Consider the following 56,472-nt stretch of genomic DNA (forward strand, 5'->3'; position numbering starts at 1 on the left):
TAGGTGAATATCGGCATATCGCTCAGGCGGTGAATTAGAGCGTTCCATGCTAGTAGCCTTTACCCAAGTAAAACCCGTCTGAACGTCACATTCGGGGGTGAGGTAGTGCTGTCCACAACTGGCGCGTGGTTGACGTGGGAGGTTTGATGGCGGTTGACGGGCTTGATGGAGTGTCTTGATTCGTCCCCGGCAACGGCGCCAGAAAAGTGCTTGATGTCTACGCACGCTTCTATTCCTGTAGACAGTGTTGGGCCTCCAAGAGCAGAGGTTTGTAGAACAGCAGCAAGTTTCCCTTAAGTGGATCACTCAAGGTTTATCGAACTCAGGGAGGAAGAGGTCAAAGATATCCCTCTCAAGCAACCCTGCAATCACGATACAAGAAGTCTCTTGTGTCCCCAACACACCTAATACACTTGTCAGATGTATAGGTGCACTAGTTCGGCGAAGAGATAGTGAAATACAAGTGGTATGAATGAATATGAGCAGTAGTAACGGCGTCAGAAAAGTGCTTGCTGGCGTGCAGTTGATGGTAGTAATATTGCAGGAAGTAAAGTTGCAGTAAAACAGTAAACAAGCGATGATTGCAGTATTTGGAAACAAGGCCTAGGGATCATACTTTCACTAGTGGACACTCTCAACATTGATCACATAAATAAATAAGTTCTCTTCCTTTGTGCTACATATACTCTTGTTTGATAATGAACACCATTCGTTGTGTAGGGCTACAAGAGCTCCCTCAAGCCAGAGTTAACAAGCGCCACAACATTCGGCATTCATATTTAAGTAACCTTTAGAGCATAATAGATCTTTGCAATTTAAACCGAGTACTAACATAGCATACACACTGTCACTTTTACACTATGAAGGGGGAATAAATCACATCAATACTATCATAGTAATAATTAACTCCATAACCTACAAGAGATTATGATCATAGCCTACGCCAAGTACTACACGATGCACACACTATCACCATTACACCGTGAAGGAGGAATAGACTACTTTAATAACATCACAAGAGTAGCACATAGACTAATAGTGATACAAAGCTCATATGAATCTCAATCATGTAAGGCAGCTCATGAGATCATTGTATTGAAGTACATAGGAGAGAGATTAACCACATAGCTACCGGTACAGCCCTTAGCCTCGATGGAGAACTACTCCCTCCTCATGGGAGACAGCAGCGTTGATGAAGATGGCGGTGGTGTCGATGGAGGAGCCTTCCGGGGGCACTTCCCCGTCCCGGCGGCGTGCTGGAACAGAGACTCCTGTCCCCCAGATCTTGGCTTCGCGATGGCGGCGGCTCTGGAAGGTTTCTCGTACCGTGGCTTTTTTCCGTATCGAAGATTTAGGTCAGGGACCTTTATATAGGCGAAGAGGCGGAGTCGGAGGGGGTACGGAGCCACCACACAATAGGGCGGCGCGGCCAGGGCCTGGGCCGCGCCGGCCACATGTGTGGGCCCCCCAGGGCTCTCCTGTGGTGGCTCACGGGTGTTCTGGAAGCTTCGTGGAATTCTAAGATGCTGGGCGTTGATTTCGTCCGATTCCGAGAATATTTCCTTACTAGGATTTCTGAAACCAAAAACAGCAGAAAACAGCAACTGGCCCTTCGGCATCTCATCAATAGGTTAGTTCCGGAAAACGCATCAAAACGATATAAAGTGTGAACAAAACATGTAGGTATTGTCATAAAACTAGCATAGAACATAAGAAATTATAGATACATTGGAGACGTATCAAGCATCCCCAAGCTTAGTTCCTACTCGCCCTCGAGTAGGTAAACGATAACAAAGATAATTTCTTAAGTGACATGCTATCATAACCTTGATCATACTATTGCAAGCATATGAGATGAATGCAGCGATTCGAAGCAATGTTAAAGATAATGAGTAAAGAAATGAATCATATAGCAAAGACTTTTCATGAATAATACTTTCAAGACAAGCATCAATAAGACTTGCATAAGAGTTAACTCATAAAGCAATAAATTCTTAGTAGAAGGCATTGAAGCAACACAAAGGATGATTAAGTTTCAGCAATTGCTTTCAACTTGTAACATGTATATCTCATGGATAGTTGTCAACATAAAGCAATATAACAAGTGCAATAGGTAAACATGTAAGAATCAATGCACACAGTTTAAACAAGTGTTTGCTTCTAAGATAGAAAGAAGTAGGTAAACTGACTCAACAATAAAGTAGAAGAATGGCCCTTCGCAGAGGGAAGCATGGATTACTATTTTTGTGCTAGAGCTTTTCATTTTGAAAACATAGAAACAATTTTGTCAACGGTAGTAATAAAGCATATGTGTTATGTATAAGACATCCTATAAGTTGCAAGCCTCATGCATAGTATACTAATAGTGCTCGCACCTTGTCCTAATTAGCTTGGATTAACACGGATTATCATTGCATACATATGTTTCAACCAAGTGTCACAAAGGGATACTTCTATGCCGCCTGTACAAAGGTCTAAGGAGAAAGTTCGCATTGGATTTCTCGCTTTTGATTATTCTCAACTTAGACATCCATACCGGGACAAGATAGACAACAGATAATGGACTCCTCTTTAATGCATAAGCATGCAACAACAGTTAAAATTCTCATAAGAGATTGAGGATTTGTGTCCAAACTGAAACTTCCACCATGATTCATGGCTTTAGTTAGCGGCCCAATGTTCTTCTCTAACATTATGCATACTCAAACCATTTTATCATGAAAATCTCCCTTACTTCAGACAAGACGAACATGCATAGTAACTCACATGATATTCAACAAAGGTAAAAGTTGATGGCGTCCCCAGAAACATGGTTACCGCTCAACAAGCAACTTATTAAGAAATAAGACACATAAGTACATATTCTTCACCACAATAGTTTTTAAGGCTATTTTCCCATGAGCTATGTATTGTAAAGGCAAAGAATAGAAGTTTAAAGGTAGCACTCAAGTAATTTACTTTGGAATGACAGAGAAATACCATGTGGTAGGTAGGTATGGTGGACACAAATGGCATAGTTTTTGGCTCAAGGATTTGGATGCACGAGAAGAATTCCTCTCAATACAAGGCTAGGCTAGCAAGGTCGTTTGAAGCAAACTCAAGTATAAACGGTGCAGCAAGACTCACATATGAACATATTGTAAGCATTATAAGACTTTACATCGTCTTCCTTGTTGTTCAAACACCTTAACCAGAAAATATCTAGACTCTAGAGAAACTAATCATGCAAACCAAATTTTAACAAGCTCTATGTAGTTCTTCATTAATAGGTGCAGAGTACATGATGCAAGAGCTTAAACATGATCTATATGAGCACAACAATTGCCAAGTATCAAATTATTCAAGACATTATACCAATTACCACATGCAGCATTTTCTGTTTCCAACCATATAGCAATTAACGAAGCGGTTTTCAACTCCGCCATGAACATTAAAGATAAAACTAAGAACACCAGTGTTCATATGAACAAGTGGAGCGTGTCTCTCTCCCACACAAGCATGAATTTATTCAGAGAATGAAAATAACGAAACGAAAATAAAAGCAAACAGACGCTCCAAGTAAAGTACATAAGATGTGACTGAATAAAAATATAGTTTCAAGAGAAGAAACCTGATAAGTTGATGAAGAAGGGGATGCCTTGGGCATCCCCAAGCTTAGATGCTTGAGTATTCTTGAAATATGCAGGGATGAACCACGGGGGCATCCCCAAGCTTAGACTTTTCACTCTTCTTGATCATAGTATATCATCCTCCTCTCTTGACCCTTGAAAACTTCCTCCACACCAAACTCAAAACAAACTCATTAGAGGGTTAGTGCATAATCATAAATTCACATGTTCAGAGGTAACAAAATCATTCTTAATACTTCTGGACATTGCCCAAAGCTACTGGAAGTTAATGGAACAAAGAAATCCATCCAACACAGCAAAAGAGGCAATGCGAAATAAAAGGCAGAATCGGTCAAAACAGAACAGTCCGTAAAGACAAATTTTTTAGAGGCACTGGACTTGCTCAGATGAAAATGCTCAAATTGAATGAAAGTTGCGTACATATCTGAGGATCACGCGCGTAAATTGGCAGATTTTTCTGAGTTACCTACAGAGAACCCTGCCCAAATTCGTGACAGATAGAAATCTGTTTCTGCGCAGTAATCCAAATCTAGTATCAACCTTGCTATCAAAGACTTTACTTGGCACAACAATGCAATAAAATAAGATAAGGAGAGGTTGCTACAGTAGTAAACAACTTCCAAGACTCAAATATAAAACAAAAGTACTGTAGTAAAATAAACACATGGGTTATCTCCCAAGAAGTGCTTTCTTTATAGCCATTAAGATGGGCTCGGCAATTTTAATGATGCTCGCGCAAGAAATAAGAGTTGAAGCAAAAGAGAGCATCAAGAAGCAAATTCAAAACACATTTAAGTCTAACATGCTTCCTATGCATAGGAATCTTGTAAATAAACAAATTCATGAAGAACAAAGTGACAAGCATAAGAAGATAAAACAAGTATAGCTTCAAAAATTTGTTTTAGATCCTGCAATTGCATCTTTTTGTTTCTTGTTTACACTAGTAAGGCATAATGGACAACATCTGTGAGCTTTTTATTCTATTTCCTGAGTCAAGACATGAATGGTTTAATGTGAAAATTAAAAAACCCATGGAATCTTATTTGCATGCTAGTAGCAATGATATTAGTATGAACACTTTGAATATCATTGTTGCTAATGATATGGAAAATTCTAAGCTTGGGGAAGCTGGCTTTGATGAGCATGATATTTTTAGTCCCCCAAGCATTGAGGAGAAAATTTTCTTTGATGATACTTTGCCTCCTATTTATGATGATTATAATGATAGTAGTCTTTTGGTACCACCTACTATGGAGAGTAAATTTTGTTGTGATTATACTATGCCTCCAACACTTGATGAGAATAATAATGATAGCTACTTTGTTGAATTTGCTCCCACTATTACTAATAAAATTGATTATGCCTATGTGGAGAGTAATAATTTTATGCATGAGACTCATGATAAGAATGCTTTATGTGATAGTTATATTGTTGAGTTTGCTCATGTTGCTACTGAAAGTTATTATGAGAGAGGAAAATATGGTTGTAGAAATTTTCATGTTACTAAAACACCTCTCTATGTGCTGAAATTTTTGAAGCTATACTTGTTTTATCTTCCTATGCTTGTTACTTTGCTCTTCATGAACTTGTTTATTTACAAGATTCCTATGCATAGGAAGCATGTTAGACTTAAATGTGTTTTGAATTTGCCTCTTGATGCTCTCTTTTGCTTCAACTACTATTTCTTGCGAGTGCATCATTAAAACTGCTGAGCCCATCTTAATGGCTATAAAGAAAAGAACTTCTTGGGAGATAACCCATGTGTTATTTTGCTACAGTACTTTGTTTTATATTTGTGTCTTGGAAGTTGTTTACTACTGTAGCAACCTCTCCTTATCTTAGTTTTGTGTTTTGTTGTGCCAAGTAAAGCCGTTGATAGAAAAGTAAGTACTAGATTTGGATTACTGCACAGTTCCAGATTTCTTTGCTGTCACGAATCTGAGTCCACCTCCCTGTAGGTAGCTCAGAAAATTAAGCCAATTTACGTGCATGATCCTCAGATATGTACGCAACTTTCATTCAATTTGAGCATTTTCATTTGAGCAAGTATGGTGCCATTTTAAAATTCGTCAATACGAACTGTTCTGTTTTGACAGATTCTGCCTTTTATTTCGCATTGCCTCTTTCGCTATGTTGGATGAATTTCTTTGATCCATTAATGTCCAGTAGCATTATGCAATGTCCAGAAGTGTTAAGAATGATTGTGTCACCTCTGAATATGTCAATTTATATTGTGCACTAACCCTCTAATGAGTTGTTTCGAGTTTGGTGTGGAGGAAGTTTTCAAGGATCAAGAAAGGAGTATGATGCAACATGATCAAGGAGAGTGAAAGCTCTAAGCTTGGGGATGCACCCGGTGGTTCACCCCTGCATATATCAAGAAGACTCAAGCGTCTAAGCTTGGGGATGCCCAAGGCATCCCCTTCTTCATCGACAACATTATCAGGTTCCTCCCCTGAAACTATATTTTTATTCCATCACATCTTATGTGCTTTTTCTTGGAGCGTCGGTTTGTTTTTGTTTTTTGTTTTGTTTGAATAAAATGGATCCTAGCATTCACTTTATGGGAGAGAGACACGCTCCGCTGTAGCATATGGACAAGTATGTCCTTGGTTTCTACTCATAGTATTCATGGCGAAGTTTCTCCTTCGTTAAATTGTTATATGGTTGGAATTGGAAAATGATACATGTAGTAATTGCTATAAATGTCTTGGGTAATGTGATACTTGGCAATTGTTGTGCTCATGTTTAAGCTCTTGCATCAAATGCTTTGCACCCATTAATGAAGAAATACATAGAGCATGCTAAAATTTGGTTTGCATAATTGGTCTCTCTAAGGTCTAGATAATTTCTAGTATTGAGTTTGAACAACAAGGAAGACAGTGTAGAGTCTTATAATGTTTTCAATATGTCTTTTATGTAAGTTTTGCTGCACCGGTTCATCCTTGTGTTTGTTTCAAATAAGCCTTGCTAGCCTAAACCTTGTATCGAGAGGGAATACTTCTCATGCATCCAAAATCCTTGAGCCAACCACTATGCCATTTGTGTCCACCATACCTACCTACTACATGGTATTTCTCCGCCATTCCAAAGTAAATTGCTTGAGTGCTACCTTTAAAATTCCATCATTCACCTTTGCAATATATAGCTCATGGGACAAATAGCTTAAAAACTATTGTGGTATTGAATATGTAATTATGTACTTTATCTCTTATTAAGTTGCTTGTTGTGCGATAACCATGTTTACTGGGGACGCCATCAACTACTCTTTGTTGAATTTCATGTGAGTTGCTATGCATGTTCGTCTTGTCTGAAGTAAGAGCGATCTAACACCTTATGGTTAAGCATGCATATTGTTAGAGAAGAATATTGGGCCGCTAACTAAAGCCATGATCCATGGTGGAAGTTTCAGTTTTGGACATATATCCTCAATCTCAAATGAGAAAATTATTAATTGTTGTTACATGCTTATGCATAAAAGAGGAGTCCATTATCTGTTGTCTATGTTGTCCCGGTATGGATGTCTAAGTTGAGAATAATCAATAGCGAGAAATCCAATGCGAGCTTTCTCCTTAGACCTTTGTACAGGCGGCATAGAGGTACCCCTTTGTGACACTTGGTCAAAACATGTGCATTGTGATGATCCGGTAGTCCAAGCTAATTAGGACAAGGTGCGGGCACTATTAGTACACTATGCATGAGGCTTGCAACTTGTAAGATATAATTTACATAATACATATGCTTTATTACTACCGTTGACAAAATTGTTTCATGTTTTCAAAATAAAAGCTCTAGCACAAATATAGCAATCGATGCTTTCCTCTTTGAAGGACCATTCTTTTACTTTTATTGTTGAGTCAGTTCACCTATCTCTCTCTACCTCAAGAAGTAAACATTTGTGTGAACTGTGCATTGATTCTTACATACTTGCTTATTGCATTTGTTATATTGCTTTGCATTGACAATTATCCATGAGATATACATGTTACAAGTTTAAAGCAACCGCTGAAACTTAATCTTCCATTGTGTTGATTCAATACCTTTACTAAGAATTTATTGCTTTATGAGTAACTCTTATGCAAGACTTATTGATGCTTGTCTCGAAAGTACTATTCATGAAAAGTCTTTGCTATATGATTCACTTGTTTACTCATTGCATTTACATTGTTTCGAATCGCTGCATTCATCTCATATGCTTTACAATGGTATGATTAAGATTATGTTGGTAGCATGTCACCTCAGAAATTATCTTTTATCGTTTACCTACTCGAGGACGAGTAGGAACTAAGCTTGGGGATGCTGATACGTCTCCAACGTATCTATAATTTCCGATGTTCCATGCTTGTTTTATGACAATACCAACATGTTTTGTTCATACTTTATATCATTTTCATGCATTTTCCGGAACTAACCTATTAACAAGATGCCACAGTGCCAGTTCCTGTTTTCTGCTGTTTTTGGTTCCAGAAAGGCTGTTCGGGCAATATTCTCGGAATTGGACGAAATCAACGCCAAACCTCCTATTTTTCCTGGAAGCGTCCAGAACACCGAAGAAGAGTCGGAGAGGGGCCAGGGGGCCACCACACCACATGGCGGCGCGGGCCAGGCCTAGGCCGCGCCGGCCTAGGGTGTGGCGCCTCCAGGTGCCCCCCTGCGCCGCCTCTTCGCCTATAAAAGCCCTTTCGACCTAAAAACGCAGTACCAATTGACGAAACTCCAGAAAGACTCTAGGGGCGCCGCCGTCATCGCGAAACTCCAATTCGGGGGACAGAACTCTGTTTCGGCACCCTGCCGAGACGGGGAATTGCCCCCGGAGGCATCTCCACCGCCGTCTTCACCGCCATCTTCACCGCCATCGCTGTCTCCATGATGAGGAGGGAGTAATCCACCCCCGAGGCTGAGGGCTCCGCTGTAGCTATGTGGTTCATCTCTCTCCCATGTACCTCAATACAATAATCTCATGAGCTGCTTTACATGATTGAGATTCATATGAGTTTTGTATCACTACTATCTATGTGCTACTCTAGCAAAGTTATTAAAGTAGTTCTATTCCTCCTGCACGTGTGTAAAGGTGACAGTGTGTGCACCGTGCTAGTACTTGGTTTATGCTATGATCATGATCTCTTGTAGATTGCGAAGTTAACTATTGCTATGATAATATTGATGTGATCTATTCCTCCTACATATGCATGAAGGTGACAGTGTGCATGCTATGTTAGTACTTGGTTTAGTCTGTTGATCTATCTTACACTATAAGGTTACTTAAATATGAGCATTATTGTGGAGCTTGTTAACTCCGGCATTGAGGGTTCGTGTAATCCTACGCAATGTGTTCATCATCCAACAAAAGTGTAGAGTATGCATTTATCTATTCTGTTATGTGATCAATGTTGAGAGTGTCCACTAGTGAAAGTGTAATCCCTAGGCCTTGTTCCTAAATACTGCTGCGTTACTACTGCTTGTTTACTTGTTTCTGCTGATTACCTCTGCTGCAATACTACCACCATCAACTACACGCCAGCAAGCTATTTTCTGGCACCGTTGCTACTGCTCATATATATTCATACCACCTGTATTTCACTATCTCTTCGCCGAACTAGTGCACCTATTAGGTGTGTTGGGGACACAAGAGACTTCTTGCTTTGTGGTTGCAGGGTTGCATGAGAGGGATATCTTTGACCTCTTCCTCCCTGAGTTCGATAAACCTTGGGTGATCCACTTAAGGGAAAACTTGCTGCTGTTCTACAAACCTCTGCTCTTGGAGGCCCAACACTGTCTACAGGAAAGGAGGGGGAACGTAGACATCAGCATGTCACTCCAGAAATTATCTTTGTTATCGTTTTACCTGCTCGGGACGAGCAGAACTAAGCTTGGGGATGCTGATACGTCTCCGACGTATCGATAATTTCTTATGTTCCATGCCACATTATTGATGATATCTACATGTTATATGCACATTTTATGTCATATTTATGCGTTTTCCGGAACTAACTTATTGACAAGATGCCGAAGTGCCAGTTCCTGTTTTCTGCTGTTTTTGGTTTCAGAAATCCTAGTAACGAAATATTCTCGGAATTGGACGAAATCAACGCCCAGGTTCCTATTTTCACCGGAAGCATCCAGAACACCCGAGAGCCGCCAGAGGGAAGCCCTGGGGGCCCCACACTACACCCTGGCGCGGCCAGAGGGGGGGCCGCGCCGCCCTATGGTGTGGTGGCCCCAGGCCCCCTCCGAGGCTGCCCTTCCGCCTATTTAAAGCCTCCGTCGCGAAAACCCTATTACGATCGACGAAACCCACAGAAACCTCCCAGAGCCGCCGCCATCGCGAAGCCAAGATCTGGGGGACAGGAGTCTCTGTTCCGGCACGCCGCCGGGACGGGGAAGTGCCCCCAGAAGGCTTCTCCATCGACACCGCTGCCATCTCCACCGCCATCTTCATCACCGCTGCTGCTCCCATGAGGAGGGAGTAGTTCTCCATCGAGGCTCGGGGCTGTACCGGTAGCTATGTGGTTAATCTCTCTCCTATGTACTTCAATACAATGATCTCATGAGCTGCTTTACATGATTGAGATTCATATGAGCTTTGTATCGCTACTAGTTGTGTGCTACTCATGTGATGTTATTAAAGTAGTCTATTCCTCCTGCATGGTGTAAAGGTGACTAGTGTGTGCACCATGTGGTTCTTGTCGTAGGCTATGATCATGATCTCTTGTAGATTGTGGAGTTAATTATCATTATGATAGTATTAATGTGATCTATTCTTCCTTCATAGTGTAATGTGGACAGTGTGTGCACTATGTTAGTTCTTGGTTTATTTTGCAATGATCTATTATGCTCTAAGGTTATTTAAATATGAACATTGAATTGTGGAGCTTGTTAACTCCGGCATTGAGGGTTCGTGTAATCCTACGCAATGTGTTCATCATCCAACAAAAGAGTGTATATAGCACATATGAGAAAGAGTTATTTATTATGCGATCAATGTTGAGAGTGTCCACTAGTGAAAGTATGATCCCTAGGCCTTGTTCCTAAATACTGCTATCGCTGCTTGTTTACTGTTTTACTGCGTTACTACTGCTGCGTTACTACTGCTTGTTTCTTGTCACGGGCAAAGCACTTTTAGGTGCCGTTGCCCACTTTGCTCATATATATTCATACCACCTGTATTTCACTATCTCTTCGCCGAACTAGTGCACCTATTAGGTGTGTTGGGGACACAAGAGACTTCTTGCTTTGTGGTTGCAGGGTTGCATGAGAGGGATATCTTTGACCTCTTCCTCCCTGAGTTCGATAAACCTTGGGTGATCCACTTAAGGGAAAACTTGCTGCTGTTCTACAAACCTCTGCTCTTGGAGGCCCAACACTGTCTACAGGAAAAGGAGGGGGCGTAGACATCAATGTTTCCCATTATGCCTTACTAGTGTTTAACAAGAAACAAAAAGATGCAATTGCAGGATCTAAAGGAAATAGCTTCGAGCACACACACAACGGCAACAGAAAAGTACTTAGTTACCTGGGACCGGAGTATGAGTGCCTTTTACCTTTCCTCCCTGGCAACGGCGCCAGAAAAGTGCTTGTTGTCCACAACTGGCGCGTGGTTGACGTGGGAGGTTTGATGGCGGTTGACGGGCTTGATGGAGTGTCTTGATTCGTCCCCGGAAACGGCGCCAGAAAAGTGCTTGATGTCTACGCACGCTTCTATTCCTGTAGACAGTGTTGGGCCTCCAAGAGCAGAGGTTTGTAGAACAGCAGCAAGTTTCCCTTAAGTGGATCACCCAAGGTTTATCGAACTCAGGGAGGAAGAGGTCAAAGATATCCCTCTCAAGCGACCCTGCAATCACGATACAAGAAGTCTCTTGTGTCCCCAACACACCTAATACACTTGTCAGATGTATAGGTGCACTAGTTCGGCGAAGAGATAGTGAAATACAAGTGGTATGAATGAATATGAGCAGTAGTAACGGCGCCAGAAAAGTGCTTGCTGGCGTGCAGTTGATGGTAGTAATATTGCAGGAAGTAAAGTTGCAGTAAAACAGTAAACAAGCGATGATTGCAGTATTTGGAAACAAGACCTAGGGATCATACTTTCACTAGTGGACACTCTCAACATTGATCACATAAATAAATAAGTTCTCTTCCTTTGTGCTACATATACTCTTGTTTGATAATGAACACCATTCGTTGTGTAGGGCTACAAGAGCTCCCTCAAGCTGGAGTTAACAAGCGCCACAACATTTGGCATAAATATTTAAGTAACCTTTAGAGCATAATAGATCTTTGCAATTTAAACCGAGTACTAACATAGCATACACACTGTCACCTTTACACTATGAAGGGGAATAAATCACATCAATACTATCATAGTAATAATTAACTCCATAACCTACAAGAGATTATGATCATAGCCTACGCCAAGTACTACACGATGCACACACTGTCACCATTACACCGTGAAGGAGGAATAGACTACTTTAATAACATCACAAGAGTAGCACATAGACTAATAGTGATACAAAGCTCATATGAATCTCAATCATGTAAGGCATCTCATCAGATCATTGTATTGAAGTACATAGGAGAGAGATTAACCACATAGCTACCGGTACAGCCCTTAGCCTCGATGGAGAACTACTCCCTCCTCATGGGAGACAGCAGCGTTGATGAAGATGGCGGTGGTGTCGATGGAGGAGCCTTCCGGGGGCACTTCCCCGTCCCGGCGGCGTGCCGGAACAGAGACTCCTGTCCCCCAGATCTTGGCTTCGCGATGGCGGCGGCTCTGGAAGGTTTCTCGTACCGTGGCTTTTTTCCGTATCGAAGATTTAGGTCAGGGACCTTTATATAGGCGAAGAGGTGGAGTTGGAGGGGGTACGGAGCCACCACACAATAGGGCAGCGCGGCCAGGGCCTGGGCCACGCCGGCCACATGTGTGGGCCCCCCAGGGCTCTCCTCTGGTGGCTCTCGGGTGTTCTGGAAGCTTCGTGGAATTCTAAGATGCTGGGCGTTGATTTCGTCCGATTCCGAGAATATTTCCTTACTAGGATTTCTGAAACCAAAAACAGCAAAAAACAGCAACTGGCCCTTCGGCATCTCGTCAATAGGTTAGTTCCGGAAAACGCATCAAAACGATATAAAGTGTGAACAAAACATGTAGGTATTGTCATAAAACTAGCATGGAACATAAGAAATTATAGATACGTTGGAGACGTATCAGGTAGCCATTACTGTGGCAATGGTATCACCTTTGCGACGAATAATACTATACAAAGTAGGATACTGTTCACTTAAGGGAGCATTGTCTAACCAAACATCTTCCCATAAACGTATTTGTGCTCCCTTCTTAATCGAGAAAGTACCATGGCGAAAGAAAACTTTTTTTGTCGCCATGAGACCAGCCCAGAAGTGAGAATCCCCAGGTTTCCAAACCACTTGGGATAACGTCTTCGAGCCAATATACTTTCTCCGAAGAATAGTTTGCCAAATCCCATCCTCGGTAAGACGCTTAAAAAGCCATTTACCTAGCAGAGCTGAATTCTTGACCTCCAGGTCATGAACTCCATGTCCACCTTGATCTTTTTCTCGTTGTCCCCTTGCCAAAAGAATCTGGATCGATAATAATCGAGTTTATGCAGAATTCCTTTCGGTAGCAGAAAGAATGATAACATATATAGTACCATATTTGTAAGTACCGAATTAATGAGTACCAATCTTCCTCCCAGGGACAGCAATTTACCCTTCCAACTACTAATGCGTTCTTGTAATCTTTCTTCCACAATTTTCCATTCAGCAATTGTAAGTCTCCGATAATGAATCGGAATACCCAAATAGCGAATAGGAAATTGGCCTTGCCCACAACCAAACAACTCATTTTGGGCATCACCGAAACAGAACAATTCACTTTTATGGAAATTGATTTTCAATCCCGACAACTGCTCGAAAGCCGCCAAAATTAGTTTCAGATTGCGAGCATTTTCGAGATCATGATCCATAAATAGAATTGTATCATCGGCATATTGAAGGATAGATAAACCCCCATCAACCAGATGTGGAATCACACCTTCAATCTAACCATCAGACTTAGCCCGCTCTATGAGTATCGCCAACATATCCGCTACAATGTTAAACAACATCGGTGATAACGGATCCCCTTGGCGTAACCCTTTTTCGTGATAGTGGCCGGTGTCATCATTAACCCGAATTGCCACACTACCTCCATACACAAAATCATAAATTAGAGCACGCCATTCTGGAGAAAATCCTTTCATCCTAAGTGTCTGTTGTAGGAAAGACCACTTGACCTTATCGTATGCCTTTTCGAAATCTAATTTTAAAATAACCCCATTTAATTTTTTAGTATGCATCTCATGTACCGTCTCATGCAAAACTGTCACTCCATCAAGGATGTTCCTTCCTTGCATGAAAGCGGTCTGTGAATATCTATATTTAGATAAAACCAAGATATTTATGTTAGACCAATGTAGGATAAATTATGTATTTCCTCCATCTCACGAAGGTTGTCTGGGATTTGCCAAAATTAAATGTATCTAGACACTAAATTGCATATAGATACATCCAAATTTTGATAAATTTCAAATAAACTTCATGGAACGAGGGGAGTACCATAAAAAGATGAAACTTGGATAATTTACACTTTGACCCCGGTCTCTTTTTTGCGCGAAAAATGAAATATAGTAAAAAGGAGGGGATTACAATCCGTTCAATGGCCTGATTAATTTTCGAAGGGAAATCCACAAACCAGAATGTGCAACACTGCCCAGCTAGGAAGCTCCTGACTAACCATATTAGCATCACGGCTTATTTTTATTACATTTATCTCTTTCTCCCGTAAAAGCTCAGTCGAATAGCAGAAATTCTTCAGGCATAGACTGAAGTATTTGGAGTAGTGTCCTTGATCAGCTCGGCCGCTTCGGAGCAATCCGTTTCCACCGTGAAAGGTAGCGCAGTCCAATGCAAAGCTAGCAGCAAGCCCTCCTCAAAGGACAGAAGAGTCCACACCAGTTCCAGGGTGTTAGCTTGAGGTCGTACAACGGCTTGTAAAATCACTAGATTGAGCCGTGTAGTGCTCGTCGACAAAGCCAGGAAAGATGGTCGCTGGTAGTAGACAACCTCATCAAGCAAGCTATGGTGAAATGCATTCTTAACATCAAGCTAGCCGATGGGCACACAATTGGCGTGATCTCAAGAAGAATAGCCGCGAGGAAACAATATTAGACTGCGTAAAGGTACTTCACAATTTAACAAGAAGTACAATATTCTATTTGCTGCCCTTCTACAGGTTTATTTACTTTTAGTTTTACTTTCAGACAAAGTTTGTGTATCCTAGATCATGTGAAAAATGGATACTCAAAACAATTGGAAGAGACTAGAGGAAATTTAAATCTTGTTTGAAAAAAGCTATCTACAACCCAGCCATGAAAAAAATTCAGACATCAAGAGGAAGGCTTTGTATAAGCTATGTCCAGATGATGTGGACAGTGACCAGTGGCGTGGACTTATCAAATTTTGGAAGTCCAAAAAAGGAAGGGTAATGAATCCGATACCATACTTTCATGTTTCTACATTGAAATCTAAGTTCTTAGGTTGATCTTAAAAGTTGCACTTGTGGTATGATTGCATCATAACAGGCCCTAGCTGAGAAGAATGTAATTAGTCGTTCCCTTGTGAAGAATACACATAATGCTGGGACAAAGAGTTATGCTCATTGGGGTGAAGACATAGTGAGTAATCCTCATTCATGAAGTTTTTCTCTGTCTGTTTTGTCATGTCGGTGTTCTTTTTATTTTGTAGAGACAAGCTGATCCTGAGAAGAAACGACCACACCGATCAATAATTTACTTAGCAACTCACAAAAATAAAGATGCTCCTGAAAATAAAGAGAAAAATGACCGTCTGGTAGGCAACATTTATGTGCTTTTTTTAATTTTGAAGTTGCAGTTTTCGGGGGTCTACTTACAAATTCAGTCTAGCAAGTATTATATGCAGGATTCTTTTCTTATAGGATCGATTGGAGGATCTAATAGCTCAACGACCAGAGTTGGGACAAAATGTCAATGGAAGAGTTGCATGGCAAGGTGATGCCATGCAGGAAGTGTTACGGGAAGAAAAGACTGGACAGGTTCATGGCATGGGCTTGCTTCCAACTCCTAAGCAAGTCTATGGTCGGACACCACGGTATCTCAAGAACATCAATATGACTACAACTGATGGACCAACATGTGGAGGTGAAGATGATGTGTGTGGGGGAATTAGCAATGTTGAAGGAACATATAAGAAGGCTTGAAGATAGAAATAATAAAGGCCATGGGAATAACATAGAAGAAGAGGTAAATGAAGTTCTTCTCTCTTCCCTGTTATATGCATTTCTTTAAATATTTTACTTAGATTTGTTAGTTCTGTAGGACAATATATGATCAAACAATAATGTTATTTCTCAATTACCTGTACTACATGGTAAAACAAAGGTAAATGTTAATACATGGCTATATCGTTGCCAGTCACTTCAAACCTTGTATTCATATTTCAGTTTGCAGAGAGTCCAATGCAGTGGACCTGGACCTGTTAAAGCACACTCGCAGATGCAACATGGCGTATGTCAGGATAATTTATTGCTTTCACGTGAAAAGGTTATGGCTACTTTTACTCATGTCAGAAAAGATAGAATATAAAATAGTTACTTGCTTAACATTTCTGTGTCACCAAACCAGGATGGTGAGCATGACAATAGAAATCAATTACTTATTCAACAAAATTCATTGCCGGCACAAGACCCTGTTAGTGGTTCTATGCCAGAGGTAATATTCATGTGCTTTTGAGTTTTGAAGTTGCAGCTTTCTGTAGATCTGGGATATGCATATCACTCCATGTACTATTATTGTCTCGTGTAGGTGAGGGAAACGAGAGATCATATTTATGAATCTTTTGCAAGATTAGACCAGCGGGGGACCAGAAATAAGCGTGGAAGCTCAGTACCCTCAAAACCCTCAAAAAGACGGCATACTTCTTCACTCAAGATAAATATCCGCACAATATCTACAATCGCCAAGTTATTTTCTTCTGGAGTTACACGAGGTTCCCTTTAATACCTGGTATCACCAAAATGGCATTACAAAATGTAGTTGCAGATTTATCGATGTTTTCCTGTAACCAACTTCATTTATTATTTTCTTGTGTAATCACTACTGTGTCAAAACGGAACTTCGTATACTAAATTGGTAGCGTATATAGCTCATCATTAATCTTCTAAGCATGTACTTTCTCTTGTTATTACTATTAGTATTAGAGATCCAAACAGACTAGTAAGTGGGCACGTGCACGTCTCTACTGAAATAAATCTGTTATTGAGATGGTTATCCTTATGCTCACATAGTTTTGTTATCATAAATTATTTTCTACCACATAATATTGTTCAAGCATGACAAAATAAAATCACATTTAGCAATGAAGAAGGTGCAAATAATATAATTACCAACGAATTTATATGGCAACATCATCCTCATGCTTATATCTCTGCATTCTCAAAAAGTTGTTGACATAATATTTAACATATGGTAATAATTATTATGTGTGACTAGGGACACCACCTAGTAACACGGCCTAATGGAACACATCTCAAAATCTGTTACTATGTGGCCTAGTAACATTGTTTTGGACCCGTAGTAACACCACATGGTGTTACCAAAGCTCTGTCCTGTTGTAGTGAATAATGACAACCATAGATCGGAAGAGACTGACATGAAACCACACCAACTAACACGAAAACCGACCGGATCCAAGGAGATCCGACGGGCACACAACTCCACGCGCCCTCCGTCAGCGCTAGATGCACCCCCGGAGCAAGGATAGGGCGGGGAGGACCTTATTCTGACTTCAGGATGTAGCCGCCGCCTCACCATCCCAAAAAAGAGACTCAAAAGCAAACTAAATTAAGAACGAAAACTACTCGCCGGCGATGGACCGTGATCCACCACACCTCCAAGGCCCCAAGACAACCGGAGGTGGAGCGGACCAGCGGTATCGCCGGCGAGGAGGATGGAACCCTAGATGGGGTTTTCTGCTGCGTACCGGTTCGGTTCTGCTACAGATCCATTACCAACTATAAGACCATAAGCATTGTTATTGTAAGAAGGATGATAGCAATACTTGGAGTACATTGTTTGACTAAACAATGGTACTAAACAGACCCAAGTGATTGATTTGCTATGAGAAATATTCGTCGTTGTTAGTAGCTTTATCTTTAAATGTTATCTTATGTCAAAGTCAGACCATGAGAACACTTAGTGACCTCATACCGATTATGCTTTGATCTTATCAACCATATGTCTATAAGATTTATACTTTAAGAATGGGATTTTCATAATACTCAAAAATTAAGTTTCAGGTATACTCAAAAATATGTCTAGAAGATTTATACTTTAATAATGGGACTAAACAACTGGTTACAGGTCACATCTCCATCCCCTCCCCCGAGTGGATCGCCTTTTCAGATTTGAAAAAAATAAAAGAAAATGATAGAAACATCTAATTTTAAAATCCTTCAAGATGTCCATATATATGTAATCTAGTTATAAAAATTAAGAAACATGAATTTCGATATATTTTGACAAAATGGCGACATGTTTCGGGTAAATGGCTCTGAATTTTGCATATACGACCTCCGATGAAAATAAAATTTATATGAAAATGTATCTACAGAAAAAGTTACATCTGATTTCAATCGCCTATGGCCACTTAAATTTTTTTATATTCCTCAAAATCAAAAAGGAAAATAGAGTTTTCTAAGGTTTTAGATTTCGATGCAAAAAAATTTAAAAGACAAAAAACTTGGTGGTGCGCCGGCGGTAACCTACCTATTAGTTGAAAACCAGTCGGCATCCCATCCTCCTCCTCTTCCCCTTCTCCACATTCCCCTCCTCCTCTTCCACTTCTCCACCTTCTCTCCTCATCCTTCTCTTCCCCTTCTCCCTCCGGTGCCCCATACTCTCCCTCCCCCCGGCGCCCTTCCTCTACCTCTAGTGACCTCGTGCTCCAGCTACTCCATCCGGTGATCACCTTCGAGATGGATGCCACCTCCTCTCCCTCCCTCTAGCATGAAACCCACATCCACGGTTCCCAAGCGACAACCAGATCTGGATCTAGGTTTTTTTTATTCTGAAAAATTATCGCCGGCGTACCATACTGGTGCGACAATTATATATGTTATTACCTCTGGCACACCATCCCGATGCACTGGTCATAACGCGTTATTGTCGTCGTGTTACCGCTGGCATGCACTAGTGCACCGGCGTTAACTTTTTTGGTGCGCCTCGATATCATTTTTCCTAGTAGTCTAACTGATATTGTGATCAAGGAGTTGATTCATGGGAATACCTAAGAATCTCAAATCGGATTAGCAACATATCGTGAAGAAAATCGGATTAGCAACATATCGTGAAGAAAAGGGATTAACGTATGTAGTAATACAGAAGGTTTGTTCATGATTTACTCGAGTATGCAAAGGAGCCATCGCAGACGTCCATGTCTCTATTTTATTATTGATATAAAGGTGTTCGGAGTGATGATTGTGGATCTTCTGAACCTGGTGGGTCATGGGCTTAAGGTTACACAATCTGTCGTGAGAGTTCTATTTATGGTATGTAGTTGAGAGAGTACCTGACGACATCAAAATAGTTTTGGTAGAGTATCGGAGTCATTACAATGTTATCGGAATAGTTCCGGAGGTTCATTGAAATAGATCTAACATTAAATATGAGTGAGAGACTTTATTGGAAGTGTTATGGTATCTTCGGGAAATTTTCTGGAGTGAACTAAATATGTTTCGGGATTTATCAAACAAAAAGTTTTGGTGAATTTATATAGAGGAAATTCGGGTTCATGGTTTTACTACGAAGTGCAGCAAGGTCAGAGGGGGCGGGGGGGGGGGGGGGGGGGGGGGGGTAGGTTGTGGCCTAGTGAGGCGGCAGCCAAGGAAGGGGCGGTAGCCAAGGAAGCCTTTGGCTGCCCATTGCCCATGTTGATCCCCCTTACCCCCTATATAAATAGAGTTCCCCCTCTCTCCCAGATCATCTAGAATTCACATGAGTTCTCCTCATAGCCCCTCTCTATCTTTCTCTTCTCCGTATACATCGGAAGGCTGCACCACTCTCACTGCTAGACCTAAGTATTTGACGGTGAAGCCATCGTAGATTGTACCTCCGTGCACGTGGATACCGGTAGAGGAATCGTCTGTTAGATTCTTTGGAAGCAAGGAGGAGATATCCTCACGACTGGGAGGAATTTTCCTAGCTGCGCGGATTGCCTATACCATCACCATTACCGAGATCTTCCACCCTACTCGATGAGTTACCACTATTGAATCTTGTTATCGCATCTACATAGCATATATCTTGGGCAATCGTGTAGAATGGAAATTTTTGTTTTACATGCATGTTCCCCTTCACGAACACCTCTAGGGACGGAATGCCACATGGCGCCGACATCACTAGATCCAACCACCAATGCTAGATCATGGGTTTTCACCTAAAGAAAATTCCGAGCAAATCCAAAACAACACCTTCAACAAGGAAACTCTGCATGAACGTCGTCTCTGCCATGTTCAACTAGTACGGTGGAGATTGGACCTAGAATTTTCACCCTTCGAAACTAGAGACCCAACACTCAAAGATCGCCACCTGAGAAAAGACACTATATGTTGCCACCACCTACCAATCCATCTCGTGAGTGCCAGAAAATAGCTCTAGTACGGCAGCAACAACTGCATCCTAGTTGGTTCTCCGAAGCTCACTTTAGCCTAGGAGAGTACGATGGTATTGCAATTTATGAAAATTCTGCCAATTAACTATGACCTTATAAAATCACTTGCATGTCCACATTTTTTGCTTTCTTGGTTAAGGGTAATAATTTATTAATATCAAGAACGTATCAAGTACGCAGTCTCCGCAACAACTCAATAATAATAGTAACTTCAAACATGGAGAGGAAGTACACAAAAATATTTATTAAAAACAAAAAGCCAAAATCCTGGACACCTAGCAACCAGCATCAACCACAGCTCCGAATCGAATCGCACTAACCGCCAGGGGCAAAGCTCCCAGGGGCCAGGTAGGGCAGCTGATCTACCTTGATTTTTGGTGAGTACATTTAGATGCACGTGTTTCTTCCGAATAATTTGAGTGGTTATACATCAAAATTAAACTCCATATGAGAAAATTATACATGTTTTAGTCAATATTGCGCAAAACTAACTTCGGACGAAAAACTGGAAGTAGGTACCAAAAAGATAGACTTATTTTCTAGGGCAATGTAAATAAGATTGCTTGCCTTACAAAGATTTACCATGGATCTTACTATACACAAGATAACTTCGGGCTATTCATGATTCATACCAAGAGAACTGGAGACTTAGAGATTTCATGATATTTAAAAGGCACATCATGTTTCCTCCTATTAAATTATCACCTTATTGAGTTGGTGTTGCTTTTACCGGTGACGACCATGACAATTTTAAGGGATTTTCCGGCGATAAGGATCATCAAGACCGAGTTATGCATCGAGCAAAGGATATTCAACAGTTAATCGATAGAATTACAAAAGATCTTTTTTAAGTAAACTTTGCCATTGAGCTAGTATTATTGGTATGTTTTTTGGATCTACTTACAACCAGATGTGCTTCTATTTTTATTGTACAAAATGATTGTGTTAGAATCACATATAACATTATTGTCTTGGAACTATGTCGGTATTTGCATCATTTTTTATGTTTGCTATCTTAAATTATTTTCGTCCTTGGCCTGCTAACCGCTACTAGAAGGTTCGCCTAAATGACCACGCTAAGTGTGTCTTTATCGCCTGTGGTGCTCGTTGCATGTATAGTGTTTCCTTTGCGTAATTTATTAGAGTCCAGTCTGTACTCTGTAGTCGTCGACCAGTGTGTATGTGTTGACAATTTCAGTTTCCGCCACAGTAGCAATACACCAGCAGAACAACATTTTCTCATAGATATATCTGGTGGAACCTGCTTCCTTTTAATTTTTGGTCCTGAAAGATATAATGGAACCTCTTTTGGCTAGGTAGCTGGAGCCTGGAGATCCTTAGAGCAAGTACAATAAGGTACAGTCAGCTGGCTATAAGAGATAAAATATTATATATTTGCCTAGTTGGAGGAGAGAGATTAGGAGAGAGAAGAGAAGTGGGCTACTATCTAATAGCCAGCTCTAGCACGTTCTTCTAGGCACTATGTGAGACTAAAAGGTGGACCATGTATTGTTAAAGTACTATACTTTTATAGCTTACTATTGTACATGTTAGCTATAAGTTGACTATAGATGATGTGGCAAATTGTTATAGCCGACTGCCGGCTACACTATTGTTCTTGCTCTTAAGGATAACGTTTCTGTAGAATTAATTTGATTGACCGTTTAGCTGCACCATGAATGCATGCTCGCGATGCGATTCAACGGTCAGGCTGGTATATACAATATCCTCTCTGATATCGATCATTCATGATCATCCAAGAATGGCTGCCCCCGGATCGATTTGACATAGAATAAAGAAAGAACGATCAATGACTTGCACTGTACCAAAATGCGACTTTTGTTGACAAAAAAGGATGCTTGCTCATATTTTCAGATCGGGTGGAGACGTGCACTTAATCAGCGCCCGAACTGGATCATTCATGGCGCCGTGTTGTTAAACAGTGTATTGATGTCACAGGTCAACGGATTGACAAAAAGTCTGCTAGCTCATCTTTTCGAATTCATTTTCTTTTTGTAGAAAGCAAGACAAAATCAGGAATATTACGTCCAAGTCATTTGACTAAGTAGATATATGCGCGCCACTACTCGAGTTACTCCCTCCATACCGGATTAAAAGGCAAATCTGGCCTTTAGAGAGAAACCAGTTTATTAGGCAAATCCCGAAATTAACTCCCTTAATTAACTACTCCCTCCGTTCTGATTTACTCTACATTCTAGAAAAAAATGAGACAAACTAGTATTGCATTTATTAGTACTCCCTCCGACCCAGGGCATAGGGCGTAAAAATCTCAGCGCAATAATCAAGGAAAGGATCGGTGGAGAGTAAAAATCGGAAGGTTTCCAAACTTGCCCCTGCATGCACGCGGTGTAATATCCCGCACGATCTCTCGACTCCTCGTTTCTCGCAACCGACGCCGCCATCGCTCTCTGTCTCCTCCCTCGTGCTTCTCCCCGCGCCATCGCCTTCAATGGAGTGGACGATCCAGGGTAACCGATTGTGCCCAATCGGAGGGGAAAAGGGTCATCAAGGATTGGGGAAGAATCCATTGCCATGGATCACTCTGAAATCAGACGGTGAAGATGAAGTTGAGAGGCTAAGATGGGGCAGAGATTGTTTCAATTCCGAAAATTCGAGCTCCTATAAGAGCTTCGCGCCATGGACGCCCAGTTCGTCATCTTCTACCTCTGGTTCTTCCTCTTCTTCTCCCTGTGTTCATCGTCGCACATCTTGATTTGAATGAACCAATCAACTGGGATGAACTGGAAGATTTCGATGGGGAAGCTCGGGAACTTGCTGGCGATTTTTTCTTTGAGGTGGAAAGCGATGGAGGTTAATTTTCTTGGTCGATTCCGTTCTTTGGTTCTTCGCATTATTTTCTTTGAAGTTCATTGATTCTTACCGGGTTTTGTTTTCTGAGCAGATGACAACAGCGACGATGAACAGGCAGGAAATATGGACATGCAGGTGAATCGAGCAGGAGGTACTCTCGGCCTAACCCGCCTCCGTTCTGCCCAGAGATGGAACACGGGCGAATCGAGCACTGCCGGAGAAGGCCGTCGCCCGCACTTTGTGGGTGAGTCGAGCACTGCCGGAGAAGGCCGTCGCCCGCACTTTGTGGGCGAGTCGAGCACTGCCGGAGCTGGCCGTGGCCAAGACGAAGACGACGGAGCTGGCCGTGGCCAAGACGAAAACGGCGGAGCAGGCCGTGGCCAAGACGAAGATGACGGAGATGGCCGTGGCCAAGACGAAGACGATGGTGGCAATGAGCTCGTTCGATACCCTCTTTTCGACGGCGTCTTCATGTTCACCAGTAAGCCCATCGGCGGACGAGGCCGTCTTGGCCTATCCGGCCGTGGCCGAGGTAGCTGTCCGCCTTTTAGAGGAGGTGCGGCTGCTGGACGTGGAGGCGCAGGGCTTGGTGCTCGCGGTCGAGGAGCACCAGCAAGCCGAGGTGGTCGCGGACGAGGAGCACCAGCAGGCCGAGGTGGTCGCGGTCGAGGAGAAGCAGCAGGCCGAGGTGCTCGCGGAAGAGGGGCTGCAGCTGGCCGTGGAGGCGGTGATGATCAGGGACAAGATCATGCCCACGGACATGAGCATGCTGCAGGTACGTACTGCCATTTTTCATGCAAAATGTACTGTTCACATGCAATGGTAGAACTTGCAGTAGCACTCCTGGCATGAATTTGTTGCATTTTTTATTTACTGTTTGATGCAATGAACAAGTACTCCATTAAACACTTTTTATTTACTGATTGATGCTACTGCCATTTTCTTGCAATGAACAAGTACTCCATTAACCACTTTTTATTTACTGATTGATGCTACTGCCATTTTCTTGCAATGAACAAGTACTCCATTAACCACTTTTTATTTACTGATTGATGCTACTGCCATTTTCTTGCAATGAACAAGTACTCCATTAACCACTTTTTATTTACTGATTGATGCAATGAACAAGTAATCCATGAATCACATTTTATCTTGTGTTTTTTTTGCAGTTGTGCCATTAGGACGATTGGTGAACACCCGTAGAGTTTATAGTGACGACGACAAAAGAAAAATATATGCTGCCCTTCTCCGCAGAACCTCCCCGGATTGTTTGAATGATGGTGTTACCAAGGCAGTGGCCGCCGAGTTGATGGTACCTTTGAGAGTTGTGCAGCGTGTATGGTACGATGGTCTTTCCGGTATTGAAAATATTTGTAACAAAAAACCTTTGAATTGTTGGTGTAAAAGAGTGGAATTTAATCCCGATGAAATGAAACTAGTGCCACCTTCGAAGAGAACAACTTTGAAAGACCTAGCTTATGAGCTAGGCATGTCGAAGAGCACATTACAGAGGCGTTTCAAGGAGAAGGAGTTTAGGAGACACTCAAATGCCATCAAGCCTAGAATCACCGACGACAACAAGAAAGCAAGGGTTCGGTATGCACTATGTATGCTCGACCCCGATAGTGAAGATCCAAAATTTCAAGGCGGGTACAACATCGTGCATATGGATGAGAAGTGGTTTTACAAGACGAAGGGCTCTCAAAATTATTATTTGGGCAACGATGAAGAAGAACCTTACCGTTCATGCCAAAGCAAGCACTACATTGACAAGGTTATGTTCCTATGTGTCACCGGCCGGCCAAGGTTTGATGCGGATGGAAATTGTACATTTGATGGTAAGATTGGTATGTTCCCCTTTGTGACCGAGAAGCCGGCGGAACGTCGTAGTGGCAACCGCGCGAGGGGAACAATGGAAACCAAACCATTGAATGTTACACGGCTTGTTAGTCGAGAGTTCCTTATTCAAAAAGTTTTGCCCGCTATCAAGGAGAAGTGGCCATTGGAGGATAGATGGAGCCCAATATTCATTCAACAAGACAACGCGAAGACACATGTATTGCCAAATGATCCTGAATTTTTAGAGGCGGCTGCTGCCGGAGGGTGGAACATTAGCCTCATTTGTCAACCTCCTAACTCACCGGATACCAATGTCCTAGATTTGGGTTTGTTCGCCGCTCTCCAATCATTGTTTCAAAAAAAGTCTCCAACTTCTATTCTTGACATTCTCATGAAGGTACACAATTTTATGTTACTTTTACTTCAACCATTGCAATACTTCTTCTACTAATCTTGATATTGTAATGAAGGTGGAACAAGCATGGAACGAGTACCCGGCCGAGAGGAGCAACCGTGTCTTTTTGACACATCAAACATGCATGGTGGAGATCATGAAGCTTATGGGGGAGCACCGGTACAAGATACCGCACATTAGGAAGGGAGTTCTACAAAGATTAGGAATACTACCCGAAGTGCTACATGTTGATCACGCAATTGTAAACGCGGCTAGAGAGTTCATCATTTAGAGAAATGAAGTAGAGCATGCTAAGTTTGTTGTAATGGAGTTATCTTGTACCCCAAATTGTAACTTTTATGTAATGGAGTAGACCATTCTAATTTTTTTGTGATGGAGTAAAGCATGCAACCCGAAAATGTAATTCTGAATTGCCACGGCAGAATCCTGCCACGGCAGAGAAAATGGCCTGTTTTCTCTGCCACGGCAGAGAAAATGGCCATTTTCTCTGCCACGGCAGAGAAAACAGACCTTTTTCTCTGCCACGGCAGAGAATTGATCATCACTTTGGCAGATTTGACCAACTTGCATAAGGAATTGATCATAATTTGAGCAACATAAATATGGAAGTGTCCATAATTTGAACAAGAGAAATAAGCAAGTGCTCATAATTTCAGCAACACAAATAAGGAAGTGATTATAATTGGAACAACACAAATAAGCAAGTGATCCTTAATTTTTTTTGCATGACATAAATAAGGCAGTACACATCATTTCACATTGGGCAATGATCCTTGAACGCAAGTACTCCTAATTGCATTACATTCGGAGACTCCAACTTCTAGTCCTCACGATAACGGTAAACGCCATTGTCATCAACATAAAATTTGGGATGGTGAATGTCGAACATAACATCAAAGATAACTTGCTCACCGGCTGTGAGATCATCATATTCATAACCTCGAACTCTCGGCGTCTCGGCAACAACATCTTGTACTTCTTCTATGTCGGCAACATCATCTTGTACCTCTTCTATCTCGACAACTACATCTTGTACCTCTTCTATCTCGGCAACAACATCTTCTTCGACCCCTTCCATCTCCGCACCAACCACTTCTTCACCTTCCATCTCTGCAGCTACATGTTCTCCTCCATTGTTCACCATGTCAGGTTGATTTTGAACATCCAAAAGGTCATCCATTCCATTGAGCCATGCATCAAAATCATCCTGTACATTGATCATCCACTACATAGAAATCCTCCATGAAATTAGCCGCACATTAGCAGTAGTATTGCAATCTTAATCCATCAAGATCAACTAACCTGCATGTTATCGCGATGTTCCTCCATGAAGATGAGGTCGTCCTCCTCGACGGCGGCTTGCAGAGCTCCGTCGAACAGCTCCACCGGGAGGTCGCCTAGATTGCCATGCACCCTAGGTAGGGTTCCGCCGCCATGGACTAGGGCTGGGAGGCTGCTGCCCGTGCCTGCACCATCAGACGAGCATCCGCCGTCGTGCATCGCACAAGCGCCATGGACCAGAATCCAAACAGCCGCCAGCGCCATGGAACAACATCCAAGCAGCCCCCAGCCGCCAGCCCTAGTTCTCCCACCGAACAGCGTCACCATGGCGATCGCTCGAAGAAACGAAAAGAGGGAGGGGAGGACGAAGTGAAGGAGTGGAGGAACGGGATTACCTTCCCCGCCATGAAATACAGCGAGATTGAGATCGGCCGGATTTATTCGGCGCAGAAGACGAAGGGAAAAAGCTCTCGCGGGAGTCGATGGAGTTACTTCTCCTCGTTTCGAGGAAGACGAGGAAGTTTTGACGGGGCCGTGCGGGCGCGGAGCCAGGCGGGCACGCGACGTGATCGCTCCAGACGTGGGGGCAAAACCGGAAAATCTTGGTTAGGCAACAACCCACGCCTTAATCCCTGGGATAAATTGGAAAAAATTTCACGCCTAAAGCCCTGGGTCGGAGGGAGTACTACTTAGATATGTGAACAACCAATCCAAGCTACATTGAAAATAGCAACAATCAATAAAGAGAGCAAAACCACTTTGTTTTCAGTGTTGTTGTTGACTAAAAGCTAAAATGTAGAATATTTCAGAACAAATTTTAGAGCTAGAACGTAGACTATTTCAGAATGGAGGGAGTACAGCGCGTGAGGCTAGCCTATAGTCACCACGGTCCTTTCCTTTTTCCAAGCGTTTGCATGTCTCGTGTGATTGGCTCCTTCCAAACCGGTAGATCCTTTGCCATGCATGTCTCGTGTGATTGGGCCTCAATTACTCGTTCGCCTCCTCTAATTAATTACTCTAACGGAGCAAATAAGGAGCCAATCGTTGATTGTCTAGGTCCCGCTGCAGCAGGTACTTTGCCTTTTAATCCGGTATGGAGGGAGTATAGTATGCTTCGGGTATTAAAGAACTCCCAGACCACCCTTAAAGAAAAATCAAATCAACGACGGTAAAAGAATGGTTTGAAATACCGGAAATCCAATTTGGCTCCAAGACTCGATACTCTTATTGTGATAAAACACATTCTAAAATGCCAGAAAATATAAAACACGTGTATATCTAGATATTATATGCATCAATAATTAAGCATATACACGTGTAAGAGGATACAGAGGCTGGGGCGATGTTCCCATTTTGAAAGAAAAAAAAACGTGTAAGAAGATACATATGCAATTATATGGTAAGATTGATTCACGTTTCAATTTTGTCAAGAATATATCTTAAAAATGTATATCAATCACATAGAAGGGTACCAAACAATAAAAATATCGTGCTACAAACAAGGGGTGGTAGCTCCCACTTTCGAAAAGGAGAAGGAGGTGCCACAGAACAACTTCGCCAAGAACAAGCTATTGTATTCCTCCTCGATCTTGTCTCTAAAGGCCCTCGGTGATGCCACCACTCCATTGAAAACCACGTCGGTCATGTGCCTCCATGTGTACCAGAATACCTGGATGATCACGTCCATATGTCCCATTTGTGCTCCTTAGGGCAAGAGCGAGACAACCATCAGTCAACATGTCTTGGCTCTGCTCTTTAGGGCAAGAGCGAGACCACCGGTTCACCAAGTCTATTCCTCTGTCCCGGTTCACATGGCCTACGCGTATCTCTAAATTGTAAATTTAACTAATATAATACAACTTATATTATGTTGATTAAAACAGATAATCTAGAAATATGCGTGAGCCTGATACGTCCAATTTGCATCACTATTTTATATCATAATTTGCTGTTATTCATTGATATATTTCATATTGGGACACAATACTTATGTTATTTCATCTATTTTGCATGTTTCATCATTATTGGAGGATCGAACACCGGAGCCAGGATTCTGCTGGAAAAAGCACCGTCAGAACGCAATATTTCGGAAGATCAACTCTGGAAGGAAATTATACCAAAAATCCTATTTTTCAAGATGACGAAGGAAGCCAGAAGGAGGAGCCAGGAGCAGCCAGGGTGGGCCCACACCCTAGGGCGGCGCGGCCCAGGCCCTGGCCGCGCCGGCCTATGGTCTGGGGGGCCCACGACCCTTTTCGCCTCCTTTTCTTCGCCAAACCCTTCGTCCCGAAGATCTAAGCCACAGAGGGTACCTCGCGAAGAGTTACAGCCGCCTCTGCGGGGCGGAGAACACCAGAGAGAAAAGAGCTCTCCGGCGGGCAGGAATCCGCCGGGGAAATTCCCTCCGGGAGGGGGAAATCGACGCCATCGACACCGTCATCGAGCTGGACATCATCTCCATCACCATCATCATCATCTCCACCATCATCACCGCCGTCTCCACCGCTGGACACCGTCACCGCCGTAGCAATTTGGGTTTGATCTTGATTGTTTGATAGGGGAAACTCTCCCGGTATCGATTCCTACTTGTTGTTGATGCTATTGAGTGGAACCATTGAACCAAGTTTATGTTCAGATTGTTATTCATCATCATATCACCTCTGATCATGTTCCGTATGATGTCTTGTGAGTAGTTCGTTTAGTTCTTGAGGACATGGGTGAAGTCTAAATGTTAGTAGTGAACTATGGTTGAGTAATATTCAATGGTGTGATATTTAAGTTGTGGTGTTATTCTTCTAGTGGTGTCATGTGAACGTCGACTACATGACACTTCACCATTTATGGGCCTAGGGGAATGCATCTTGTACTCGTTTGCCAATTGCGGGGTTGCCGGAGTGACAGAAACCTAACCCCCGTTGGTATATCGATGCAGGAGGGATCGCAGGATCTCAGAGTTTAAGGCTGTGGTTAGATTTAATTCTTAATTACTTTCTTGTAGTTGCGGATGCTTGCAAGGGGTATAATCACAAGTATGTATTAGTCCTAGGAAGGGCGGTACATTAGCATAGGTTCACCCACACAACACTTATCACAACAATGAAGATTATTTAGCCGTATGTAGCGAAAGCACTAGACTAAAATCCCGTGTGTCCTCGAGAACGTTTGGTCATTATAAGTAAACAAACCGGCTTGTCCTTTGTGCTAAAAAGGATTGGGCCACTCGCTGCAATTATTACTCTCGCACTTTACATACTCGTACTTTATTCAACTGTTACATCAAACCCCCCTGAATACTTGTCTGTGAGCATTTACAGTGAATCCTTCATCGAAACTGCTTGTCAACACCTTCTGCTCCTCGTTGGGATCGACATTCTTACTTATCGAAGATACTACGATACACCCCTATACTTGTGGGTCATCAAGACTATTTTCTGGCGCCGTTGCCGGGAGTGAAGCGCTATTGGTAAGTGGAATTAGTAAGGAAAACCTTTCTTGTTGTGCTGATTTTATTTCTACTCGCTGCTATAAGTCATTATGGAGAGATCTTCTCTTCAATTTCTATTTGGGAAATCTACTACTACTGCAACGGTAGTGGATGAGGCGCCAGGTGAGGAAGTGATACCATATAAAATACCTATGAAAATTATTGAACGTGTTATGGATAACCGCTATGAAGGGGATGGAACTGTCCATCCCGGTGATCATTTACTGTTTTTGCATGAATTATGCGGGTTATTCAAATGTGCAGGTATTGCTATGGATGAAGTGAGGAAGAAACTATTCTCTTTGTCGCTGTCAGGTAAAGCGGCGCATTGGTATAAATTACTGGATAATGGGGATTCTCTTGAATGGAATGATATTGTGCCCCGGTTTTATTCTAAGTTCTATCCTCCAAGTGAAATTCATAAGGATCGGAATCGCATATATAATTTTTGGCCTCATGATGGAGAGAGTATTGCCCAAGCTTGGGGAGATTGAAGTCTTTAATGCTCAAATGCCCCATTCATGAGCTTCCTGGTAATGTTATTATTGATAATTTCTATGCAAGACTTTCTTTTCAAGACAAGACCTTGCTGGATACTTCTTGTTCTGGATCATTTACACGCAACAAAGAAGAGTTTAAAAGGGACCTTCTTGATCGGATCCAAGAAAATACTGAAGGATGGGAGAACGACAAGGATAGAGAATCGTATAATTTATGATTATAAATGCATTGAAGCTTTTATGGATCTTGATAAATTTCGTAATATGAGTGCTATATATGGTCTTGATTCTCAAGTTGTCTGTAAATCTTTATAAAGCTTTTGCCTCTCATTATGAATTGCCAAAGAAGAATTTTGATAAGTATCATGAACCGTATAAAGATAAAATTGATTCATCTATTAATAAATGCGTTGTAGTTGAAACTGCTGATCGTGTTATTCCTGAAGCTTATATTGAAAAAACTCCTTTCCCTGCTAAAATCAAAGAGTACTCTATTATAAATAGTGCGGTTCATAAAAGTGAAAAGAAACCTGTAGAACCTGAAGAACAAATAAAAGTTGAACCTGCTGTTGCAATAATTAAAGATCTTGTGACTGAAAGTGTGGAGGATGGTCATATTATTTTCTATGAAGATGCTTCTAATATTGTCTCACATCCTAATAAACCCAAACAAGCTAGTGTTCCTATGCTATCTGTTAAAATTGGTGATCATTGTTATTATGGATTATGTGATATTGGTGCAAGTGTTAGTGCTATTCCGTATGAGCTTTACACGGAGATTATGCACGAAATTGATTCTTGTGAACTTGAAGATATTGATGTGGTTATTCAGCTGGCTAATAGAGAAACTATTTCTCCAATTGGTATTGTTCGAGATGTGGAAGTTTTATGCGGTAAGATTAAATATCCTGCTGACTTTTTGGTACTTGGTTCTGCTGCTAGTGATTATTGTCCTATTATTTTTGGTAGACCTTTTCTAAATACTTGTGGAGCTATTATAGATTGCAAGAAAGAGAAAATTTTGACTAAATTCGCTGGTGAATCTTATGAGTTTAACTTCTCTAAATTTACTAAAACTCCTTATAAAGCTGATTTGCCTAGTAATGATTTTAAAATGGAGCAATGTGCATCTATTGTTCTTGTTCCTAATAATCCTTTGCAGCAACATTTGGAGGATAGCGAGAGCGAAATTTTTAGGAAAGAAAGAGATGAGCTTGAGGAAATTTTTCTTCGCCAACCTATTCTCAAGCATGATTTACCGGTGGAAGATTTGGGTACAACACCGCCACCAAAGGAAGATCCTGTTTTTGATTTAAAGCCTTTACCTGATAATCTTAAATATGCTCATATTGATGATAAGAAAATATATCCTGTTATTATTAGTTCTAAGCTTTCAGAGATTGAGGAAGAAAGGTTATTGGAAATATTGAAGAAGCATCGAGGCGCTATTGGCTACACTCTTGATGATTTGAAGGGGATTTCTCCGTCTATATGCCAACATGCTATTAATATGGAAGATGATGCAAAGCCTGTTGTTGAACCTCAGCGTCGTCTAATTCGAAGATGAAGGAAGTGGTAAGGAATGAGGTATTACGACTTCTTGAAGCTGGTATTATATATCCTATTGCTGATAGTAGATGGGTTAGTCCTGTGCATTGCGTTCCCAAGAAAGGAGGTATGACTGTTGTGCCTAATGATAATGATGAGCTCATTCCTCAAAGAGTAGTTGTAGGGTATAGAATGTGCATTGATTTTCGAAAAGTTAATAAAGTTACTAAGAAAGATCATTACCCTTTACCATTTATTGATCAAATGCTAGAAAGATTGTCTAAAAATACTCATTTTTGCTTTCTTGATGGTTATTAAGGTTTTCACAAATTGCTGTTAAAGCTAAAGATCAAGAGAAAACCACCTTTACTTGTCCTTATGGAACTTATGCTTATAGACGCATGCCTTTTGGTTTATGTAATGCTCCTGCTACTTTTCAAAGATGCATGTCTGCTATTTTTCATGGTTTTTGTGAAAGTATTGTAGAGGTATTCATGGATGATTTTTCCGTCTATGGGAATTCTTTTGATAGTTGCTTGTGAAACCTTGATAAAGTTTTGCAGAGATGTGAAGAAACTAACCTTGTTCTTAATTGGGAGAAATGCCACTTTATGGTTAATGAAGGAATTGTATTGGGACATAAAATTTCTGAGAGAGGTATTGAAGTTGATAGAGCTAAAGTTGAAGCAATTGAGAAGATGCCCTATCCGAGGGATGTTAAAGGTATTCGTAGTGTTCTTGGTCATCTTGGGTTTTATAGGAGATTTATTAAAGATTTCTCCAAGATTTCAAAGCCTCTTACTAATCTTCTTCAAAAAGATGTACCATTTGTTTTTGATGATGATTGTAAGGAAGCTTTTGAAACTCTTAAGAAAGCCTTAACAAGCTGCTCCTATAGTTGAACCTCTGATTGGAACTTACCATTTGAAATTATGTGTGATGCTAGTGATTTTCTTTGTAAGTATTTGTTCTTGGACAGCAAGTAGATAAAAAACTGAATGTTATTCATTATGCTAGTAAAACTCTTGATGCTGCTCAAAGAAATTATGCTACAACTGAAAAAGAATTATTAGCTGTAGTTTTGCTTGTGATAAATTTAGATCTTATATTGTTGATTCAAAAGTTACTATTCATACTGATCATCTTTGCAATTAGATACCTAATGACAAAGAAAGATGCTAAGCCGAGGCTTATTAGATGGGTACTTCTTTTGCAAGAATTTGATTTACATATTGTAGATAGGAAAGGTGCTGATAATCCTGTTGCTGATAATTTGTCTAGATTGGAAAATATTGCTTATGATCCTGTTCTGTTAATGATAGTTTTCCAAATGAACAATTGGCTGTAATAAAGGTGAGCTCGCGAGACAGTCCTTGGTATGCTGATTATGCTAACTTTATTGTTTCCAAGTACTTGCCTCCAACCTTTTCAGCTCAGCAAAGGAGGAAATTCTTTTATGACTTGAGGCATTATTTCTGGGATGACCCACACTTATATAAAGAAGGAGTGGATGGTATTATGTGAAGATGTGTTCCTGAGTATGAACAACAAGAAATATTGAGTAAATGTCATGGTAGTGCTTATGGAGGACATCATATTTGGAGAAAGAACCGCGCAAAAGGTTTTACAATCAGGTTTTTATTGGCCAACTCTCTTCAAAGATGCGAGAAAGTTTATTTTATCTTGTGATGAATGCCAAAGGGTTGGTAATATCTCCAGACGCAATGAAATGCCTATGAATTATACTCTTGTTATTGAACCGTTTGATTGTTGGGGATTTGACTTCATGGGACCTTTTCCGTCTTCGGAAGGTAACACTCATATACTTGTTGCTGTTGATTATGTTACTAAATGGGTGGAAGCTATACCTACGAAAAGTCTTGATGGTGAGACCTCTTTAAGAATGCTCTTAGATATTATTTTTCCTAGATTTGGAGTACCTAGATATATTATGACTGATGGAGGTTCTCATTTTATTCATGGAGGTTTTAGAAAAACTCTTGCTAAGTATGGTATTAATCATAGAATTGCTTCGCTTATCATCCTCAAACTAGTGGTCAAGTAGAATTATCAAATAGAGAGATTAAATCTATTTTGGGAAAGACCGTTAATAAAACTAGAAAGAATTGGGCTAGTAAATTGAAGGATGCACTTTGGGCTTATAGAACTGCTTATAAAAATCCCATGGGAATGTCACCTTATAAAATGGTTTATGGGAAAGCTTGTCATTTACCTCTAGAACTAGAGCACAAAGCTTATTGGGCTGTTAGAGAATTAAATAAAGATCCTAAACTTGCTGGTGATAAGAGGTTGTTGCAATTGAGTTCTCTAGATGAATGGAGAAGTGAAGCATATGAAAATGCTAAACTCTTTAAAGAGAAAGTTAAAAAATGGCATGATAGGAGGATTATCAAAAGAGAATTTAATATTAGGGATAAAGTCCTATTGTATCGGTCTCGTCTCGAGATTCTTTGCGGGGAAATTACTCTCGAAATGGGAAGGACCATATGTTGTCGAGGAGGTGTATTGTTCAGGAGCAATCAAAATTAGCTCTCTCCAAGGCAATGCTACGCAAGTGGTGAATGGACAAAGACTCAAGCATTATATCTCGGGTGATTCTTATAATGTTGATGTTGATATTATTCAAGTGGAAACACCGGAGGCCTACATCCCAGGGCAAATTGACAGTCCGCCAGAACTCGACTACGAATAGGTAACAGTCCTGGTCAGGACATGTACGCAAGTTACTTTCCGAACTATATTTGGGCTGTTTTTGGAAAAGATGAGAAATTACGAGTTCGAAACGGAGTGGAAAGGACGCACGAGGGGGTGCCACCATAGGGCGGCGCGGCCTGACCTGGGCCCGCGCCGGCCTATGGTTTGGCTGCCTCGTCGCCCCTTTCCGACTCTGGTTCGATCTGGTGCTTTCCTTTTGACGAGAAAAATTTTGCTATATAATCCCCGGACCCTGGAGGTCCGTATATCGTTTTCTCGACGTGTGTTGTTTCGAGTTGTTTCTGCCAGGATTTGCTTCGGATCTAGAGCCATGATGTCTGCGTCGGAAACTCCGAAGGGCAGCTCCAGGACGGATCTTGGCAACGTGTACATGGAGGAGCTGAGGATGCACCCCAAGGAGTTGCTGCTCGTTGAAGGAGAAGCTGCAGGTCAAGGATGTCCAGGGTCCTAAAGGAGAAGGAAGCCCTGGAAGACAGGATGGAGAAGCTAGAACAAGAGGTTTTCAAATACAAGAAGATGGCCGAGCGTGAGGTGGATATTTTCCACAGGATTGTGTCTGAACTCATTGCTGAACATGAGAAGGAAACTACAAAGCTTTGGAGCGATATCCTCTCACTTCACGACACCGCCAACAAGCTCCAAGCACAACTCTATGATTTTCAGAATCAGAACTGTGAGTATGAAAACAGGTTTAAATACATAAGCCGTGCTGCTAGTTTCAGGATCCCCGAGACCAAGATGTCGTTTCTTGATGGAGAGCCTCTTCCTTGGAAGTTTGATGACGGGAGTTCATCACCACCATCACCGCAGGAGTAATTCATCATCGGTATTGGCATCCCCTTGGTTTGTTCCAAGCTTGGGGAGTGCCGCGGTATCACATTATCACTACCTTTTACTTTTATTGTCAAGTAGTATCATATCATGAGTAGGGAAGTTATCATATAAGATGGGTTGCGTTTGGAAGTATCTCTCCTTTATTTGGTTATCTATGTATCCCTTGGTGTGAGTTATCGTTATGGAATATTAATGAGAAGTCTTATCATTTACATATTGCACATCTTATTTTAGTTTGCAATCTCTACTATATGATTCACCTTGTTGTTAGTATTGGTATCACTTTGGGAGCATTGAATAAATCTATTTGGTTTTGGCAAACTTAGCATTGGTCAATAGCAACAACACTTTGAGGTTTAAATAGAAAAGAGAAATACATGTAGATGTTTCATTGTCTTTCTTGTTAGCTCATAGCTTATTATTCTGAAGTTAAAATTGTTTGTACTTACAAGGAAGATGCATGATTGTTTCTATCACATGTATATTTGTTTGTTTCCCTCGACTCTTATGCTTGCTAATTAACCTTGCTAGCCAAAGACCTGTACTGAGAGGGAATACTTCTCGTGCATCCAAACCTTAACCCAAACCTATGCCATTTGTGTCCACCATACCTACCTACTACATGGTATTTTCTGCCATTCCAAGTAAATACTTCATGTGCTACCTTTAAACAATTCAAAACTTAGTATCTCTTATTTGTGTCAATGTTTCATAGCTCATGAGGAAGTATGTGGTGTTTTATCTTTCAATCTTGTTGGGCAACTTCCACCAATGGACTAGTGGCTTCACCCGCTTATCCAATAATTTTGCAAAAAGAGCTGGCAATGGGATTCCCAGTCCCAAATTGATTAAACTAAATAGACACTCCTCCATGGTATGTGATTGATGGACGGCACCCGAAGGATTCGGTTAGCCATGGCTTGTGTAAGCAAAGGTTGGGGGGAGTGTCATCATCATAATAAAGCTAAAATAAAAAGACACTCCTTCATGGTATGAGATTGTTGGCAGGCACCCGAGGATTCGGTTAGCCATGGTTTGTGAAAGAAAGGTTGGAAGGAGTGCCACACAAAATGAAAATAATATGGGAGCCACTCTTAGGAGGTTGTCTGGCAAGGGGGTTAGAGTACCCGCTACCGATCGTTGACAACAACAAACACCTCTCAAAATGTTACTTTTATTCTCTTTATATGATTGCAAAAATTGAAAAAGCTCTAGCACATGATTTAATCCCTGCTTCCCTCTGCGAAGGGCCTGTCTTTTACTTTATGTTGAGTCAGTAAACCTATTTCCCTCCATCTCAAGCAAGCATTTGAGTAGTTGTGATCAAACCATTGTATTGTGATTTGCTACATCATGTCTTTTATTCTTCTTTGTTTAGTACAAGTTTTATTTGAATGAATATAGCTTTGCAAGTTATCAATGATTATGAGTAGACCATTACGATTGAGTATGCAAGTTGTGCCTTATAAACTCTAACATGAGAGCGCTGCTCAATGAGATAAATATAATCATTAATTGTTCTGCGACCAAGAACAGAAGTTTGCCATCACCAATCATGATTTCTCATGCACCTTTACTTGTGATTACCTTATACTTGTTTCAATATGAGTTATAAGAGGTTGTTTACTATAATGTCCTGTGTGAATGAATATGATGCTTCTTGTCCGTATTTTATTCATCGACTCTTCACTCCATAAACATGTGGTCATGTCTATCGAGCTCAGTTTCGCTTGGGGACAAGCGAAGTCTAAGCTTGGGGGGAGTTGATACGTCCAATTTGCATCACTATTTTATATCATAATTTGCTGTTATTCATTGATATATTTCATATTGGGACACAATACTTATGTTATTTCATCTATTTTGCATGTTTCATTATTATTGGAGGATCGAACACCGGAGCCAGGATTCTGCTGGAAAAAGCACCGTCAGAACGCAATATTTCGGAAGATCAACTCTGGAAGGAAATTATACCAAAAATCCTATTTTTCAAGATGACGAAGGAAGCCAGAAGGAGGAGCCAGGAGCAGCCGGGGTGGGCCCACACCCTAGGGCGGCGCGGCCGGCCCCCTGGCCGCGCCGGCCTATGGTGCAGGGGGCCCACGACCCTTTCGCCTCCTTTTCTTCGCCAAACCCTTCGTCCCGAAGACCTAAGCCACGAGAGGGTACCTCGCGAAGAGTTCTGACCGCATCTGCGGGGCGGAGAACACCAGAGAAAAGAGCTCTCCGGCGGGCAGGAATCCGCCGGGGAAATTCCCTCCGGGAGGGGGAAATCGACGCCATCGACACCGTCATCGAGCTGGACATCATCTCCATCACCATCATCATCATCTCCACCATCATCACCGCCGTCTCCACCGCTGGACACCGTCACCGCCGTAGCAATTTGGGTTTGATCTTGATTGTTTGATAGGGGAAACTCTCCCGGTATCGATTCCTACTTGTTGTTGATGCTATTGAGTGGAACCATTGAACCAAGTTTATGTTCAGATTGTTATTCATCATCATATCACCTCTGATCATGTTCCGTATGATGTCTTGTGAGTAGTTCGTTTAGTTCTTGAGGACATGGGTGAAGTCTAAATGTTAGTAGTGAACTATGGTTGAGTAATATTCAATGGTGTGATATTTAAGTTGTGGTGTTATTCTTCTAGTGGTGTCATGTGAACGTCGACTACATGACACTTCACCATTTATGGGCCTAGGGGAATGCATCTTGTACTCGTTTGCCAATTGCGGGGTTGCCGGAGTGACAGAAACCTAAACCCCCGTTGGTATATCGATGCAGGAGGGATCGCAGGATCTCAGAGTTTAAGGCTGTGGTTAGATTTAATTCTTAATTACTTTCTTGTAGTTGCGGATGCTTGCAAGGGGTATAATCACAAGTATGTATTAGTCCTAGGAAGGGCGGTACATTAGCATAGGTTCACCCACACAACACTTATCACAACAATGAAGATTATTTAGCCGTATGTAGCGAAAGCACTAGACTAAAATCCCGTGTGTCCTCGAGAACGTTTGGTCATTATAAGTAAACAAACCGGCTTGTCCTTTGTGCTAAAAAGGATTGGGCCACTCGCTGCAATTATTACTCTCGCACTTTACATACTCGTACTTTATTCAACTGTTACATCAAACCCCCCTGAATACTTGTCTGTGAGCATTTACAGTGAATCCTTCATCGAAACTGCTTGTCAACACCTTCTGCTCCTCGTTGGGATCGACATTCTTACTTATCGAAGATACTACGATACACCCCCTATACTTGTGGGTCATCAGAGCCCTATGAACCGGGACACAGAGTATCACTAATCTAAGTTATTCTACACTATCACCGGTCACAGAGGTTGATGTGGGCATTACCTTTCTGTTACCCGACATTGCTATACCCGGTGCAGATTATGAAGATGGACCAGCACAAGGACTCAACAAACTGGACCTGCATGTACTATCAATTGGGACTACAAGAAAGAGGACTCCAATTCGTAGTCGACTAGACTCAGGTAAACCCTAGCCTGGTTGCATATATAAAGTCAGGCAGGGGCACCCCTTTGATCATATTCAGAAATAAATAAATAAACATACACGCGATGCGCCTAGACATTGCAACCCGCATATTAGAACTAGACTAGATACAACAACTCCGTCTGTGATGGCCCCCTGTACACATATATTCATATAGTGGATTGCTAGCAGGACGTAGCGATCATCCACCGCGGGGACGTGAACCTGGGTACGTCGTGCCTTCTCTCGCTCCCAGAATCTCCATCGTCGTCTTCCGTCAACCCTAAATCCCTTATGGTGGATATTGCCGAGGAGCCGCCTCGTCAGAGGTTCTTATGGTGGATATTGCCGAGGAGCCGCCTCGTCAGAGGTCTTCTCATGTATTGGCGGATATATGCACATGGCAAGAGGCACACTTTTTACGGGGAAAAAGGAATTATATTACTCAATCAAATAGTAGCATTACAATCCCTCAGAATGAGGTCAATGATCTCATCCCGCCCAGAGCCAAACCAAACGGTTGTACTATCATACTCTCTACCATACCTAGCTAAAGCATCACTAGCAATATTCTGGGAGCAAGGAATTTTTACAAAATCGATCCGACGATCTGAGCTCAAAAAGAGCCGCACTTTAGCGACTAAGTGCCCAGACTTGACCCATCACTACGGGAACCCGCCGACGTGCCGACGGCCAGAATCTGTGCCGACGGCCGCCGTCGGCACAGCCTCGCTCGCCGTCAGCCCAGCAAAGTAGCCGTCGGCACAGAACCACCAGAGCCGACGGCCGCCGTCGGCACACTTTGGCCGTCGGCACAAACCCAGTCTGTGCCGACGGCACGTAGCCTAGCCGTCGGCACATGGACAGATGGTGGGGCCACAGACAGCCACCGACAACGGCGTCAGCAGGTTGCAAACGGCGTGATGTGGGCCGACGGCCAGGCCGTCGGCACAGCTTCCCACCAAATTTTCCTTCTTCCCGCCCTTATTCCCGCCATTCTTTTCGCGCCACTTCCTATGTAGGCCGACGGCCAGGCCGTCGGCACAGGTTCCCGCCATTTTTCCCCGCTCCTTCCCTCCCGCCATTCTTCTCGCGCCCATTCTCTCCCGCCAATTATTCCCGCCGTTTCAGCCCTCGTCGTCCTATATATAGCCATGTCTTCTCAACACTAACATCACCAGCAACATTTCTCTCCTCATCAACTCTCTCATCCAAAAAACACCACAGAATCCTCTGAGCTCAGCTGCCGTCGAGATGGCTCCTCGTCGCCGTAGCAACACGGGCTTCATCGGCGTTCGCCAGCGGGCTGCGGGCCATTTCGCGTCCGAAATCTCCGCCGGTGGTGTGCGTGTGTGGCTCGGCACCTTCTACACGAAGGAGGCTGCTGCCCACGCATACGACGTTGCGGCTTGGAGGTTTGGCCGGTCGCGCCACGAATTGAACTTCCCGGAGGTCATGTCTCTGGCGGAAGCCGAGAGTCTCTCTACTGAGCCGCTACTTCGCTCAGAGGGTGAAGCGCAGCGGTTCAGAGATGGCCAGCGGCGGATTGATACCACCGAGGTGGACAAGCAGTTCATGGCACAGTGGCGCAGAGACCATCCTGGAGACGTCGCGGCCACGCGCGCATTCTGGAAGGAGAAGCAGGCGTACAGGAGAGAGAGGAGGGCGGGAAAGCGGCAGAGGAGGGCCGAATATGACGCGGAGTACGCCAAAGGAGAGGCGTCGACATGGGGGGAAAATGATGAACGGTGGTTTTCGTACCTCTCAAGTACCGCTTCAGAGGACACCCCTAGCGAGGACGAAGATTTCGAGAACTGATTAGTATGTGTGTGTGTCGAGTCCGTGTGTCTAACGGGTCATGTGTCGACCCAGTGTTAAGTGCTTTGTTCGTGTGTGGGTTTAGTTTTTTAAGTGTTTTGGTTTGTGTGTTAGTAGTGTAGTTTTTAAGTGCTTTGCTTCGTGTGTGGGTGTAGTTCTTTAAGTGCTTTGGTTTGTGTGTGGTCTAGTTCTTTAAGTGTTTTGGTTTGTGTGTGGGTCTAGTTATTTAAGTGCTTTGTAACGTGTGTGGGTCTCAAGTTATTAAGTGTATCATTATTGTGTGTCATCAGAAATCTAGCATCGGAGGGTGGGAATGGTCCCAAAACTCAGGCAGATTATAGACTGTAGGGGTAAAATCCAGGATCTGTATGTGGAAACTCCTGGTAAGCCCAACCTATGGTTTCCCATGTACATATGTCCTAAACAAACCAAAGCAAATAAAAAAATCCATTGTTACACCGTCACACGGAGAAAGCTATAGGGGTAGATCTGCGGGGTCCCCGCCCTAGGGTTTCCGAAGATACAGATCAGCGGAGCGTCGGAACCGCTTAAAAACTTGCATATGTCCGTAGCATATGTGCACAAGTGTGATGTAGGGTTTGGCTAACCTTGCATGTACCCGGCGTTGACGATTTTCGCAGACATAGGCCAGCACTTGGTGAAAATCCAGGATCTGTATGTGCAAACTCCTGGTACGGCTAAAATGGAGCCTATTTTATGGTAAAGTAAGCCCAACCTATGGTTTCCCATGTACATATGTCCTAAACAAACCAAAGCAAATAAAAAAATCTATTGTTACACCGTCACACGGAGAAAGCTATAGGGGTAGATCTGCGGGGTCCCCGCCCTAGGGTTTCCGAAGATACAGATCAGCGGAGCGTCGGAACCGCTTAAAAACTTGCATATGTCCGTAGCATATGTGCACAAGTGTGATGTAGGGTTTGGCTAACCTTGCATGTACCCGGCGTTGACGATTTTCGCAGACATGGGCCAGCACTTGGTGAAAATCCAGGATCTGTATGTGCAAACTCCTGGTACGGCTAAAATGGAGCCTATTTTATGGTAAAGTAAGCCCAACCTATGGTTTCTCATGTACATATGTCCTAAACAAACCAAAGCAAATAAAAAAATCCATTGTTACACCGACACACGGAGAAAGCTATAGGGGTAGATCTGCGAGGTCCCCGCCCTAGGGTTTCCGAAGATACAGATCAGCGGAGCGTCGGAACCGCTTAAAAACTTGCATATGTCCGTAGCATATGTGCACAAGTGTGATGTAGGGTTTGGCTAACCTTGCATGTACCCGGCGTTGACGATTTTCGCAGACATGGGCCAGCACTTGGTGAAAATCCAGGATCTGTATGTGCAAACTCCTGGTACGGCTAAAATGGAGCCTATTTTATGGTAAAGTAAGCCCAACCTATGGTTTCCCATGTACATATGTCCTAAACAAACCAAAGCAAATAAAAAAATCCATTGTTACACCGTCACACGGAGAAAGCTATAGGGGTAGATCTGCGGGGTCCCCGCCCTAGGGTTTCCGAAGATACAGATCAGCGGAGCGTCGGAACCGCTTAAAAACTTGCATATATCCGTAGCATATGTGCACAAGTGTGATGTAGGGTTTGGCTAACCTTGCATGTACCCGGCGTTGACGATTTTCGCGGCAATTATCTTGGAGAACCCTTCACGAACAGGGCTATCTCGTCCGGAGTTCTATGGCTTTTAGGGGAAATGAGTAGGAAACGGCCCGTTTCACCACATAGTTTGTCGGAACGAGGCCATATTTGGCACGTGCGTGGGCCCTAGGATGGGAAGCAAGGCCCCGGTCGCGGATTTCCAATCCGAACCACGGGCGACGGTTTTTCCATTTTTGGGGTGCCGGAAGGGCTTTTTTTTGTGAAGCAGCTACATGGTGCGCATTTCAGTATCGCGCGGGACCTCCGCGCAGCGGTAGGATACCTCCTACGCACCACCTATCACATGCCATATGCGCGCGGAAGCCATCTGGGAATCCCACCCGCTTCCTGCGGTGCCCCGCCGAATCCGCTGGAAACTAACCGGATTTGAACTGGGGCACAGGAAGGTTGCGCCCAGCGGCAGCGCGGAGCGGACGGCAGCGCGTCTGGGCCGAAGGACCTGGGCCGACGGCTTGGCCGTCGGCACAGGAGCAGGGGCGTGGACGCGTGGCAGCCCGTGGTCGTCTGATGGCAGTTGATGGGCCGACGGCTTGGCCGTCGGCACAACAGCAGGGGCGTGGACGCGTGGCGGCCGCTGGTCATCCGATGGCAGTGTCTGGGCCGACGGCTTGGCCGTCGGCACGATGCACCTTCTGACCTAACGGCCGTTAGACGCTCCGCGGGCCCCACGTTGACTGTGCCGACGGCTACTGTGCCGACGGCGTCGTTTGACCGTCGGGCTGGAGTCTGTGCCGACGGCAAAGGCTGGGCCGACGGCGAGCCAGTCTGTGCCGAGGCGATATTGTGCCGACGGCGGTGTGCCGACGGCGGCCGTCGGCACAGACGTGGGCCGACGGCAGGTGATGCTGTGCCGACGGCCGCCGGCCGTCGGCCCCTCGGCTGGTTCCCGTAGTGCATCTCTCTCCCTGCTTTGAGCCATCTTGATCAGCATGGTGCTATCCGTCTCAACGATGACGGTTTCCTGGCTCCATTCAAGCGCAAGAGCAAGACCTTGCATGCAGGCACCCACCTCCGCCTCCAACGCCGCCGAGCTGCAATGATACAAGGACCTGCAAGCCGAGAAAATGATCCGCCCCTCCGTGTCGCGAAGTATCATACCAGCACCAGCAGGGCCATCCCGCTCCATGAACGATCCATCGACGTTAAGCTTCACCGCACCAGGCCTTGGCCTCTCCCAGCCAAGCTCCAGAGCACCCTGCCTGGGCTCAGATATTGCTGACCCGCATCCATGTGTTTTCTCCGGCCACATTGGTTGCTTGCCTTTGAGGATATCCTCAGTTGGGAGCTTCCGAATATTCTCCAAGGACACCACATAGCTGCGTAGGAACCTTCTAGACCCTTCAATGGATGGTAAGGGCTTGTCATAGGTGACTTCATCCGTCGCGTACCAGGCTCTCCAGGAGAATCAGGACTTTTGCACATACCTCTATTGGAGACGCCAAGATGAGCTCCTCTAGCCAGTTTCTCCGCTCCGGCATCACTTGTCGCTGGCATGGGACTGGCCAGACACGCTTCATAGCCTGCCAGAGAGCACGAGCATAGGGGCTACGGAATAACGCATGAGTCACATCCTCCCGTTCATGATCACAATTCACAAGGCAAGAAGCACACTTTAACTAGGTCCACGTAGAACTTAATGGTACTGATCAATGTTAGTACTCCATTTATAACCGTTACAATAATGTAGAATATGTTTTTTTAGAAAACAGGCAGATAAGCCCGACTTTAACTTAATAAAGCCACACGGTAGCCAGTTAGGATTACACACTGCTGGGCATTACAGCTTTGCCACAGGGACACGACCAAGAGGTCCAACATAACAACAGGCACCACAAGACAAAGATAAAAACTAGCGGATCAGCCTACGCCCAAGGGCCGCAGCAGGAGAGGCTACTTCTTCACGTCGCCGAGGGCTTCAGGTGCACGTACAGCTCCCTTAGCTCTTGTGCCATCCAGTTTAGCCCCTCCTTTTCTCTTGCTTTGAACTTTAGGCTCCACAGCTGCAAAAGAATGATAATTTTGTAAATAATGTCAGCTGGATTAGAGATAACTTTCTTTTCAATCGCAAGCTTATTTCGCGTGTTCCAAAGGGCCCAGGATTGTGCCAGGAAGAGCACCCACAGCAGCTTCCTAGCATATCCAGAGAAACCAGAGAGGATAGCATGGAATTGGGCGAAGTTTGCCGGACACCAGTTGCATCCCAGCAGCTGGCGTAGCACTGACCAAGCGAATTTAGCAAGGGAACAAGCGAAGAAAATGTGGCTTGCATCCTCCGGGGCGCCACAAAGGGCGCAGAGGCCATTGGAAGGGCCGTGTCTAGTCACAAGCTGCTGTCCCGAGGGCAACTTGTCCAGCGCCAGCTGCCAGGAGAAGATCTTGATTTTAAGCGGCACTTTTGATTTCCACATGTCCTTGTGATGAGCAATAGTCGTGCCCTGGGAGAGTTGGGCGTACATAGATTTGACCGAGAAGGAACCACTCTGCTCGAGGTGCCAAGTTACTTTATCCAGGCCGTCAACGAGGGGCACCTGACTAACCAAGTCTTGCAGCTCATCCCATAGCTGCAAGCTTTCCTGATCAAGCGAACGACGGAAACGGACTTGGAGGGAATCGCGGTTTAGAGCATCCGCAACTGAAATGTCTTGGTCATCACAAATGGCGAAGAGCCGCGGAAAGGACTGCATGATGGGACCCCTCCCAATCCACCAGTCCTTCCAGAAGCTAGTGCGCCTCCCGTTCCTCACTTCGTGCTTAGCTCCGACCTTGAAAAGGTGTTTGACCTTATGCAGACTTTTCCAAAACGGGGAACCACCCTGACCAGAGCCCGAGAAGATATCCGAGGCGTATGGGTACTTGGCCTGTATGATACGGGCCCATATCGTGTCCTCTTCATGATATAAACGCCAGATCCACTTCAGGAGTAAGGCCAAGTTCATTTTCTTTGTGTTGAGAAGTCCCAGACCCCCAAACTCTTTGGGGCGGCAAATCGTTGGCCAATTGACAAGATGATATTTCCTCCTTGGGCCGGCTCCTTCCCAGAAAAATTTGGAGCGGTGGGAGTCGAACCTCGCATGGATCCCGTCATGCAGGAGGAAGAGGCCCATCGCGTAGATTGGGAGGTTATCCAGGCAGGAGTTAGAGAGAATGAGTCGTCCCCCTGATGACATCAATTTGCCCACCCAAGGCTCTAATTTGGCAGCAAGCTTCCGAACCAGGAAGAGCCATTGCTCAAGCGATAGTTTCCTATCTGATATTGGGAGGCCAAGGTAGATAAAGGGAAAACTCCCTAGCTTACAATTCAGCTTGTTGGCAATATCCACTCTCGCAGAGCTACGCTGTCCCAGCACAAACACCTCACTTTTGTGGTAATTGATCTTTAGACCCGACATGTCCTCGAAGCACATCAGAAGGAATTTCAAATTCGCAATGTCCTCGTCCGACCCCTGGATGAGGATGAGCGTGTCATCGGCATATTGTAGGTGTGTAATGCCTCCAGGAAGCAGATGGGGCACTAGCCCGTGAATGTGTCCAGCCGAAGCCGCGGCGGAGAGAATGACCGAAAGAGCTTCCCCGATGAAATTGAAGAGCAGCGGTGAGAGGGGGTCTCCCTGTCGAACCCCTCTCTTATTCCGAAAAAACGGACCCACCTCTCCGTTGATGGAGATAGCAGTTTGTCCCCCAGAGACTAGCTGAAGAATCATGTGAATGTACCCAGCGTCGAAACCTTTACAATGTAGGACTTCCCCCAGGAAGTCCCAATTCACTCTGTCATAGGCCTTCTCAAAGTCCAGCTTGAGGAGCACCCCGTTGTGCTTCCTCACCCGGATGTCGTGTATAATTTCCATGAGAGCAAGCGGACCGTCCAGGATGTTTCTGCCCTTGATAAAAGCTGTTTGATTCTGGGAAATAATCCTATGGGCCACTGGGTCAAGTTTGGAGGCGTAGGCTTTGGAGATTATTTTGAAAATAACGTTGATCAAGGCAATCGGCCTATACTGTGAGATTTGATCTGCCCCAGGCACTTTTGGGATAAGAGACAGAATGCCAAAGTTGAGCCTAGCAATGTCGACGCGCCCCAGCACGAAGTCATTGAGGATGTGCAGAATGCCGTGCTTGACCTGTGCCCAGAAGCGCTTGAAGAAAGCGACGGGTAGACCGTCCGGTCCCGGGGCGGTGTCTGTCTTCATATCCTTCACAATGGCCTCCAGCTCCTCTTCAGAAAAGGTACGCGCTAACCCAATGTTTTCCTCATCTGAAACACGGGCCTCCTCACCCCAGGAGGAGGGCGCCAGACCACAAACCCTTGGAGCCGAAGAACCAAGGAGATTTCTATAGAACTCATAGATGTGCTGTTGAATCAGTTTAGGGTCCGTGATGATGCCGTTGTTAGAGCTGAGCTTAGCGATATGGCATTTCCTACGACGGCCATTGGCGACAGCATGGAAGTATGCCGTGTTCGCGTCACCTTGCAGAGCCCACCTGACTCTGCCCCGTTGCCGCCAATGCTCTTCCTCCATGCGGTACAAATGAAGCAACTGCTCCTCGAGATGATATCTTGAGGCCCAGGCCTCCTCGACAAGACCGGAAGTGTCAGCCAGCATGTCCAAGTGCGCAATCTGGCTGAGCAACGCAGATTTTTTAGCCTTGGTATCTCTGTTCAGGTTCTGATTCCAGCCACGCAAAAATTGGCGGAGGCCCGCAGACATGAAGTTCCACCAGTCGATAATGTCGCGGCCACCCACCTTGGATCGCAAAAATTCCCACTTTTGCTGTACCAACGGAACGAAATCCTGGCGCTCGAACCAACTGGTCTCGAAGAAGAATCTGTTGGTGCGCAAAGGGAAGCCTTCCCCAGTGTCGAAGACGAGCGGAGTATGATCAGATCCCAAGCTTGTCTCAGCAGCCAGAGAGCAAAGCGGGAAAATGGCTTCGAAAGAAGCAGACACAAACACACGGTCAAGAGCTGAACGGACTGGGTTGAGCTGATGATTGGACCAAGTGAACCGTGCACCCGTGCGCGGGATTTCTCTCAGAGCCCAGGTGGCAATGCTGTTGTTGAAAAGATCTATCAGGGGCCAGTTAAGATTGGTGTTGTTTTTATCTTCAGCAGCCCTGATAAGGTTAAAGTCACCCCCCATAAGAATCGGGAGAGGACATGAAGCAATCTTAGACGAAATCTCGTCCAGGAACCCCCTGGAACGAGAGTGGTCCGCAGGGCCATAAATCCCGATAACCTCAAGCTTTCGGTTGGAGACACGGTGCAAAACAGAGAGGCTAAGGAAGAATTGACCCCTGTCCATTCTTCCCACCTCGAACAGATTGTCTCTGACTCCTAACAACATACCACCTGATTGACCGTTAGCCGGGAGCCAGGACCAGAAGAACTTATCGCCCACCTCCAGGCTTGCCAGCTCCGCATCCGTGAAGTCCTGTTTGATGGTTTCCTGAAGGAGAACTAGGTCGATGCGGTGTAGTCTGAGGTATTCCTTCAACAAGGTTCGCCGCCCCCTGCGGCCAAACCCCCTAATGTTCCAGAAAAGGGCTCTCATTGGGACACCATGCTCAAAGCCCGTGCTCGGCGGGTGACAGGACGGTGGCCAACTGGGGTGGGCCGACGAGCGGCACGCCGCTTGGAGATCGCGGCCTTCTTGACTTTGCCCGAGTCAGGGGAGGGTTCCCCCGCAGAACCTCTCCATGCACCGAGAGGCGAAGAGATTGAGGACGGCTCCCCTCTAGAACCATCCTCTGGGGTGCCACGCTCATTCCCTTGAGTCGAGGCAGCCCGAACAGCCTCCTCCTTTGCCTTAGCCGCTTCTTCTTCGATCTTCCGCCTTGCAGCGATCAGCTCCGCTTGGGCACGCTCCCGGGCTTGGAGAAGGGCCACCGCTTGGGCAGGAGACCCTTCCGTGGATTTGAACAGAATGCAACTATCTTTGGCTACCTTGAGGAGATGGTCGATCGAAGAATCTTGAAACGCAACAAACGGAGAGGAAGGAGAAGCGTTACCTGGAGCGGGGGTTGACGAGGATGGGGTAGCCGTGACGACGACGGTCTTGGTAAGGTTGTTCTTGTCAGCAGCGGCTTTCATGGCCCTTTCCAGCACCTGACCATCACTGGAACCCTTAGATCGCGCACTCTTACGTAGGGCTTCTGCCGGGGAGGCTTTGGAGCGAGGGGCACGAGCCACCGGAGCGCCAGCGCCGGAATCGGGGCATCCAAGAGGAGGCGTTGGTCCGCAGCAGTAGCCGAGTCTTGTCTGATGGCAGGCGCCTGGTGGAGACCGGTGGCCGGTGGAGAGACAGGCTCGGCAACCGCAGCCGCCGCCTCCAGCATCAGCTTCCGGGAAGGGCGGTCATGGTTCCGTTTGCTTCGCTGTTCGCTGTTCCGGAGATACTCCTGATCCGACGCGCCAGAGGTAGGGCTGGACCATCCCACCTCGGCCCGTTCCACAGCAGAGAGGTTCAAGGCTTTGCCCGGAGTTGGAGAGGTGTGCGTCTTCGGGGGCGAGTCTTCCGGCAGTTCTTCACACAGAGAATCTTCACTGGAGGCCGCGTCAGGGGAGAGTTGGACTGCCTCCGGAGTCGAGGAGACAGTAGACTGTATGATCTTGGCCACCAACGGGAAGATATTACCCGTGGGGGTCAGGTTGGTCCCGTATTGGCTGCGGGCGGATGCAGGAATCTGGAGCGACAGATCACAGGGGGCAACGGGGCAGCAGGCGGACGGCGAGGCGGGCGAGGCCAAGAAGGGGACGGACTTGCGGGGGCCTCCCCCACCCGCACCAGGGGCCGACGCAGAGATCCGAGTGTCCTTGCGAGCGTGGTGGCCCCGCCGCCCATCCCAGCGATCCTCATCCGTCTCATCGGGGTCATCTTCCTTGTCTTCAGCGCCATCTGCCGGGGGGAGCTTCGGTGGAGCTTGGGGCGGGGAGTTTCCCGCATTCTCATCTTCTCTGATCACTTGGATACGGTAGCCGTGCATATTGACGAAGAGGGTAATGAAATCTGGGAGCAGGTCTTCTTTCCGGCAGCCGAAGGACATACGGACAGGAGCATCTGGGTGCACCAGGGACGCCACGTCGACGCCAATGGGGCGCCCCACCTCACGGGTAGAGAGGAGAAGGCGGTCCGCATGGCGAAAAGGAGGGGGCACACCCAGAAGCTTGACCCAGACTTCCTCGAGTGACTCAGACGCAAGCGGGTCACCCACCGGGACCGTGACTATGGCCTTGAGCTTGGTGCAGGGCAAAGTTAGGCCGCCGCCCCTGATGGCAATGCGTAGGCTCTCCTTGGACGGGAAGACCACAGCGAAGTCAGTTGGGCCCATCTGGCGGACCTGCCAGTTCCAATTTTCATCCACCAAATCTTTGAACTCGTCCTCCACTTGTTCAGCAGACAGGTGCCCCCCTTCCAGGATTACAGTGGCGGAGTTGGAGACTGGCTTCTGAAGCTCTTCCTCAGGGACCTCCAGACAGCAGAACCCTTGGCGGCCGCCGCCAAAACCTGCCCAGAAGGGGGCCAGAGCTTTGGAGACCGCCGCACACATGGCTGAGAGGTGCCCCACCTTCTTGCAATTGACACAAAAAGCTTCATCAACACATGCCGCCTGCACATGTCCCTGTTTCCCGCAATTGTAGCAAGTGATGTGGGCAGCATCCAGGTTGGGCGCCCCCGCGCCGCCCTGACCGGAGCCCTGTCCCAGGGCAGGGGCCGAACCCTCTCCCGCCGTGCCCTGATGCGGGCGAGGAGTCCTCCGACCCGCATGTTTCCCGGAGTCCCTGCCACGGGGAGGCGGAGGAGGCGGCGGAGGCACACGAGAGTCCTGTCTTGGACGCTCCCCCTCGGAGCGCCAAGACGAGGAACCCGCCCGCTCCGCGTCCCGGTCCCTCTGGCGCTGTTGCCGACGGTGTTCTTCTTGCTCGCGGTCCAACTTCTGGCGCAGGTCCTGGTCACGGGAACTGGGGTATCCCCTGCTGAAAGCTTCAAACGGGCGCTTGCCATGGGCGTTCCGATCTCGCTCCATGGGGACGAGGAGAAGGGCGCACGATCCGGAGACGGGGTCGAGGTGGGAGGTCAGGAGCTTGGCAGAGGCGATGTTGCGGCGGACGTCAGACGCGGTGGCTGGAAAACCTAATGAGCGATCTAGGGTTTGGGGCGGGAGCCAGAGCCACTTAAGAGGCGGCGGCTGAGGGGTAGAACCGTCACGAAGGGGAACCCTACTGTCTTCTGGCCGGACATCGTCGAAACTTGCAACGTGGCGCGCATCCAACGGTCCCATCCCAGGGGTAGCCGCGGAACAGGGACCGACCACACCACGGGCCGGCCCAACAACAGCTAGCGGGCCCTGGCTAGGAGGCAGCACGACCGCATCGGCACCAGCCCCCCGTTGGGCTGGCCCAACAGGCCCACAGGACTCCAGCCTGCCCGGGGCCGCAGCGGAAGCAAACCCTAGGAGCGGCGACGCCCCTTGCGCCGCCGTCCTCCCCAGCGCCGGCGGGATCTCCACCGAGAACGCGCCGATCTGGACCGACCCAGATCCAGCACGAACGTGGGCAGAAACCGCAAAGCAGGGCCGAGCAGCTTCCGATCTTGGCAGCGGCGGGAAGTGGCCGGACTCCAGCAGCGGGGGTGGCGCCGGCGGTACGCTCCCCACCCGCGGGGAGCCACCAAGGGGGCCCAGCGGCTGATCCCCGCCCAGATCTGGGCAGAACCTCCCAAGGTTCGCCGGAGAAGGGGACGGAGGCCGCACCACCTCATCTTCGGAGCACCAGATCTCACCGTCCGAGCCCCCGGCCTCGGCGAGAGCGGCGGCGAGCAGCGCGAAACGGTTACCTTTGCGGGGCGAGGATGCGCGCGCCTCCTTACGCCCCCCAGGGCGACGGGCAGCCTCGCGACGGCGGCGCTCCGGGCGGGCGAGCTCCCAGTCGCCCCCCGAGTCGCCAGAGCTAAAACGCCTAGTTAGACACATCCTTCAATGCGGCAGCACCGCCCATAATGTAGAATATGTCAACGTCGATAAGCTGTAATTTGACCAGCAATAACCACATACACCTACAATACATACGTGAGTAGCTAGAGGCCACCGTACCATCAGAATCAAGACACCTGACGGTCAGGAAGGCTGTTCCTCCGGATTGTGTTGTGATCCGTCGCGGCATGCAGCCGATCCACAGGCCATGATTCAATTTGCTGGGCATCTCATCTCCAGGGGCTGGACCTATAAGAACGAAATGAACAAATTGGGTTTGCCCCCGGGGACTGCACCGCGCCACTGCGTGGCTCAGCTTGTATCAGGCTACGTTTTTTTTTTCGAAATGGGGATGAAACCCCGGCTTCTGCATCATGATGATGCACACGGCCCTTTATTAAAAATAGTCCAAGACACAATTCGTTTACAAAGCACGCATCAACGACGATCGATACAATAACCAACCATCGAGAGAACCAGCATACTAAGACTATAAATCAACATAGCCTCCTAGTATGACGCCAACCAGCCTGGCACAAGAGCAACCGTCAGGAGCCGTATGCAGCCAGAAGCCATGGCATCCCGTAGCCCCTCCGGGGAAAGTAGCGCCTAGAGATGGACCCAATGGGAGACCATATGAATAACCTGCAAAAAGTTAAAAGACGATTTTTGATTAAAAATTATATCATTTCTAATCCTCCAAATAGATCAACATAAAGCCGACACCCCAATCCGGATAAACGCCTTAGATTGTCTATCTACTCCATTTAACCAATTACCAAACATATTAGTAATATTGGTTGGAGGTGGAAGATCATAAGTGAAAGAAACCGTACGCCATACAAGTTTAGCTAGCGGGCATTCAATAAACAGGTGTTGAATAGTCTCCTGCTCCCCACAGAAGACACATTTTGTACACCCATTCCAATGACGTTTCGCTAAATTATCCTTAGTTAACAACACATTATTACTCATGAACCACATAAAAATCTTAATCTTAAGCGGTATTTTCACCTTCCACAAATACTTTCTCAAGTAAGGAGTATAGTCACACATAATATCTTCATACATCGACTTGACAGAAAACAACCCATTAGTTGTTAATTTCCAAACAAAACGATCATTTTCATCGTTCAAATTAACCATCATTAGCCTTCTACATAATTGTACCCACGAGGTCCACTTATTATCATTTAATAACCTCCGAAAAGTAATATGCAAAGGTGAATGGGCAAGCACCTGTGCAACCGTAACATTCTTATGATGAACAATATTATACAAGGACGGGTATTGATGAGCTAAAGAGGTATTTCCTAACCAGGTATCTTCCCAAAATCGGATGGACCTACCATTCCCAACTTTGAAAGCACCCCTAGAAAAAAACTCCTGTTTGACCTCCATCAATCCTTTCCAGAAGGGGGAATCAGTAGGCTTAGCCTGAACCTCTGATAACGTCTTATGTGTTAGATATTTGTTATGTAGCAACTCTTGCCACACCCCGTCCTCATTTAAAAGTTTAAAAAGCCATTTACTTAATAAATATTTATTCTTGATTTCAAGTACCTCAATACCTAACCCCCCTTGATCTTTGGGTCTACAAACAATATTCCACTTTGTAAGTCGGTATTTCTTTTTGTTTTCGTCAGACTGCCAAAAGAAACGAGATCTATAGAAGTCTAAACGTTTCCTTACCCCAACAGGTATTTGTAGCAAAGACAACATAAACATTGGTAAACTAGTCAACACTGAATTAATAAGAACTAACCTATCACCATAGGATAATAGCTTCCCTTTCCAGCATCCTAATTTACCTTCAAAACGGGTCTCCACTGGATACCAATCCGAATTCCTTAGTTTTTTGTAATGGATCGGAATACCCAAGTATCTAAAGGGGAGTTGCCCAATATCACATCCAAAAATCTGTTTATACTGAAGCTCCTCCTCCTTTGCCTTTCCAAAACAAAAAATCTCACTTTTGTGAAAATTAATCTTAAGACCTGACAGCTCTTCGAAATTATCAGGCTACGTTGCGGATGGTTTTTTGCTGAAGTATGGGTTTTTTGGAGAACCTCCTTTAGGTTGCACAGTAGGTTTCCGTGCTACGTTAAGTCTTGGTTTTAGTGAATCTGTCTCACTCAGGAAATCTGTGACGTACCTTTTGGGATGAAGGGAGTATTATAAATTTCACAAAGGCTGGTTTTTCTGCTCCATTTGTGATGAAGAGTCTAGCTAGGGTTTATACAGTAGTGTTAATTATTGTCTACAATACGTGTTATGGTGAACTGTATATGTAATCCAGTCATCGACAAAAATATCAGAATTGCTGATTCTAGTTAAATCTCAGTGGCATTGCCGCATTGGTCTGACTATGATATCCATGTAAGATTCTATATTTTGCTCAGCTCTCGGAGAAGTACTGTAACTTCTTTTTCTTAGCAAACTGTTACTAGTTAATTATCGGTTGTGGGGGACAGGTTAATTCTCAGCCAGCTAGGACACCGGACACTCCCTTAAAATGTGTATGTACTTCAGCAAGATCGGCGATGTATCTAAGCAACTGAGTTTACATTCAACTAGACGCTACTTATATTCCAAAAAAATAAAAACACAAGAGGTGTTCAATGTAAAAAAAAAAACCGAGCTGCTAAGCAGGGCATTGGTACTTCAGGAATTGCATGTCCTTAGGACCAAACTAGGAACCTTCTAAAAATTAACCTTCGGAGTATAACTTTGGGATCCAACTGGATAGCAAGTGGCTACCTACCAACAACTACGAAATGCCATCTTCCACCTAAGCATATATATCATTTGCAAGTTGCAGTTTCCTATTGCACAACTTGCTGGTTAGAAAAAGTGATGGCGGGCGATATGAGAGAATGACAAGGGACAATGTGACGTGGGACGAAGGAGATGGACGAGTGTCTATTGACTTTTCTCTACCTGCATTCTTCGCAACCGTATGCCATGAAGTTCATCAATTAGATTTACCCATGCAAATTCAGGCACTGCTCCGGAATCATGTTGCTGACCGAACACGTATTTCCGATACAAAATACAGAGAGATAAGAAACACTCCACTGCATGAATTTTCTATCTTTACCGATATGTTTTCATATCTGATATAGCGACATGCTACACAGATACCCCGTTTTGATAAATTAGGCGGGCATCTGAACCTTTTTTAGACCAGCCATTTAGCGAAGTACAGATGCAATGCAAGTCATTGATTCGTGACTCCCGCGTGCCCTCTTTGTAGCCTCATTTAACCTTTGTTGATAGAACTACATATTCCATATCTGTACGTATTATCCTTTTCTCTCGGCAACAAACTTGCAAGGGACAACTCCGATAATAATAAAGTCTAAAACTGTCAACTTGTAAATTGGCCACATCATGATAATCATAATGCAAGACAGCAAGAGGCGGACATCTTGGCCTTTTCTTTCCCTCTGGATTTTTTTCTTGCGTGAACTCGAGAAATAGTTGAACAGTAACTTTTCTGGACTTTGCAAGGTGGCGCACATTGCCACTTTGATTTATTTAACAATAGTGTGTTGTTCATTCTCATGGATCGAGCAGAGTTAAATAGTTAAAGTTGCATACTAGCTAGTACAAATATATGAACTTTTCATCGCTGCCAAAAGAATTAGAATTATAAATTCTACCTGATTGCTCGATTCCAATAGGCTAGAGCGTGTGTTTTCTGTCACGATATGGAGAGGTGTGATGATATGGAGGATAGCCCGGCCTGGCATTTCGATCCGGGAGGTGTGTTTTCTGCCAAAGCAGCCTACAGGGTGGGTATCAACATCAGAGATAGAAAGAAGGGGAGGGATGCTGCTGTCTCCCGAGCAGCTCCTAAAAGAGGCATTTTACGGTGCAATTTACTAGTCACCTCGTCTAGTAGTATTGACTCATATCCACCCTTAATTACAGGAATATTTTATGCAATCAGTTTTGGTAGTTTTTAGAGGCAATTTCCTTCTACTATAATTACATGAGATTCAATTTTATTTGATGTGTATCTTGGGAAGGGTAAGTCTGCCATATGTCACGAACTCATATTTCAAATTTTCAATCATTCTTAGCTCGATCAAGCTCCACACTAGTATAATTCATGGGATTCTTTTGAGTTAAAATCAGGTGTGTATTATTTGACGGACCATGTGTCCTACAATATAAGTTGTTATTATATTTTTCAATCTGTATAAGATGTTATTATAATGTACTAATTGATATATCGGTACAAATAAGAGTTTTGAAAGTCTCGATAATTTTGGCTATCCATGTCTCGCCGTAAGCCGCGGGACATCTCAAGGCAAGCCCAGGAGGGCATGCGGTGCCATCGCGACGAAATCCCCGTCTCCCAGCCCCGGGGCCACCACGTACCACTCTGTGAAGTTTTTCTATGGTTGTGGAGAAAATATTTTCAACATATAGATTTACTTTTAGATTTTTCTTGAAACTTTAAATGTTATTTTTGAATTTTCAAAAAAATAAGCTACGGGTAGGTTGGACTAAACTTATGGTTTCCGGGCCTTGAAGCCAAAACATCCCCAACCGTTCGTTACTACCTAACATATAGAGCTGCATGTTCGTCAAAACTTTTGACCTCTTA

General features: G+C 44.6%; 1 protein-coding gene and 1 long non-coding RNA gene across 2 annotated transcripts; both read left to right on the forward strand.

Annotated features, from left to right (window-relative positions):
* The first annotated feature begins 16,175 nt into the window (after window positions 1–16,175).
* LOC127329966 (uncharacterized) lies at window positions 16,176–16,657 on the forward strand. Its single transcript, XR_007869067.2, has 3 exons — window positions 16,176–16,270; window positions 16,352–16,438; window positions 16,532–16,657. It is a non-coding gene; the product is annotated as an uncharacterized lncRNA (long non-coding RNA).
* A 6,163-nt stretch (window positions 16,658–22,820) lies between these two features.
* LOC127328481 (uncharacterized) lies at window positions 22,821–25,892 on the forward strand. Its single transcript, XM_071829015.1, has 4 exons — window positions 22,821–23,228; window positions 23,320–24,003; window positions 24,398–25,464; window positions 25,538–25,892. The coding sequence occupies exons 2-4, from the start codon at window positions 23,352–23,354 to the stop codon at window positions 25,751–25,753; spliced, it is 1,935 nt and encodes a 644-aa protein (XP_071685116.1). The 5' UTR covers window positions 22,821–23,228; window positions 23,320–23,351; the 3' UTR covers window positions 25,754–25,892.
* The last annotated feature ends 30,580 nt before the right edge of the window (window positions 25,893–56,472 follow it).

The sequence above is a fragment of the Lolium perenne genome, chromosome 4 (genome assembly GCF_019359855.2).
Source record: "Lolium perenne isolate Kyuss_39 chromosome 4, Kyuss_2.0, whole genome shotgun sequence".
Lineage (NCBI taxonomy): Eukaryota > Viridiplantae > Streptophyta > Magnoliopsida > Poales > Poaceae > Lolium > Lolium perenne.

Bases quoted from the DNA above. Each gene is read 5' to 3' on its own strand.
- LOC127328481 (XM_071829015.1), top strand. From the start codon at position 23,352: ATGGACATGCAGGTGAATCGAGCAGGAGGTACTCTCGGCCTAACCCGC. The intron at 24,004-24,397 runs GTACGTACTGCC...TTTTTTTTGCAG, and splicing joins CGGACATGAGCATGCTGCAG to TTGTGCCATTAGGACGATTG. The intron at 25,465-25,537 runs GTACACAATTTT...ATTGTAATGAAG, and splicing joins TTCTTGACATTCTCATGAAG to GTGGAACAAGCATGGAACGA.